General features: G+C 36.3%; 1 protein-coding gene across 4 annotated transcripts; it reads left to right on the forward strand.

Annotated features, from left to right (window-relative positions):
* Positions 1 to 2836: 2836 nt before the first annotated feature.
* On the forward strand, positions 2837 to 58491 carry NAA16 (N-alpha-acetyltransferase 16, NatA auxiliary subunit). Of its 4 annotated transcripts, XM_074329339.2 has the most exons (22): positions 2871 to 3130; positions 6977 to 7061; positions 8653 to 8753; positions 9564 to 9593; positions 10190 to 10321; positions 12423 to 12557; positions 15168 to 15321; positions 18806 to 18925; positions 19998 to 20024; positions 21385 to 21480; positions 27034 to 27140; positions 36694 to 36766; positions 38944 to 39113; positions 39465 to 39617; positions 43949 to 44077; positions 49597 to 49810; positions 50947 to 51140; positions 52804 to 52912; positions 54077 to 54175; positions 54488 to 54631; positions 56912 to 57009; positions 57565 to 57913. In XM_074329339.2, exons 1-22 carry the CDS (start codon positions 3077 to 3079, stop codon positions 57760 to 57762), a joined length of 2622 nt encoding a protein of 873 aa, XP_074185440.1. In that variant the 5' UTR covers positions 2871 to 3076; the 3' UTR covers positions 57763 to 57913. The 4 variants fall into 4 exon arrangements, with proteins under 4 accessions (XP_074185441.1, XP_074185439.1, XP_074185440.1 ...); XM_074329338.2 differs by lacking the exon at positions 9564 to 9593 and having other exon boundaries at positions 2851 to 3130; positions 8653 to 8757; positions 10164 to 10321; XM_074329340.2 differs by lacking the exons at positions 9564 to 9593; positions 19998 to 20024 and having other exon boundaries at positions 2837 to 3130; positions 8653 to 8757; positions 10164 to 10321; positions 57565 to 58491.
* Positions 58492 to 58838: the final 347 nt, after the last annotated feature.

Genomic DNA, 58838 nt, shown 5'->3' on the forward strand with positions numbered 1-58838 from the left:
TGTACCTTCCCAAAGTTAAAGGTAAACCTACCCGTTCTTCTTGTACCTTGCAGAAGTTCCTCATACCAAGAAGTTTCCCGTGGGAACAAGAAGTATATAAACCCTAACCCGGTGGATGAAGGGGGTCTCTCTTCCACTAGTGGTTAGAGACCGCTACTCTGTCTATGGGAGTGGCCTTTGTTTTCTTACTCTCTGCTAAATAAACTTACTTTCACTTTAAATTCTATATCAGCTCAAGGTTTGAATTCTTTCCTATGTGTTATCAAGAACCTTCCTAGCCAACAGCTTGAGTCCCCTCTCTGGGGGATTCGCCCCATGTTGGCATCAATATCATGTATGTAACAAGTACTTCGGGAACTGTTAAGGTCTTTAGATGTTGTTACTGTAATTTTACCGTGTGCATGATTCTACAGGAGGCACACCCTGCCAGAAGCACCAGGAAGGAACATCTGGGTGGAGGCCTACCGTGCCCCCAGTGGGGCTTCAGCATTCTTCCTGAGACAGTGAGTTCAGATTTATAATGCATTTGTTTTTTACTATGGGCTTAGAAATGACTAAGCATTACATTCACATAACCCTGCTGTGAAAGATTACAATAATGTTTTTATAACCCCATTTTCTGTTGAAAGGTGGAAATAAGATTTGCTGCAGACTAAACAGGAAGTTAGTAATAAAATTACAGCTACTGGCTAATCCAGGCTTTCTGACTGTGCATGCACTACAGCTTTTATGTACTCTAAGGTTCAGGTTGACAACTACCAGCAACACCGTCGGCGTTCTTGGAGTTGCTCGCCTCTCCCCTCACCCCCTCCTAGTGCAGACAACCAAGGTATGCATGCATCGCATGTCATGGTGTGTGAAAGACATGAGGAAAATATTAAGTATGAGTCTTTATAACTACCCATTTCTCACGTTTCGATTGCAGGTTTCCTTTGTACTGCTTGGAGATGCTAGGAAGGCTGTGGGCAGGGGGAGAAGGGGGCAGTGGGTGGCAAGCTTCAGAGTGCAAATGAAGAATCAGCACAGGCTGCCTGACTTAGGGGTGGGGAGAGTGCTATGGTGACGATCTGGCACATTCCACAGAGTTAATGAGTTTGTAATAAGTTAGGCTTGATAAGGCCCACAGAAACTTCCATAAAAGATAAACATTACTTGTCTCCAAATATTTAGTTGTCATTATACTTCCCCCCCTTTTCTCTTTTACTTTCTTTTTTTCAATTTGTCATTTTGCAATCGGCCTTGAGGTGAGGCAGAATGGCTTGAGCTGGCTGAAGTACATTTCAGAACAGTCCGTATCCTATGAAAGTCAAGGCCCAACCGGGGCTCTGGGGCTTTAACTTTTTCCACATGAACTCTTTACTCCTGAGGATGTAGGTAAATTGGGCAGCCAAAGAATTTTCAGGAACAGTAATGCTACGGTGAGCACACAGTGTGTAGGAACTATGGAAGTGGCTGGGTGTGAGTGTGCAGTGAGCAGGCACTTCTCTGCCCCTGCTCATTTGTCCACCCATGCAGGTGCAAAACAGCCAAATTCCCATGAAGCCTTCTTTGTCTACTTCCACTAACAGCTTGACAGGAAGCCTAGGTTCTACCCAGAACACATAGGCCCTTCTGGACTTCTCTCCTTTTAATAACAGTCCCTTCCCTATTTTAAAAGATTCCTGTGATACGTTCTCCCATCTCCAACCAACTGAGGTTAGAGGGGAAAAAAATCAGATAAGCCCCAACCCAGCTCTGACCACAGTCCATTAAATGCAATTATGCATCAATTAGGCAGCAGTCTCAGGACTATGTACAAATTAAGATCCAGAACATGTACAAGTTTATGTCCCTAATATTTACATATTTCTTAATATTAAACCTACATTTTATGTATGGCTATTCTTGTCCATATCTTTTTAAAAAATTTTTATTGAGGAATATTGGGGGACAGTGTGTTTCTCCAGGGCCCATCAGCTCCAAGTAGTTATCCTTCAATCTAGTTGGGGAGGGGGGGCGCAGCTCACTGGCCCATGTGGGAATCCAACTAGCAACCCTATTGTTCAGAGCTCCTGCTCTAACCAACTGAGCCATCTGGCCAGCCCAGCTCACACATTTCTAGCACTATTCTACCTTTTTCTGCTTTGTTTTTGTTTTGGCATACAGCCCAACTCGCATATTTCTATCACTATTCTACCTTTTTCTGCTTTGTTTTTGTTTTGGGATAGACTATCTTCTACGTATGGTAGAACGGGTTCCCGAGTTGGAAGATCCTGTTTTTGAATCTTGTTTCTCTTATTGTTATATGGCTTGTATAAATGGGAACCATTTGAGGAAAAAGAATAGGTAGACTTGGAGAATCAGTGGCACCTTAAAACTACCATAATTCTCACTGACAATGTTAGGGGCTCTAAACTGCTGGGAATATTTTTTTTTGAGACATTTCGAACATGCTTTCACATTATTAGCCCATTTCAAGGCCTGCCCAATGATCTCACATAGGTCGTGAGTACATCGTTGGTCTGCACAAAGAACAAGTTCGTTTTATCTCAAGAATTTACTTTGTCCAGCACTGTTTAAGTTTCTGAGTGGACAGAAATCCAAAAAGTCTGACTCGCATATCCCTAACACTATCGTGGGCCACATGCCTAACAATCAGAGCACAGACACAAGCCAGCGACGTATGGGGGGCCACGGTGCATGAGCCCCACCTGGCGCTGAAGTTCTGGCGACAAAGCGACAGCCGCCATCAACACTGTCCCTCCCGGCCTTCCCCCACCCCCCCCCCACTCTCGGCAGCCCCTCGCCCGGGGCGCCCCGCGCATGCGCACGCCGCCCCCTCGCGGGGGTGGGCCCTGGCCGCCATCTTGCAGCGCGCGGGCCCCGGCGCCGCTCTCCGCGGAGCAGGGCGGGACCTGAGGGTGTCTTGCTGGGATCGCGTTCCTTTTCCGCCGCCCGCCCTGCCCAGGCTGCCCAGCCCCAGCTCTAGGCCAATGAACTGACCCATCGCCCGCCCCCGACTCTCAGCAGCGTCCCGTGTCGTTGCCCACTCCCGCGGAACGGAGAGCCGGGCCACCCAGCCTCCCCGCCGGCCGCGATGCCGAACGTGCAGCTGCCGCCCAAGGAGAGCAACCTCTTCAAACGCATCTTGGTGAGTGGCCGGAGGCCGCGTTGCCGCTCCCCGGGAGCCCCGGGCCCGGCGCGGCGAGCGGTCTGGCGGGGACGCCTGCGCTGGCCGGCTCGGCTCCCGCACGGGTCTTTGTTCAGCTCCGAGCCCGCACGACCCCAGTGCCCGCCTCGCCTGGGCCCCGCCGAGCCGCCGGCGTCCCCGGCCGGCAGACGGGGCCACCGGGCCTGTCTGCGCGCCTCCTCCCTCCGCAGCGGCTCGCCTGGGCCCCGCCGCGCTCCTTCCAGAAACTTCACGTCGCCCTCGGCGGTGCCTGGGCGGGGACGCGCCGGCCAGGTCGTGGCCCCTGTGCCCGCTGCGGAGCCTGCGGCGGACTCGCCACCTCCTCGCTCCGGTCTCCGCAGTTTGGTGCTTTCGCCGGCCTGCCCTCGGCGGGGTGTGCATTCCCTGCCGTGCGTTTCAGCCGCTGCTCCGCACGCCCCGATGCCTAGGAAAGCAGGAGCGGTCCTGGGCTGGCGTGGGGCTCGGCTTTATGCTGGTTACGGGAAAAATTAGACAGGGAACCGGTGGTGGGGGCGACCTCGCATGTTTTTGATGCGCTCCCCTTCTTTGGGAAGTGATAAGGGATACGAACTCCATTTCTGAGTTATGAAATCGAACACAGCTCGGATCGCTTGAACTCGCACAGGCCCCGCCGTAAGGGATGAAAGCCGTGCGGACCGCCCGGTTTGTGTTCGAGGGGAGCGTTTACTTTGTGTCCGAGCAGAACCTGAATAATGGCCCTGCCGTGACGACCGCTGCCCGGCGGAGGAGGGTGTTTTCTGTAGGTTGTGTGCCAGCGTCCCTGGTGCCGTCGCGGTTTTCCAGGTTCTGTCCTTCCCAACGTTACTTTGCTTTTTTCCGTATACGCTGGTGATCGTAGATTTAAACGGATATTGGGAATAGATAGCTATTTTTTTTCTAGTTTGTCTTTTCATCTGAGCCGTAAGCGTTTAGGTTTTAAGTTTGAATGTATTATTTAGAGCTTGTGTTAGTTACATGACTGTTGACTTTTGCTTTCCTTTACTATAAATAAAATACTAAGTTTAGAATGTTCTAGGTATTCATCAATGGCAGATAAAAATTCATAATCGTTGTTCTGTTTCAAGCCAATAGAAACTTCATACTTAGAATGTTAAAGAAGATATATAATAGATGGGATAAACATTTTTAAGTCTTAATTTGAAATGGTGCTTAGTGTTGAGCAAATAATGAGAGACAAGTAAAAAAAAACATTCTAGTTAAAGCATTGTGGCAGATTGCTTCACTCGACTTTTTAGTATATAATTTTTCTTATTTTACTTTCCTTTTTCTCATACCTTTGTATTTTTCACAGTGGGGAATTGGAGAAGTGAACGATTTTGCCTGTTTCAGGTGGGATTTTTTTATTTGGGGGAGTCTAGGGAATTTGAAATACGTTAATGAAAAATCATCTATAAATAGATTTCAGGACAATTGGTGTTACACCTGAAAGATGACAGAACACTTACTTTCTCTGTATGTGGATATTTTGTAGTTCAAATCATGTTATCATGATTAGAATAACAAAAAACTACATGATTTGTTATACTTCAGTTACAAAAATTTAAAGCTACTGCTGAGTTAACTTTATCCCCAAATAAACTGGGAAATGCTGAATCTTTTCTTACCTGGGTATGTAATGTTTATTATAAAGTTACATGAATTTATAAGGGTGCTGCAAAAGTATATGATTTCATCATCTCACAGTTGCAATAAATGTGGGTAAAATTTTGCTACAATAAATTTAATGGCAAACAAGTTTCTATAATTGTTCTTTAAAGGTTGGTTGGTTGACCAGAGTGTTTTGTCACCAACAGTAAATTTTAATTAGTGTACATAAACACATCCATACAAATTCACCAGCTAGCTTATCATGTGTTCTGCATGGCTTATGCTTGCTTATTTCCCAAGCTGGATCTTATTATTACATTTTGTTGCATTTTGGAGCTACTCCATGCCCTCTTTTACAGATAAGACAATCAAACCCAGGAATGGTAAATGACTAAGTGTCTGTTTAAGTTTCTCTGGTTAGTAGCAAAGTTGAAACTATAATCTATGTTTTCTACTAAGTATACATTCCTTACTGAACTTAAGACTTTTCTTTAACTTGAGTGTGTGGGTACTGGAGACAGACTACCTGGGTTTGAATTGTGGCTGACACTTAACTACCTGTGAAAACTCAGTAACTGTGCCTCAGTTGCTCCATCTAAAATGGAGATAACATGCATCTCATAAGCTTTCCTGGGATTTCAATAAGGATGAAATGAGAACGGTGTCTGACACATAGTAAATGCTTCCAATGTGTGTTAACTATTTTTACTGTTACTGGTAGTATGATTATTACTACTTTTGAGGTCTCTTGATAAGTCAGGAAAAAACCGTAATTTTCTTTTCCTCTTCCCCAGTAGTTCCTTCTGTTTGTTTCTTCTTGTCATTTGTCAGGTGAATCTTATAGTCAAACTCAGATTATGTATTTTTTTATTTTTACTTTAAAATCATTTTGGAATAGGTAATATATTCGCATGGTTCAAAATTCAGGTTTCTGTCCAATCCTTGTCTCCCAACTACGTTCCCTTCCTCAGAGCCAATCAAGAAGGCTCAATTTAAATATTTTTTTTTCTATGAACACTTTCCTATTTCACCCTCCACATCCCACTCCTGCTGCAAGGATTGATCACTTCCCCCTCCTTTGCTGGTACTGTTTTGCTTTGAACTTAGTATGCTGTGTTTATTGAGTAGTGCTTATTTGTCTAGGACCTGAGGATGCATCAGTGTTTCAAATAGTCAAGATACCTGTTCTCCTGGAGTTTACAGTATGGTGGGGAAGGTAGACACTAAATAGGTAATCACATAAATAGAGATTTCAGGAAGTGATAGCACTGTGTAGAAAATAGAGTAACATAATAGAGAATATGTTTGTGTTGGGGGTAGGAGGCTGGCAGTATTAGTGTGGTCAGGTAGGTGTGTGACATTCTGATGACAAGGAATCAGCTGTGGGAAGATGGGGAGAGAACATTGCAGGTCGAAGGAAGACCAGTGCAGAAGCCCTAACGTGGGGATAAGCTTGGCATGTTAAGTACTAAGAAAAACACCCGTAACAGCAAAAGTGAGAAGGTGAGTGACAGGAGATGAGATGTTCTCCCGATCAGTGGCATGGACGACAGGTACTGATTACTTGGCCTGGCTGGTGGCATTTAGGAATAAAGGGTTGCTTACCCTTGTATTAGGTTAGTTATCGAAAGACCGTAATCATTGGAGTCACACCAGAATTTGCAGCTAAACTCAGCCACTTATAAACAAATTTTATGAACTCTTAAGTTTGATTTTTCACATCTGTAAGGTGGAGATAATGACACCTACCTTAGGGATTTAATATGAGTTATAACAAGTTTTGTACAGACACAGGATAGTTGCTTAATAAATAGTATTTTTGTGTGTGAGCATGCCTTGGTTCCATTCTGGAAGTAGCAGAGGCTTTTAATACAGTTACTGGTTGTTACCACATATGTTTTTACTTTTGGATTTTGAATTTAAAAAAACTGTAGCAGGGTTGGTTGACAGTTAAGTTCCCTGTTTATTAAGTGTTTTTTTTTTTCCTTTATCTCCTGATATTATTAGAGCAATTCGGCAAGAAGTAGGTAACAGACGTATACTTCATGTTGTAAGTGATATAAATTAGTATAAAACCTTTCCATCATATATGTTTTAGATCTCATTTTGGATCTTGAATTTAGAATTTATATAATGCAATGAAAAGTTGCCTCATGTATAGTCATTTTATAAAATAATTTTCTTTATATTTCTTTACAGAAATGTTATGAACAGAAGCAGTACAAAAATGGTCTCAAGTTTTGCAAGATGATTCTTTCGAATCCAAAATTTGCTGAACATGGAGGTATTGTCTCATCTGTGAGAGATTGCTTTGGGGAAATCTAATTCCAAAATCAGACAGATAGGGTTCCTAACTGTGAAAGAAGAATACTTCCCAGGTTCCATGGCCTTGTAGCTCTCTATTAGAGTGTATAAATATTTAACATTTTTAGTTGTGCTTCATATCAGTCTTATTCTAGGTTACTTTCTTTCTATTATATTTAGGTACCAGTCTTTACTTTTAGATGAGAAGTGTTTGGTTCATTGACTGGGGAACAATTGGAATGTATACCAAGTATTTTTGTAGACCTGGTTTTATCTATTACTTTGAATGAGCTTAAGTTTATCCTTTGAATTCCTATGTATAAAATTAGGACAATATTTGCAATACGGAAGTAGTATGAAGAAACAGTCCAATACATTTTATTTTTTGGTGGATGTCTTTTATACATCTGCTGACCTTTATATACATACGTACATACATACATATATACACATACATATATATGTGTGTGTGTGACACTACTGCTTTATCATTACGTTGTTTATATTGAGTTGTTTTTCTAGCACTGGTATTAAGTCTATATTTGCTTTCTCATCCTTTTTCACGGGTGATCAGTGTTTGTTAAAAGCATGAGTCAGGTTAGGTATGCAAATTATGGTCCCATGGCAGAACAAAGTTAACTGGGGTCTCTGATTATTAGACTTGGGTCATTCTTGAGACCATCTTACTGGGAAAATAGGCTGACCAGGCTCAGCTTTCTAATAACTTTAAAACATTCTTTGAATGAAATGGGAAGAAGTCATTTCATAGAATTTTAGAAATTTACAGCTTGTTTTCAAGCTTTTTAGCTGTGGAACCATTATCTAAATGGAAGCTTGTGGGGGAAGTTCATTGCATATAAACAGGTAGGGTGTTTGGTTATAGGGGTCCGACGGCTGGATCAGCACCAGAGTCCACAGAGATCAATCTGAAAACCATGGTTCTCGGCTAATTCCCTTTTTGTGGGTTTTTCAGTTATTTCATTCTGAGCCATCTTACATTAACTACCTTAAACATATTTTTGGGTGGCCACTCCCATAGTACAATGTTACACTCCTGAAATGCACTGCTATTAATTAGCCTAAGTAGGATTAGTTGGAATAAACTTGCTGCCAAAAATGTAGCCTGTTCCACTATTGAGACAGGTGACTTTTAAATTGTATACACCTCTTTGTCAAGGTAGATTGAGGGTTTTGTGGGGTGTACATCAGATGGTTTGATTCTTGACTAGAATTGATCTCGTGAAAGGTCTGGACGGCTGCCTTAGGCTTAACTCAAGTCCTGCAGGTGCCTGCTGTGGTACCTTTTCTCAGCCCCCTTTGCCGTGTCTTCTAAAGGGCAGCAAGCATTTTAGCAACTCAGTCCTGGCCTGAGGAATTTCAGAAAAGGACTTGGGCTAAACTTTAAGCGAATACTTAGAATATATAATAGTTTCACTTTTGTATTTGAAGAGTTCTTCTTCTAACTGGGACTTAAAAAATGAGTAATACAAGCATAACATCTTATATTAAAATAGAGCTAATAAAGTAATTTGAATTTTTCGTGTATAAATAGAGATTAAAATCTTTTTCAGAGACTTTGGCTATGAAAGGCTTAACATTGAACTGTTTAGGAAAAAAAGAAGAAGCGTATGAATTTGTTCGTAAAGGACTTCGTAATGATGTCAAGAGTCATGTCTGTATCCTTTTGCAGTGATTGAGCAGTTTAATTTCGTATATGTATTTTTCATTTGCTAGTTTTTTAATTCAAATTTAAAAAATTTTACTATGAAAATATTCAAACCTATGTAGAGGAGAATTTAATGAACTCTATGTACATATTACTCAGCTTCAATAATTATCAACATCTTGTGGTATTAGTTTCATCTGTCCCCATGCCTTGCTTTTATATATTGTAGTATTTTAAAGAGAATCCCTATTCAGTGTGTATTTACTTCAGTTGTGCTTAGTGTGAGAGAAAAATAGCTTTGATAATTATGTGACTTAAAACCCATGTTTTTTTCCTACACACGCATAAAGTGAATGATACTTTCCGATAATTCTAGATAATGACTTACCTGTGTAGTATTTAGCCTGTATAGTAAAATTTCTTTTAGAAATTTTGGAAGAAAAATTCAGAAGAAACTTGTTTTGAAATATTTTGTTTAGTAATATTGGTTCTTCGGCTTGTTTCAGTTGCACAGGGACATAGTTGTGACTTCACTGGATACCTTACAATTGTATTTTTCTCTGCTTAGTATCCCAGTTTGTAAAAAAAAACCAAAAATACTTTTTAAGGCTGGATCATTGAAATTGATTTTCATTTCTGTTTTGCTTATCTGTGTGTTTGTTCACAACCTTTTCACATATTGCCCTGTTTCTTAATTTTTAATATTTAATTAATCTAGCTATTGGCCAGTATTGAACATCAATAGTTTTCGTAGTGTTTTCACATACTTACCTTAGGGTTCTCTCAAAATACTAAATACTTATTTCTTTATCCCAGTGCTTACTCCTGAGTGAAGAGAGAGGGCATGTAAGTATGATAGTTTTCTGGCTCCGAAATATGCTAAGACTTACAATAAAGAAAAACTTAATTTTTATGGTTTTTAATATCGGGTGAATTAACTGATGGTTCCATGTTGTTTTAGAATTGATTGAATATAAACTTGTTTTAAAAGATAATTGCAATTTTTGTATATATTCTGTTTTAATACATAGTGATGAAGAATAAGTGAACAGTGAGGTACTAGGCTAGTAGAGGGAGGGTAGAGCAGGTAAGGAGGGAACATGAGGAATTTTACCAAGAATTTTCTAAGGTTACTTAAAAAAGTATTATGGAAAATTCGAACATGTACACAAGTAGAATAGAATAATGAACCCTCATGTGCCCATCACCCAGTTTCAATAATTTAACAGTTGTCAGTCAAGGCTGAACACATTTTCTCTTTTATCACTTGCTCACTATCCCCCTCTCTCTGACCCCAGATCATTCTGAAATAAATCTCAGACAAAAGAACCATTTTGTTAAAGTAAGTTTTATATTAGGTACATAGCACAGCATATTCTAGTACCTGTGTATGTCTGTATTTCCTTAACTTAATAGGTTGGCATGTATATGGACTCTTGCAGCGTTCTGATAAGAAATATGATGAAGCTATTAAGTGTTACCGAAATGCCCTCAAATTAGATAAAGATAATCTGCAAATTCTGAGGGATCTGTCTCTGTTGCAGATCCAAATGAGAGACCTTGAAGGTTACCGAGTAAGTACTTTGGTCTTAAGTGTACATGTTTTTATAATAGATAGAATTTAAAGGCATGTGAATTCAGAATGAACTGAGCATAAGCCAAGATCCCATTGATTTGATTCTTCATTATAGTCTGTGGTAGAAGGGGAGAGTCACTTGGGAGCTTTCCCCAATAATAATTGTGGGATTGCATATTTGAGCATCAAAAAAGGATATTTGTTTATTCATTTAATGCTTTTTAAAAAACTAGACTTATCTCCTGTGTGCAAATGCTGTGTGCAAAATATTCTTTGTGTGTTTGATATTTACAAATTTGGTAAGCAGAGCTTTTATAATTGAAATCTAAATGTAGAGATTAATTAGCTTTCTTTATCATGGGTTAGTAAATATAAAGTAATGTGAGAAGGCTCACCATACATCAGTCTTTCTGTATGTAGTCCAGACCAGTCAGGCTGGCATCTTTAGGTCTGCTGGGCATTTCCATGGGCTCATTTCACTTAGTATCCTAAATTTAGCATGTCCGAAATGGAATTCTCTCACTGTCTTATGTGAAGGAGGCCACCGCCTCTTAACAGTTGTCTTGAAAGAAATCTTTCATTTCCTTTTTACTTTTGCCCTTCTGCCATAGAAGTTCTTATACCCTATGCCTAGATTTTTGTAGGAGTTTCAGGGGTTCTGCTGAGCTTAATAATAATAACCATTCTTTAAGGTTATGCGTTTTTTTCTTCAGCAGTACTTAGCAGATTGGGTGTGGTGAGAGTTAAAATCAGTTATCTTTAGGAATGAGGCATGGAAATTAGGAATATTGCCAATAAGTGGTTCCTAAGAGGGATGTGAATTAAATGAAGATAAAAGAGCGGGTGGTTGGAAGTGAATGACCCAAGGAACTAGAGGCACTGGTGGTGTCCACACACAAAGGTAGGAATGTCACCAGGTGAGAGCGTTGGCAGCGTAGGATCTGTGGCCAGAACATGAGATGTTTGCAGTGATGATTTCTGGGTGGCAGTAAGGTCTCGTGTGTGGCTGTGGAGAGGGTCCCTGAAGAGAGGTGGAGGAGATCAATAAAGATGAGGAAATCTTCGGTCTAGGAAGGTAGGTTGTTGGATGGGTGATCCACAGTGTTGCCTGTGCCCAGGATAATGGCAGGATTTGGTAGAGAGAAGAAGACTGAACCAGACTTTAATGAGGGAGGGGAGTGACAGAAGCAACAGTGACAAGAAAGGATGAGAGTGATATTGCTTAATCTCATGTGCTGAAAAGGAACGGGGCACTTCCACGTGAAGGCAGAGGCGTGATACTGCCTAAGTTGTTTTGTCAGAGATGTCTTTTCTTAAAGAAGAGCTGGTTATGTTAGTCCTTGTGGCATGTGGGGCGGATGGCGCCTCTTCCAGCAATGGAGAGTCACAGAAGCTAAACTGCATTTTCAAAACGCCACTGCAGCTGGTATTCTTGAGACCCTGTTCCTCCAAGCAGTTGCACTTGCCTAAAACTTGGAGGCAGAGAGGAGCTATGAAGAAATGAGGGCTGTGTGGGGAGGGTGGATTTTCTGCTAGTGAAGATATCTTGACTCTTCCGGGGTAGCCGTGGTGGAATTCCTGGGGTTTTCTCCCTAATGCCGTAGATACTGAGCTGTCTTATAGTGGCAGCAGTGGTGTTTCTGCTAGAAAAGCCCAGTCAGAGGTTTGAGAGTTTCCCCAGCTGTGTCCATCGTGTCTCTAGGGCCTGTTATAACTGTAAATACATTGTAATTTTATGTAATAATTTTATAAACAGCTAAATTTAGTTTAATAAAAAACTGTCTTTCTCTCTCTTCTAAGATGTTCAGTTACCAAAAGAAGTTCTATAGGTAATTTTATTAAGTCAGCCCAAAAGCATTGGCCCCAAGGACAGTTTGTCAGTGACAGCCTTAACAATGAGCATTATGGGGATTTTAGATTTAAGTAATTTAGATAAGGAACATAAAAATATTTCTGTTTTATTTTGGAACTGATGTTTGTTAATTGAATTAAAAAGACATTAAAGGTATTACATTGTTTTCTTAAAACTGGTGAAATATAAATATTTTAGAGAAAATTAAAGTAAAAACAATTTTAAAAGACAATTTTTTTTTTTTAAGGAGACAAGGTATCAGCTTCTTCAGTTACGCCCAACACAGCGTGCTTCCTGGATTGGGTATGCTATTGCATACCATTTGTTGAAAGATTACGACATGGCACTAAAATTGTTGGAAGAATTTAGACAAACTCAGCAAGTAAGAAGTTTATTTTAACATTTTTTCTCTACCTTCACAAGCTAAAATAGTTGACTTCTCTGTACAGCTCCCAACCCCAAATATGAATTAGCTTTCTTTTTTTTTTAATTTTTATTGGGGAACAGTGTTTTTCCAGGACCCATCAGCTCCAAGTCAAGTCATTGTCCTTCAGTCTAGTTGTGGAGGGCGCAGCTCACTGGCCCATGTGGGAATCCAACCGGCACCCTTGTTAAGAGCACACGTTCTAACCAACTGAGCTAACCAACCACCCCTGTGATGGCTTCTTGTCCTGGGCTCTTCTTTGTCAGAAGTTCATTGATTACTAATTTATTCTCTAGATTTTCTATTTCTTCTAGAATCAGTTTCAGTAACTTGTGTTTTTCTAGGGATTAGTCCATTTCATCTAAGTTACCTAACTTGCCATATAACTTTTCATAATAGTCCTTTATAATCCTTTTTATTTCTGTAGGATCTGTGGTAATGTACCTCCTTTTAGTCCTGATTTTAGTAGTCTCCGCTTTTTTTCTTGGTTATTCTAGCTGAAGGTTTGTCAATTTTGTTAGTCTTTTCGAAGAACCAGTGTGTAGTTTTGTTAATTTTCTCTGAGTGTGTTGGGGTATGCCTTTGGCACTCAGCCAGGCAGTTTACAACTCTGCTTTACATTTTGCTTCTTGTTTGTGCAGTGTCTTTCTCAGGTCTTTCCTGAGTATGTGCATATCTCTGTGAGTGTGTGGTGCTTTTAAGAGCCCCTGTGGACATCACATTTCCCAGCTTTTTTGTTTTAAAGATTTTTTTGGTTAGTCTGTTGTTTTCCTGACTGTTACTCATCTCTTCGGGCACTGTAAAGGTAAAACATTGTCTTTTCTTGTTTTTGACAAACACTTTTGGCCCTCTCCCTCGCCCTAAGGCTTTTTGCTCTGGGCAAGTTCCGAGTTTGCCTTGTATGTGGGGTCTTGCCAGGGATCCACCGGATAGGTCAGTTAATTACAGTTCCTTGAGAACCAGGCTTTGAAAGAGCTCCAGCTTTACTCTCTTCTCTAGTGGCTGTCAAGCTGATTTGGGAATTCAAGATTACTTTTCTAGGCTACTGTGCAGCTAGAGAGCATGGGATAGGACCAGGACAAGTTAAAACACCACAGAGCTCACTAGTCTTACCAAGATCCAGCCATTTTTCTTCAATAACTGCTCCCCAAGTTGCTGTGCAAGCCTTTGGTTAATTTCCAGAGTTCTGTAAAAGGTGATTCTGAGAGTTTTTGCCAGTTTCTTCATTGCCTTTATGGAGAGAAATATAAATGCTTTCTATTTATATTTCTTCTTCAATGAAATGTCTATTCAGATCTTGTGCCCATTTTTTAATTGGGTTATTTGTCTTACCATTGAGTTGTAAGAGTTCCTTACATATTCTTAATACAAGTTCCTTATCAGATATATTATTTGCAAATCTTTTCTCCCAGTCTGTAACTTGTATTTTCATGTTACTGTGTCTTTTAAAGAAGAAAAGGTCACAATTTTGATAAAGTCCAGTTTACCAATTTTTTTTTTATGCATAGGGTCACTAAGATTTTCTCTCCTTCTCTAAGCTTTCTTTTATAGTTGTAGTGTTCATATTTAGGTCTGTGATCCATTTTGAGTTAATTTTGTATATGGTATGAATTACATGTCATTTTTAGCATGTGGATGTTTCATTGTGCCATCATCATTGGCTGAAGAGGCTACCCTTTCCCCACTGAATTGCCTTGGCACCTTTGAAGAAAATCAGTTCAGCAGAGTATAAAGGCTGATTTCTGGACCTTGTATTGTGTTCCATTGATCTATATGTCTGTCCTTATGCCAGTGTCACACTGTATTGATTACTGTAGCTGTTAGTAACCTTGAAATTTGAAATGTATATCCTCCTACTTGTTCTTCTTTTTCAAATTCTTTTGGGCACGTAGGGTTCCTTTTATTTCCATTTGAATTTTAGGATTAGCTTGTAAATTTGCAAAAAGGCTTGTGAGAATTTGATAGACATTGCATTGAATTTATAAATCAATTTGGGGAGAATTGCTATCAAACCATCGTTGAGTATTCAAATCCATGAATGTGGAATAGACTATCTCACCATTTATTTAGGGCTGGAATTTCTCTCAGCATATTTTGTAGTCTTCAGTATGTAGATCTTGTTTCTTAAATTTATCCCTAAATATTTTGTTCTTTTTGATGTTGTGAGTGAAATTATTTTAATTTCATTTTCAGGTTGTTTGTTGCTAGTATAAAGAAATATAATGGATTTCATATTCTGTCAACCTTGTCTAACTCCTTTATTAGTTCTGGTAGGTTTTTTATTGTAGATTCTTTAGGATTTTAACCATTTTTCTGCTTTTTTTGGGGGTATAGGATTTGCTGACCTGTTCACTTTGCCATATGCAGAAGTCCCACCCGTTTATTTATTTTAAAGAATGTGTTAGTCTCTCTGTTAATCACTCTTCTATTTGTAATTGTTTGTGGGTTGCTTTTTAAGTCTTTTTTAATTGTTTTTTAAGTCTGTGTGAATTTCCTTAGAAAGCAATGATCTGTAACTGCTTTACATAATTATATAAATAAGATAATTTGGTCTTTTTGTTTTTTCAGGTTCCTCCCAACAAAATAGACTATGAGTATAGTGAACTGATACTATACCAGAATCAAGTGATGAGAGAAGCAGACCAGTTTCAAGAATCTTTGGAACATATAGAAACATATGAGAAACAAATATGTGATAAACTTTTGGTAGAAGAAATTAAAGGTAAGTTGACCTGCTTTATCTTTTTTAATGGCCTCAATTAAAGAAGAAAAAAATGCATTTTATTCTGTCCTAAGACTTAAACAAGACTTGCTATGTATCAGGCAATGTTCTAGACACTTCTTATTAAACCGTTATTAATTAATCTAATCCTCATAACACTATGATGTAGTTGTTATATTCATTTTAGAGTTGAGGAACTAAGGAACACAGGATAAGTGACTTTCCCAAAGTCACACAGCTAAGTAACCTGGGTGGTACTGGATTTGAGTCCAGGGATTTTGATTCCAGATTCCATTAAGCAGTGTGTTATACTGCCTTTATAGTCCACCCCCCATACATATATCCATACATGTACATTTACACACACACACACACACACACACACACACACACACACCCAGAGGTGCCACAACAATGTATACAAGTGGACACTTTGGTCAACGTTGCTCAAGCAGTAGTTTGCCATAGTCAGAAGTGTCTGGACGCTGATGGTAACTACTTTGAGCACCTCTTGTAATTGCAGAAGTCAAGTGTGACTTATATTAATCTTTTGTTATCGATATATGTTGAGTATTACAATTTTAATAGTTTTCCTTTGTTAAAATGTGTATACGTTTTTTGGCACCTTCTGTATATATCTCCATGTATAGTAAAATATAATAAGAATAGTAAATGATGACACTGGGATCATCATAAAAGCAAGATTCATTTATTTTCATTATGGGCTAATTATGAAGGCAGGTTCCTGATGAATATAGTTTGTTAAAAATGTTCAACAAAGGGTTGTGCACATTTTTTCTTAACAAAACTTTGCTCATCAATTACCCATTCCATGAACAATACTGTTTAAAATAGAATGTCCAACTAAAATAATTAGTTTGAAACCAGTTTCATGTAGTTGCAGGACTTCTAAAGCTTAATAAAAATAATAGTTAATATTTATTCCTGTGTTTCAGAGTATGGTAATTGCTTAAACTACTTTATTTCATTTAAATTTTAGCACTTCTAACATGGGTATTACTTATCATCCCCATTTTATAGTTGAGGAAACTAAGGCTTAGAGAGATTAAAGACTTGCCCAAAGTCACCCCACCTTTCAGGTGGTAGAGTTAATTTCTAAACATATCTTTCTGACTTTGGAGCTCTTACTTTAAAAAAAAACAAAGTTTTAAAAAATAGACTATTTTTGGGAGCAGTTTTAGGTTCACAGCAAAGTTGAGTGGAAGATGCAGAGGTTTCCCATAGACCCTATGTCCTACTCATGCCTCCCCCCCTTATCAGCATCCTGCACCAGATGGGACATTTGTTACAATCAGTGAAGCTACATTAGCATATCGTGACCACCTGGGGTCTATAGTTTCCATCCCTGTTAGCTCTGGGTGTTGTATACCCTTTCGGTTTTGACAAATGTAGAACGACACATGTCCACTATTATAGTATCATACAGAATAGTTGCACTGCCCCAAAAATCCTCTGTGTTCTGCCTATTTGTTTCTCCCTGCCCCCAACCCGGGCAACACCTGATCCTTCTGTTGTGTCCATGGTTGTGCCTTTTCCAGAATGCCACATACTTGGAATTAGGCAGTATGTAGTCTATTTGGATTGGCTTCTTTCACTTAGTAATATGAATTTAAGGTTCCTTTATGTCTTCATGAGCCCTTACTTTTTTTAACTGCTATACCCAATTTTTTTTTAATGTATAGTAACTGATTGACTTAATTTTGGTTGTGAGTAGTACTAATTTAAATATTGACTACAGCACTGTTTTTCAAACTGTTGGTAAAATGTTGATAAATAATTTGATTTGTTCTATTGTAATTGATGGGAGCAAACTAAAAAGGCAATTATTTTTATGTTCTGATGTACTTTTGCTATTTCCTGATTAAATCTTAACTCTCAGGTTGCTTTTTTTCTGTCTTTGTCCTATAGCATCAATAGGGAATGCAGTGATTAAAAAGTAGATATGATACAGTAAGGTCAATTCTGGTTGAAAAGTTGTGCAAGTTGCAGCATATATTGCTTAGTAGGGTAACTTGGGGGCCTTCAATTTGAATAGAAAGCCAGTACTCTGTATTGCTTATAGAGAAAGGTATATTTATTTTTTTCAGTGAACTTTGAAGGCCCAGAGACCTTTGCTATTTACACATTTATGTCTTGTAGCCAGTAACATATTAAGATACTTTAAAAAACATTTTAAATAAAGTTAGAGATTTTTACTTACTTTATAAATATGCAAATGTACATATTTGTCCTGTATAGTCCTCTAATAATAACCTTTGCCTAGTGGTGGTAGAAGATAAAGTTTTTGGAATTGAAGAATATGCCGTGTAAGCAGGGTAAAAATTGGATTGACCGGAAGTTAATTCTGGAGGAATGGGGCATGTTTATACTTCTAAGTAGCAAATGTTTATGTATATTCACTTTGTACCAAGGACTGTGCTAACCACTTTAAGTAATTTATTTCATTTGATTATCATAAAGGCAGACTGAGGTAGTTGATATGAGGTAAGAAAATGGACATTGGAAGTTTGTAACGTGTTCAAGGTCATGAAGCTAGAAAGTGGTGAAACTAGTAATTACACCTAGTTAGTTCTGCTCAAGAGCTTGAGTAATACATAATATATGTAAACAGTAAGATAATACTGCATAATAATCCAATAATATAGTGCCTCCTCCAAAGTGAAGAAGGCTGAAATAATATGACTGAAGACATTTCGGAGGATTATTTGTTTGAAACAGATTCTTTGGGGAAATGGGAACTCATAGGGATAGGAAGTTGAGATAAATTATTTTTTCAGAATCTCCCTTTTATCTTAGATTAGGTGTACTTTCCATTGTACTTGAGAAGTTTAGATCCTTGTTTCCCTACTCACTTTCAATTTGTGTGGCTTAGTAAAAGCCACCGAAAAACTGAAACCTGGAGGTGACTCACCCTGGAGGTGAACATGGTTTGTGTGGTTTCTTGCTGTCAAGTGGTGTTTAGTGTGTTTAGTGTTACTGTTTTACTGAATTAACTCCAATTTTAGTGACCTAGGAAGGAAACTAAAATAATGGAATGAAGAATTGTTTGATGTATGAGTTTATCAGGAAAAGTACATTCAAATCTTGCAGTAAGATGGTAGGGATATTTCATTAGAATTATTTGCCAGTGGGTGTAGGGAGTCTTTACTTATCTTAAAGAGTATATAAAAATATGCATAATACAAAGATTTGTACTAACAAATTAATATCCGATATGAATATTTGGGATGTTGGAGGGAGCCAAAAAGGATTGTTAGTATAGTAGAATGTGTATATGAAGGTCCAATTCTGAAGGCAAGCTGTTAATCTATGTTTAGTACATAATCTGCAGCATGCCCCAAGGGAGGCACGTACAGCTCTTTCATAGACAGCTATGATACTAATAATGCTTAGTGAAATCTCGGGGGTCAGAAAGATTTTTAATGTTTAAGTAAACTGAATGTGACTTTAAATTTAATTTTAGGGGAAATGCTGTTGAAATTGGGAAGATTAAAAGAAGCCAGTGAAGTATTCAAAAACTTGATTGATCGGAATGCAGAAAATTGGTATTATTATGAAGGCTTGGAAAAAGCTCTACAACTTAGTATGTAATGATTTTTTTCCTCTACATCTTTTAACTCGTGTTTGAAGTATAATAAAATGTAAAGTTGTAATGATATTTTAGGACCAATATTTTTAGCGTTAGAATTTTTCCATTTAGAGTATTATAGGTTAAACGTGGGAGTGAAAATGAATTGAAATATTTATATTTAAGTGAGAAATGCTTGCAGATGATATTAAGTTCTCTCACCCAGTAAAATATTACCAGTGTAGACTAACTAGAAGATGTCCCCATGTTAATGTAGAAAATGAGGTGCCCTTTCTGGGATAATGATGTCATAATTATTTAGTATTTTTAAAGAATTAGAGGTATGTTGTCCTCAACCTCTAAACATAAGAATTGGGCCAAAGAAATTTTGTCGTGGGTATATAGTATGTAGCATTGGCATAAAAACGGTTCTCTTAATTTCAAACTAAGTTAATTTGTCTAGAACAAATTGTTATACATCCTTTGAAATTAGATAAGCTTGACTCTTTTCATAAATCTAGAAAAGTATTCCAAATTTTCCCTAATATTTTCATAATTAAATGTTAGCAGCAGTTAGTATTCCTAAAATCATAGTTACTTATGGATAAATATATACCTGAAATAATTATGAAACTATGGCTCAGCGGTGTTGAAATAGCAGGATTTTTAAATTTAGTTAGTATGGTAAATAGGTAGCTACCCATATTTATAGTAGTATGAGCTATGAAAAAAATCTATTTATCCTAATCACTGTTATAAATTAATCCAGGTTTTCTGTTTGTATCAAAAATTTAATGTCACATTATTAAAGTTTTTATTTCCTTAATTTTTTTTTTAAAAATGAAAGTTTAAACATCGATTAGATCAATATATATGTGTATATATTTCTTAAAAAGGACAAGTCATATGTCTGAAAGTTGGAAATGTGAAATAACTGATTTCTCTTTAAACTATCAGTGACATATAGTTAATAATACAGATGTTTACATGTTTTAGTAAAATGAATGTAATATACTCCGTATGTCAGGATCCATGCTTAATATAAAATGTATTGGTTACAAAACTAATTATTACTTTATCTTTTTAGGTTCCTTAGGACCTTTTCTCCCCCATGGTAAGTTCTGGAGCTCCAACTTGTGACTTGAAATAAGGCATTGAAATGGTTTGGTTTTGTCTTAATGTTAATTTAACTACATTTATAAGATGTTATATCTGGGGTAGTGGAAAAATTTTTTTATACTACAGCCTGTCATTCTCTACTATTAGGCATAAATATAGAACTCCTTTTAAAAAAAATATGTAATAGCCTTCATGTGAATTTTAGTATAAGGGTCCTTAATATTTCATGAAGTCTCCAAATTGTTAACAGATTGTGCAAACTATTTTTCACATATCCCAGTTCTAAAAATCCAACCACATTGGAGCTCCAAAACATACTCTTGGGGGAAGGAAGGAGTCTAAACAAAATCAAACAAATGCAGTGTTTATAATCTTGATAGTGAACACTACACTTAATGTGGCAACACCTTAATTACTAGCACCAAGGGTTATTCTTAAAATAATTGTGTTTTTGTGGTCTGAATTAAAATCCCCTTAGATCTTATAATTTAAAAACAGGTTTGTTTGCTTTTTCTGAAAATTCTCTTCTAAGTTGTCTTATTGTATAAAACAATGCATGCAGTCTCTCTTCATAAATTATACAGAATATTATTTTAGAATAATGAACTAGACCCAGATTCTGTTCTGTAAATTGTTATTGCAAAGTATCATATGGTTTATATGTAGAGCCTCTCTGTAGTACTATAAAATTAGATTGGTCTTGGGAGGGACCAAGACCAATCTAACTCTATACTTTCAGTTAGAAGTATATTTTATATCATTATATTTGGCAGAAATGCTTGCTACTTTAAACATAATCTGTACTAATGGGGTTCTTTATAATGCAGTTTCATTGGAGATTTTAAGTGTCAAAGCTACCTCAGAAATGTAGTTCATGTTTTTAAATATAAAACATTTGCATTCATGATCTTAATATTGTTGCTTCTCTAAGCCTAATCAATAGGTGTTTTAGAATTCTGTGGGGATATATGAGTATGTAGGCTTCATTGGGGGAGAGGGTTTATGTAAGATGATATAAGGGAACATTTTCTTTTTCATGGGTTGTGTGCTAAGGAATGTAAGAGAAATGCAGTGTATCGTGTCAGCGTCTTGGTTGGGTCTGATTTGAGTTGTGTATTGGGTATATAGAATCTGTTGTAATAAAAAAATTGGGGTTTCTCCAGAGATTGGGTTTAAAATGGTGATTTACTGATTACATTATTTCACTACCAGACTTTTAAATGTCATTCTTACAAAAATTGAGCTGCTTTAATATAGCTAATGCAATTTTTCTTATAATGTTTAAAGTTTATTAGTGTTTTATCATAGGTAAAAGTTTTGATGCTTTGACTCTCACACGTGTTTACTGATAACAGGCACTTTAGAAGAGAGGCTTCAGCTTTATGAAGAAATTAGTGAGCAGCACCCCAGAGCCATTTCACCTAGGAGATTACCTTTGAATCTTGTCCCAGGTAATATTAGGATAGCTTTTGTAACACTAATAATTATTTGTAAAAAATGGCTCAACTTCATTTACATTTTAAAAGCTTGTGTCTGGTGCAGAGTTTACCTCAGTACCAGTCTTGGGGGTGGGAAGGGTCAGTTATGAATGAATTCTGCATATGTTAATAAGAGCGTTCAGTGTATAACTATATGTTGGTTTTAAGGATCAGAAATTGTTTATATGGAATTGTTTTTCTTATGTGACTTTAAAAACTAACACCATATTTAGAAGGTAAGTTATATGCCTTAGAACTAAAGATAAATTTTATATGAGGTATTGTGATTTAAGTGGTAGAAGTTTTAGATCTTTTTAGAGCATATATTCAAAGAAAGAGTTGTGAGCTCTTGTGCCCACTGCTATGTTCAAGGTGAGAACACCTGCACTTCTGTTAAAGGCTCTCTGTCCTCAGAGATGACCACTTCCCTGAAAAAACAATCATGCCATTGTTTTTATAGAGCTCCATGTATTTTGTATCCCTAGAAACAAGAACAAAAGAACCCTACGTCTGTCCTTTATGTAAATTGTAATATATGGTATGTATTCTGTGATTGGCTTTAATTGAGCAAAGGCGTATTAATGACTGTGATCCAAGTTGTTGCATGTAGCCGAACTCATTCACTTTTGGGCTGTAGAGGAGGTAAAGAGTACATTAGCTTTTTAGGTAGTTAATATCTTTGTTGATGATTTTATAGAAAATTGTGCTTCTTTTTTCTTTTTTTTTTTTTTAAGAATTTTTGTAAGAGTTTATTTGAGCCCAACTGACTACATATGCCGGGGAGCGAGATCGCAGATGCTCCCTGCCACTTTTCTTAGAGTTGTCTTCATTTTCAGTTGAAAGTGTTCTAGGTTATGAATTATTTCTTGGGACTTTGGGCATGTCTTTTGATACAAATCAGATCCTAGAAAGCTAATACAACTTTAAAAAAATCTCTATTCTAGGCATGGGGTAAGGAGGTAGTGTATTTGTTTAAATAATTAGGCTATACTTTTTATCAAAACATTCATAGAAATTAAAAGTATTTTAGTTGACTTAAAAAATACATGAAATACCTTTTAGAAATGTATTGGTTTAAATAGTAGATGGGAATTTATTTAAAAAATTCATTTTCCACGAGTACATTTCAGTTCCACAGATGATGAATAATATTCTTCTGATCCTCACATTTTTGTTTTGTATTTGTGAAATACTCAGAGCAGATTTCCCTAATGTTTTCCAGGGCACATTACATCCAAGTGGATATTAATAGGCTTGGTGGGGAGGGAGCTGGTGTTCTTCAGTCAAGTGAGTTTGGGGAACTTTGGGGTAAACAAACAGGACTTCTTAGAACTTTAATACATTCATTGTGAATGTCCAAGATGGAATATAATGTGCAGGGAGGAGCATTTTCTGGGTCAAAGTGTTTTATGGAAGATGCTTGGGCTCACATTTCTACATCTCCTTTTTAAAAAATATAACAGGTTTTTGAAATGTAATTCACATACCATAAAATTCACTTTTTAAAGTGTGCAACTCAGTGTTTTAGTATATCCATGGAGTTGTGCAACTGTCATCAATATCTGGTTTCAGAAAATTTTCCTCACTCCGGAAAGAAACCTGTACCCATTAACAGTCACTCCCACCCCTGCAACCCCGAACCCCCCAACCCCCGACCTGGCAATCACTAATCTGCTGTCTTTATGTATGTATTTGCCTGTTTTGAACATTTCATGTTAATGGGATTAAACTATAGGTAGCCTTTTGTGTCTGGTTTCTCTTTTTTTTAAGTCAGTTTCAAGGTATGTCTTGTGTTCCACAGTGTGAGTGGGTATATTCTGTTAGTTTGGAGTTTTCAGATGCATTCATGTGCCTCTTAGGAAAAAAAAGAAAACTTATTTAATTTTAAGATTACAAGCAAGAGTTCTTAGTTTTATTATTCCTTTATGGAACATGGGCCTTCAGATTTACTAGATTTATTTTCATAGTCAATAAAGTTTGCTAAAAGCTCTCAGTACATGATAGGAAACAATTTTATTGAAAGATAGTCTGGAACCAGCTATTGATTGTGAAATATGATTTAGGTTAAAGTGGAGTCATCCTGTATCCTGGGACAGTCTGCCTTTGAAATACTGTGAGGGTCTCTCTACAAGATAGGTCTCAGTTAGGGGTCTGTCAGCTGGCACAGGCTTCCAGGTCATCGTCACTGTGAGGCTCTAACATACATGTATTTACAAAGCTCCAGTGAACATGTAATTGTTCACGCATTATATGTTCAGCAAACATATAATTGTTCAAAGATTTAATTGTACCTGTGCAAAAGCTGAATACTTCATGAAGTATTTTTGCCTTTCTAGAAATATTTTTATGTGAAATAAGGTATCTGAGCATATCAAAAGCAAATAAGAGCTTTTCCAAAAAACATGATTGAATTTGAGAATGCAAGGAATTTGAGAAAATTTTTGAAAAAGGCTTTACAGTTTTTAAATAAAAAGGCTTAATACTTAGTAGGGAACACAGAAGTCCTGGGGTGATCCTCTAAGAGCCTAAAATTTTAAGTACTGTAAAAATAATGGAGGGATATAGCTACTTTTCAGAATAATTAGTATAATTCGTCGTGTTCTATTGGTCTACACTGGTCAAGGTTACGAAAGAGAGGGGGGATATAATCCAGAGTATTAAACAGAATGCTAATCAAATTTTGCACTATTATTTTTGTTCCATTGAATTATTTATTTTCAGATATAATTGATACATAGCATTGTATAAGTTTAAGGTGTAGAATATTGATTTAATACATTTATGTATTGCAATTTTATTACCACTGTAGTGTTAGCTAACACCTCTATCAGGTCATGTAATTATAACTTCTTTTTTGTATTGAAAAACATGCTCCATCATTTACAATGAATTTCCAATGAATCAGACACAGTCTGATCTTGTTGTTTATGTTAATTATTTTAGCAGTGGTTTTGGGGACATCAGTTTTTATGTGAATCTATGCTACACATCTAGAGAGAATTAGCATAACATCTCTGTAGTCAGATAGCCTGTTTGCAAGCTTTAATGCTAGGCAGGCACGTAATGATTGATGGGGTTTTTCACCCCTAAAGGAAAGACTATGGGAGTACTAAAGAATTATTTTAAAATAACTAGGAAGAAAAGAAATGATTTGTTTTTATGAAAGGGTTTTTCTTATACCTAAAGCAGTATTATAAGATGGATAAATAGTAATTTTTGGATATAGTATGTGACCGAGCAGTTGACTAGCTGTGTGTAGGCTTCTTGTTCAGATAATACATTCATACAAAAAAGTTTTTTTTGTTTGTTTTTTTTAAAGAGGGTGCTGCTCACAGTGGCCCATGTGGGGATCGAACCGGCAACCTTGGTGTTATCAGCACCACGCTCTAACCAACTGAGCTAACCTGCCACCCCCTAAAAAGGTTTCTAAGTGAAATTTTTTTTCTGTTTCTGTCCCCAGGCCACCAAGTTTACTTCCCTGGAGGCAGCCATTACCACTAGATGGTGTATTTTTCCAGAAATAACACTGTGCATATATAAGTAAAAATATGTGTGATGAGTTTGTGTATAGCTTTCCTGTTTTTTCCCCTTTTGTACAAAAATGGTGGCATAGATTGTTTTGTACCTGTTTTTTTTCCCCCACTTAACTCTGTGTATGGAGTTTGGTCCTATTTCAGCACATGAGAGCTTCCTTGTTTTTTTCTCATAGCTGCACAGTGTAAATAACAGTTTAATGGGAAAAGAGGCTTTCAGCATTGTGGATAATTGAGAGTTGAGTATGTCATAGTCTTTTAAAATAAAATCTACTGGCATGATCTGAATGGACAGAAATTTGACCAAGAAGTTGAGTTTAGAGTCGCCTCTGACATGAAGTTAAAGTGCTTGTTTTTCCAGTGGATGGTAGGAAAAGATTTTTATACAGTAGCTGTCAGCTATCAAGACGTATAGTGATAGACAACATTTATTGAGTGGTTACTGTTTGCCAGACACACTGCTTACTCCTCTGTACTCCCCGTCTTGTGTGAGCCATACAGGAGTACTCCTGAGGCGAGTGGTGTTACCCGCATCTTACAGTGGAGAAAGTGAGGTTTTTAGTGGACAACTTATTTGTGCAAGGTCATACAAAATAAATGGAGGTTTATGCGTTCCTGTAAGCAGCAACATCTCTTACTGTCTACCACAATATTGTTAACTTTTACTTTGTATCAGAGGATGTGCTGGAAAGATTGGATCTCTGAAATCACTTTTGATTTTTAAGGAAGTAATGATGTGTATTTCACCCAAAGAAATTTTGTGTTGTCTTGGTAATTTGATGTTCAAAAGACCTATCCTTTGTATACGATCTAATAAAAGATTAGTGATTACCTGAAAACAGTCTTTATAGTAAATTGAGTTAACAGATGTTTTATGTGTTTTTATATTTGATAAGTTTTCCGCTCAATAAAATTTAGATTTCTCTTTTTTATGACATCAATTAAGTATGCATATTTTGTTCAACAAGGTTCAAACATAAAAATAAATAAAAATGACCTCTTTGGGTTGTTGGGTTTTTTAATAATGTCTTGTGATTCCTAAAGAAACCATAAGAGTTCATTTCCTTAATCTTACTTTAGGTTAAATCATTCATGACATAATATGTATCTTTTTTATCCAAATGAGTGGACAAATCCATGTCCTCATATATTAATCCTTACTTTCAAAAAGTTCACGTCTGAGTTTAGAACCATTGTATTTAAAATTAAAATTTTTTCAGCTTTTAAAAAGTGATACCAAAATTTTTTGGTAAGAGTTTGGCAATAATAGAATTATTTACTTGATGTTGCAAATAGGGTGTTTATTTTAATTCTAATATTAGCATGTGCCAAGGCTCAGTCTAATGTCTAACATACGTTCTTATTGTCTTTCTCACCCTTGGAATGTTAAGTTCCATGATTTTTTTTTTGTTTTAATCACTACTATATCCCCAGTATTGGCAACAGTACCTGGCACATAGTAGGTGCTTGGTCAGTGATTGTGGAATGAATGAAGAAGTAAATCACTAGGTTGATTAGGAAAACATTTGTAAATACTGCTTTATGTTTAAAAATATTTTTTGGCTGCTACATGAATGTAGTGTTGGTTATAGTAGAATCTTTAGTCTGCAGAGTGCTTTATGAGCGTCTGCAGGTAGTAGGACTACGTCTGTAGTGGTCAGTGAGAATAGGAAGGACACTTGCTATGGAGACTATATTCAGAATGGATAGTAGGTTACTTTAACTCTAAGCTGCACAGTCATTTTGTTTACCTATCTTTGGATGTGTTCCTTGAAGATAGTTTGAACCTAGATCTAGGAAAGAAATGTAATTGCAAATTGAGATATTTGGTCTTAGGCTTTTTGATGGTAATGAGCAAATAATGTTGACAGACTTTTTGGGTTTAAGAATTGGAGAGGAGGACAATTGTTTCTGAGTGAGTTTTTATTTATAAAATCATTTTGAGAACTCTTTGCATTAATCAAAGTATAACAAAGTACACTTTTGTTTCTAGGTGACAAATTTAGAGAACTAATGGACAAGTTCCTGAGGGTTCACTTCAGTAAAGGCTGCCCACCCTTGTTTACTACTTTGAAATCTTTATATTACAATACAGAAAAGGTAAAATTTTGTCTTCATTCAGTTTTGCTGTAGTCTTTTTACTAACTTAATTATTATAGAAAGACTTCCATGTAAATAATATGCTATGATTTGATCATTTTCTCTGTTCTAGTAATGTTACTCACTTTAGTCTAATATTAGATGAACTGAAATTATGTGTGTATAGTGTAAGTACTGTCAAAGTGAATGTCAGTCTGTAAAAGCTTTATAAAAACACTAAGATGATAGAAGTTGTTTTTAACGGGTATACTTTCCTATAAACTTTGACATATTGTTACCAGAGGTCTATTTAACTATTTCGTGATTATCTATTATAGTATGATTGTGGATTTTTAAATTTGTTATGCATGCTTTTAAAGTTGAAGTGTGGATAAATTAGTACAACATTAAAATGCCATTTGGTACTATTAGTTTTAACTAATAAGGCTACATCTTAATAAAGATAGTTTTGTCTAGTTCTTGAATAAAGAGAATAATACTTTTCTATTTTTTGAAATTAGAAATGAGGCACTTGGTCTTAAATTAGAAAGATAATTAGAAAATTAAAAGTTAATAGAAAACAATTTATAATTGTCTTTCCAAACCCGCTTAATAATAAATTAATAAAATTAAAAAATAATAAAATCTCTACAATTTTGTGTTCTTTTCTATAATCAGCTTTTGAAAGATACTAATGGATAAGGAAAATATTTTATTAGAAATGTCAAAATATTTTTAGTTAAACCTCTATCATTTTGTTTATTTAGCTTTTACACTAAAAGGGTCAACTGATAGTATCTAATACCTGATTAATAAAAAGTGTCATTTACATTAAAAAAATCTACAGTTCTTTATGCTTTATTTGACTGTAATGGTACTGCTGTCTTTTTTTTTTTTTTGATAGTCACTCTTATGAAAACATGTAAGCAGTGCCTACCAGTAATTTCTTTGGGTTATTTAAATCCACATTTACCACAGTTCCTTTTTCTTCTTGCAAATGTGACTGAGAAGAAAGGTGAAGTAAAAGTCAGAAATAATAAAGAACTTATGTACGTGAATTAGAATACTGCTTTTGGAACACATTCTTGCAGCAGCTACTGAATAAAGTGGTTATTAGTGGTTATTAAAGAATTTGGTTCTCGCTTTCACTGGCTTTCTCAGTTTTCACAAGGGGCTTAGGCTTTTCCCCCCCAAATCCCTTCAATATTGACCCAAAATTACCATCATAAAGGTGTTAAGCATTTGTTGGTATTTTATAAAGCATGGAATTTGCATTTTCCCCTCCTTTCTTCCGTCCCCCCTTCCCCCAACTCTGTTTCAAGCCGTTGTTTCTCAGTCTAGTTGTGTAGGACACAGCTCCCTGGCCCATGCTGGTCTTATGAGCCTAGCAGTTTTTATTTAATTTTAGTTCACCTGCCAAGGCCACAGCCTATGCATCCTTTGTGTTTGTTGTGAAAGAAACCAGAATGACTGTAAGAAAAGGTGCAAATAATTTTGGATTTCCATATAATGGAGAAAGTACTTTCTAGTCTTCTCCTGTAGCCATTCACTGTGTCAGACTCTTGGATGAAGAGAGTGAGTCATCATTCAGGTTTGCCTGGGTTATTCCAGGTGCATTTGATTCCACCGAAACATAGGTGTACTGAATATGAGTAACTTAAAACAACATGGAAGTTGAGTACTTGATGAGACTGAATTTATGAAGCATCAGGTGTCTCAACAAAAAACTATGGCTGTCCATACGTAGCAAGGGAAGGTAGGCTGTTTCCCAGGAAAACCTTTCCTTCTGTGTTAAATCTGCCCATACTATAAAAATACTCCAAGTTCTTCATTCAGTTAAAGAATGTGTGGAATCCTTTAGAAACTGGTGACAGTGGGCACAAAGAGTTACAAAAACTTGGCCTCTTACTCAGTGAAGAAAGAGAATATGATGAACTTAATTGAAATGTTTCTATGGGAAGTACTGAGTCATTTGGCTGTTGCTGGGAAACACCTATAATTTGTTGATTTTTCACTATATTTGATTACTTTTTGTATTTTGTAAAAACCACAGGTTTGCACTAGTTTAATTTTTATAAAATACATAAAAAAATAAACATTTCAGGTGGTGAATTAATTATAATCAGTTCATGTTCCATCGTATGCGCCACATGTTGGGAGATACTAGAAATACTTTGGATAAAGAGCACTGCTTTGGAATCAGGCTTGGTTTGTCATCCTGACTCCATCACTTACTTGCTTGAGCAGCTAACTACCAGAATCTGTTTCTGGATCATAAAATCGGGGTTGATGTGTGTTTGGTTGATGTAGGGATGATGCGTTACACAGTTGTGTGTTTTAAATGATAAAGATTGTAAAGTGCTTGTTTCAGAGAAGATATTCAGGAACCAGTCATTCTCTCACCCCCTACTAGTCATACCTCATCTATGAAAGAAATTACTTATTTCATTGTAGTGTCGTACTTGGACAACTTACATCTGTATCTAGCTCCTTTGAAACCCAAATTGTTACTACTCGTACATTTATTGGAAATTAATCCAGCAGTTGTGGTCCTTGTTGATACACTATTATGCTTAGTTTTCTAATTTGGGTGAAAAAAAAAAGAAAAGATCCTTTCAGTGGCTTTCGTGTTACATTTTAAATGTGAATTTGTACCTATATTGTGAAAAATTGTGTATCATGTATGGTGGTGTAGGACTTTGTCTTTAAGGTTAATAAAGAATTCTTTTAACTTGTACATACAAAAAGCTGATCAAAGGCTATACTTTAGGAAATTATCTATGGTAGTCACAGTATTTGCCCAGGTTAGATATTGTTCGCAAAAAAATAGATTCTTCAGTCTTTATCAAATCCAAATAAAATATGTAAGTCAAGAGAAGGTAGTTGAACTTAGACATTTTTCAGTTCATAAAAAATGTTGGCCATATGTTTTAAGCTGTCCATTTTGAGGCTATTTTTTATTGTGACCTTAGATACCTAACTTAAGTAGATTGACTTTCTTGATTTTAAATGGCAGTGGCAAAATAATATTTTCAAGAATAGCCATTATGTATTAAGTTTTACAAAGAAGGAGTTGAATATACTTCCTAATGAGAGATAAATGGTTAAGTAAACTTGAAAAAAAATGAGTCCTTACACCCGAGTAAAACTCCTTAGACTAACTTTCATAGACAAATTTGAAAAATTGAAATTGTGTACTTAATTACTGAGTTAGTGGCGATGATGAAATTTTTTTAGATTCAAGAAATATGGCTAAAAAAAAAAGAAAAGAAAGAAATATGCCTAATGAACCAGGGAAGCCAGTTTTTGCAGTGTTTTTATTTAGGAGATTTCATATGGGCTTTCCATTATCTTGATTTTCCTCAATTGGGGTCTTGTTTTGAAGTTCTGAAGCTGAAGATCTATTTTATTTAGTAGTGTTTATACTCCTTTATGAAGAATTATATGTAACTTCAGTATGTTTTGATGCACTTTTTTATTTTTTATTTTTTATTAAAGTTTATTGGGGTGACAATTGTTAATAAAGTTATACAGATTTCAGGTGTACAATTCTGTAATACGTCATCTATTTCTCACATTGTGTGTTCACCACCCAGAGTCAGTTTTCCTTCCTTCACCATATATTTGACTCCCGTTTACCCCTCTTCTAGAACCCCCCAGCCCCCTTACCCTCTGGTAACCACTAAACTAGTGTCTATGTCTATGAGTTTTTGTTCCTTCATTTGTTTGTCTTGTTCTTTTGTTGTTTTCAGTTTTATATACCACATATCAGTGAAATCATATGGTTCTCTGCTTTTTTTGTCTGACTTATTTTGCTTAGTGTTATAATCTCAAGATCCATCCATGTTGTCACAAATGGTACTGTTTCACTTTTTCTTATAGCCGAATAGTATTCCATATATATACCACAACTTCTTTGTCCATTCATCTGTCGAAGGACATTTTAGTTGTTTCCATGTCTTGGCCACTGTAAATAAAGCTGCGATGAACATCGGAGCACATATGTCTATGGATAAATGTTTTCAGATTTTTGGGGTCATATGCTGGGTCATATGGTAATTCCATTCTTAATTTTTTGAGGAACCTCCACACTGTTTTCCATAGCGGCTGCACCAGTCTGCATTCCCATCAACAGTGTATGAGGGTTCCTTTTTCTCCACTGCCTCTCCAACACTTGTTACTATTTGTCTTGTTGATGATAGCCATTCTGACTGGGGTGAGGTGATATCTCATTGTGGTTTTTATTTGTATTTTCTGCTTTTTTTTTTGTTTGTTTTATTATTGAACTGACTTTAAACATGTTTCACTCTTACGCAAAGGTATATAATACCTTTATTTAAAACTTGCCCTACCTGCACTTTTTGCAATTGCCAGTAGATGGCACTGTAAGTTCATAAAAAATATTTGGCTCTACAAATTGAACAACTTGAGTATGGTTCAAAGTCTGGAAAGTCTTTTAAGTTGCAGGTATTTTAAGTGAGAGTGATGGGGTCGTATTGATCACGGTGGGTTAAAATGTCTATTATCTTTAATTTTGCTTTATAACAGCCTCTTTAATTTTGCTTTATAACAGTAGTCTTTTTCAACTCAGTCTTAAGCTCTAGTGTGTATCAGAATTAACTGGAGGGCTTGCTGAAATTAGATTGGTGGGCCCCAGAGTTTCTGATTCTGTAAATCTGGGGTTTGGTCCAAAAATTTGCATCTCTAACAAATTACCAGGTGATGCTTGCTAGTGTTGATTATGTTAATGATGGGAGAATCACACTTTCAGAACCACTGTATGTTTTAAAAAATTATTGTGGTAAAGTACATTTAACATAAAATTTACTATTGTAACCTTTTTTATTATTTCATGTGTACAAAATAACAGTGATTAGACATTTACATACCTCACAAAGTAATAACCCTAACAAGCCTACTGTGTAACCATTTTTAAATGTACAGTTCAGTAGTGTTACATACATTCACATTTTTGTGCAACCAGTACCACCATCTGTCCATCTTGTAGAACTGACACTCTACACCCTTTAAACACTATCTTCTCTCCCAGCCCGACAGCCATCATTATACTTCGTCTGTATGATTTTAAGTACTGTTAAGTACCTCATATAAGTGGAATCACATAGTGACTGGCTTATTTTACTTAGCATGATGTCCTCAAGGTACATCCATGTTATAGCATATTGCAAGATTTTTTTCCTTTTTAAGGCTGAAAAATATTCTCTTTTATGTATATACCACATTTTACTTACCTATTCATTCATTGATACACTTTGGTTGCTTCCACGTTTTTACTATTGTGAATAATTCTGTTATGAACATGGGTGTACAAATACCTCTTCGAGACCCTGCTTTTAATCCAGTGGCTACATACCCAGAAGTGGAATTGCTGGATCTTTTAGTAATTCTGTTTTTAATTTTTTCAGGAACTGCCAGAATGTTTTCCATAGCAGTTGTACCATTTTGCATTCCTACTAATAGTGTACAAGGTTCCAATTTCTTTACATCCTCTTCAACAGTTTTCTTTAAAAAAATTTTTTTTTGATAATAGCCATCTTACTGGTTATGAGGTTGTAGCTCATTGTAGTTTTCATTTGCATGATTAGTAATGCTGTGCAACTTTTCATGTGTTTATTGGTTATTTGTATATATTTTTTGGAGAAGTGTCTATTCAAGTACTTCGCCCATTTTTGAATTGTTTTTTTTTTTTTTGGTGGTGTTTTTGAGTTTTAGGAGTTCTCTGTGTATTCTGGATATTAATCCCTTACCAGATACATGATTTGCAAATATTTTCTCCCATTCTGTAGGTTACCTTTTTACTGTGGGTAATGAGTGTCTTTTGATGCACAAAATTTGTAAATTTTCATGAAATCCAGCTTGGCTTTTTGTTGTTGTTACCAGTCCCATTGGTGTTGTATACAAGAAAGCATTGCCAAATTCAGTGTTGTGAAGCTTTTGTCCTGTGTTTTCTTCTAAGAGTTTTGTTTTAGGTCTTAAATTTAGGTCCTTGACCCATTTTGAGTTCATTTTTGTATATGGTGTTAGGTGAGGGTCTAGCTTCATTCTCTTACATGTGGATATCCAGTTTGCCTAGTACCATTTGTTGAAAAGAATGTCCTTATTGAATGGTTTTCACACCCTTGTCAAAAATCATTTGGCCATATATACAAGGGTGTATTTCTGGGCTCTCTATTTTATTCCATTAGTCTCTATGTCAGTCTTTGTGAAAATACCAAACTGTTTTGATTACTGTAGCTTTACACTAAGTTTTGTAATCAGGAGTGTGGCTCCTCTGGTTTTATTCTTTTTCAAGATTGTTTTGGCTATTTGGGGTCCTTTGAGATTCCATGTGATTTTTAGAATTGGATTTTCTATTTCTACCAAAAAAGTTACTGGGATTTGATTTTGACAGCATTGACTCTGTAGATCTCTTTGGGTAGTATTGACATTTTAATAATATTAAGTCTTTCAATCCATGAATGTGGATTTGTCTTTAATTTCTTTCAGCATTGTTTCGTAGTTTTCTTGTACAAGTCTATCACTTTTTTGGTTAGTTAATTCCTAAGTATTTTGTTCTTTTTGATGCTCTTCTGAATGGAATTGTTTTTGTAATTTCCTTTTCAAATTATTTATTGTTTTTATATAGAAATACAACTGATTTTTGTGTGTTGACTTTGTATCTTGCTACTTTGCTCAGTTCATTTATTTTAACAAGTTTTTTTGTGGAATCATTAGAGTTTTCTATAAGTAAGATACCATCTACAAACAGGTATTTTTACTTCTTCCTTTCTAATTTAAATGCCTTTTATTTTTTTCTTGCATAATTGCTTTGGTTAGAACTTCCAGTACTGTGTTGAATAGAAGTGAAGAAAGCAGGCATCCTTGCCTTGTTCTTGGTCTTAGTGGAAATGCTTTCAGTCTTTAACCTTTCAGTATGCTGTTCACTGTAGGTTTTTCATATATGGCATTCATTATGTTGAGGTAATTTCCTTCTATTCCTCGTTTGTTGAGTGTTTTTATAATGAAACGGTGTTGAATTTTGTCATGCCTTTTCTGCATCAGTTGAGATGATCATGTGTTTTTTTTCCCCTTTTGTTGATGTGGCATATTATATTGATCAATTTTTGTATGTTGAACCATCCCTGCATTCCAGGAATAAATCCCACTTGGTCATGGTGTACAATCCATTTAATGTGCTGCTGAATTCGATTTGCTAGTATTTTGTTGAGGATTTTTGCATCCATGTTCATGAGGGATATTGATTGATCAGTAGTTTTTGTGTCGTGTCTTTATCTGTCTTTGGTGTCAGAGTAATGCTGGCCTCATCGTATGAGTTTAGAAGTGTTTGGTGGAATTCACCAGTGAAGCCCATTGGGTCTAGGGCTTTTCTTTGTAGATTTTTGATTACTGATTCAATCTCCTTGTTAGTTATAGGTCTATTCAGATTTTAAGAATAATTTTTTAAAAATCTTTGTGTCAAAGTTTTATTAAAACAGCAATATTGTTGTTTCAAAAGAATGTATGCATATTCTACTACCCTAATCAATTTGGTTATATTTTCGTTGAGAATGTATCTATACATACATGTTTTAGTGAAATCATATAAATTCTTTCTATTTTATTTTTGTGTTACTTAGACATTTTCCGCACTGTTAATATGTAGTCCCACCTATTTCCTTTTTGCCTTTCTGTCTTAGAGAATTATGCCATATGATGTAACATCATACCTGAAAGATAACATGTAGGTCTGAGCAGTGTTTTAGTTTGGTCTTTTTTGGGGGGGTTTCATTTTTGACTGGTGTCTGTGGGATAATCAGTGGCTTCTTGGACACTATACCATGTGATTTTTTTGGGGTGGGGTGCTAATTTGGATTCAAAATTAAGCTAATTAAATCATACCATCTTATATTCCATGGAAAGAATGAAGAGGTTTCTTTTGTAGCCATATACCAAAATCTGTTTAGGACTTTGTGCTACATGGTCTGCTCTTTAGCAGCAGTAGAACTATAGTGAATTTTGGTTAGTTTGTAAAGAGGCCTAAGGAAAGAAAATATAATTGTTTTTCTGAAAATAAAAGTGTGTAAAGTTTCAATTTTCACAAAAGAGTAATCAGTGTGTCAGACCTTATTTTAGTAGTAGGTAGATAAGTGAATTTGGGTCAGAAAATCTATAATTGTATAGTACAAATTCTCACTTTCTGCCTTTTTACTGGGGCTACTGACAATAGTAAGCAAATCAGAGTCGTTTTAAATTTCACTTATACTTTTCAAAACCTTTTCATTTTTTTGTAGGCATGCTAACTGATTGATAAACAGAATAAGTCTCCTTGTTAATTTTATATTTACTTATATTTAGATTGTTGTAATAAATGTTTACAAACTTGAAAAAAAGGAAATCACAGTTTATTTAATGATATAATTAATTTATAGCATTTGGTATTAGAGATGATAAGGCATACAGAGCCCTGAGACATAGGTAGGTAGGACTTCTGAATGAGAGGCTGGTTGACTGGCTGGTTTGTCCCTCTGTAATACCCCACCCTCACCCCAAATCAAACAAAACTTTAAAATTTCAAGAGCTCTTTAAGATTCTTTGGGAACTCGATTTGGAAATTTGTATTTTTAAATAGATTGCTTAATGCCACACAAGGGAATGATAAATTTGTGCCTTGTAAACTGTCACTTGTGACAATTAATGGCTTATTACTATTGTTCCGCTGTCTGGTATGTTCCTTTTCTCTGGTTGTATTAGTAGCATCCCACTTTATAAAATTAGAAAACTTTCAAAATTATCATTATTAAAATAATACCACATTGGTCAGATAATGTTAAAAGTTTTAATGGCTTTTCTTCACTTTTGACCTGTGTTTTTTTGAAGTTCACAAATAAGATGGTATGTTTTCCAACTCATTCTGAACAGTTAACATCAACAGGCATTTAATACCAACTGTACTCATAAGCTGCTTTTTTTTCTGCTGCCACTTCTAATTCACATTGCTTTTTGTTTGGCACTTTCAGGCATAGCACATTTACTGTACAGTTTATAATACTTTAGTCCGACCTGAATATAGCATTGAAATTCAAATCTGTTTATCAAAATGATCACTAAAAACAAAGGTAGTTTAAACATCTAGTTAGGAGTTTACTTCTTCTATCAACTCATTGTATAATTTGCATCATTTCATGTGACTTTTGTAATGAGTGACATTTTAGAAAAATCTGAATATATAATGGCTTCACAACTTCACAAATAAACTGTTAATAATAAAATATACAGATGTGTTTATTGGCAAAAAAAGTTTTTGTAGTAACTAGTGATAATTTGTTTTTCAAAACCTGAAACTACTTGAGATGAGAAATGAATGAGATTCTGTTTTATTATTAATAGAGATCCTTATATTTTCTGTGTTCTCCCCCTTCCCCCACGGCAAGGGGAGCACACACCCTAGTAGTTTAGTTAATGTATAGTCTTTAAATAAGCTGTATATTGTTTCCAAATCTAATTTAATCGATAATAAATATAAATACCTCCAATAAAATGTATTTAAAAATTTAAAACTATGTTTCTTTAACAGATTTCCATAATCCAGGAGCTTGTTACTAATTATGAAGCCTCTCTTAAAACATGTGACTTTTTTAGTCCTTATGGTAAGTTTAAATTAGATTGAATTGGAATTTGATTACTCATTTTGATCCATTTTTAGTCACTTACGGTAAAACTACCTTATGTTTATTATGTACGTGCTACATGATACATGATAGCTATTTACTAAATAGTTTTTTGGATTAGTGAATGAAATGAGAAGAGCACTTCAATTTTATTTAATTTAAATTTTCCATAATATTGTGAGGTGGGAGTTAACCCAATATTAACATGAGGAAACAGACTTGAGAGGTTGAGTGTGTTGCTAAAGATCATGCCTTAGTGTATATTGAAATTTATTGAATCCCTACTTCTTTCTGCCTTTTTTTCCACCCTACATCCTGTGTAACTTGGTTCTTTGTTTCTGTGTTTATAGGGTTATATCAAGGCAACTTAATTTAGAGAACATTCTAGAATGCTTTCAGTTGTGCTTGTGCAGTTGTGTTTCCTCATGTGTCTTTTACATGTCAGTTGCCCTTTTGTTTTGTTATTCTGAAACAAATTTTGTATAAAATAACAAACAGAAATAAATAGAATAACGAATCTTGTGTCCCCATCACCCAGCTTCTGTTATCAATGTGTTGCCAATCTTATTTGAAGTACATTCAGTCTACTTTTTCTGGAGTATTTTTAAAGCAGTCATACCGTTTTCACCTGTCAGTACCTTAACACGTTGCCTACGGATCACGAGAATCTTCACGAGGGATTTAAACCCCGCCGTACGCAACGTGTTAATATGCATCTCTAAATGTTTAAAACATTTAAACCGAAGCTGTAAGCACAGTGCCATCTCACACAAAATGAACTCATACTGGAGTATCTAACACCCAGTCTGCACGCATGTTTGCCCAGTTAGCTTTAAAAGTGTCTTTGTATAATTGATGTATTTGAATCCACATCCAGCTGAAGTCCACACTTGATTTTTATGTCTTAATATTCTTTTAATCTTGACTAGGCTATCTCCTCCCCACTTTAAAAAACACTGTTTATTGAAAGGTCATTTGTCTTGTGGAATGTCTCCTGTTCTGGACTTGGCTGATTTGCTTTCTCATGGTATCATTTCATATTTTTGCTATCATCCATATTTCTTACCAGCGCACGGGTAGATTTGCAGGCTTGATTAGATTCATGTTCCATGTGAATACTTCATAGGTGACACGTTGTACTTCCTGTTTCTCACACCTGGACCCAGATGACATTCTCATTGTTTGTCTCGTTGTGAGGTTACGGTTGCTCGGGGTTCAGATGTTGTCAGCCTTCCCAGGAAAGAGCTCCTCAGGGCCTCTCACCGATGGTTTTAGCTGCCACCGAGGGTCACTGCCCCAGTCCCTTCAAATCGTCATTTATTCTATATTTATTAGCTAGAAACCTTCTTAGAAAGAACTTGCTCTCATCGAATATTTGGTTTCCCGGAAATAAAGTTATATAAGAGGAGCAAGGTAAATGCTGGGCTCTTTGCCTTTACGTATTATTTGTGTTTTAATTTACACTAATTTGGGTGTTTGCATCGTTGGCATTTCATTCGATCAGCTAGTCTACGAGACCTGTTTTTTCTGATGTAGTGTGGGTAAATTCTTCTTTCCACTCTTTATTCCTCATTTTATACCTGTAGGTCTTCTGAAATCTATCTGGAGAGCTTGTTATTTCTTTATTGACTCTTCTGTAGCTTGAGGATGCAGGGTGGGGGACCGGCGAGAGCTCAGCTGATTGTATGTGACTGCCATTGTCACAAAGGATTACTTCTGTCAGGAATGTATCGTCTTCATACCCTTCAACTTTTGAGTGTCGAGGCTGGGCGGTGCTCGGCCCTGGTGCTTCTTGCCTCTTGGTAATCTTGTGGTGGTGGTTAGACTTGTCTTCTCTCCAAGCTGTTTTCCTTGACCTGCTGGGCCTGCTGCCTTTGCCCTTAGCCTGAGAATTCATAGACTGAGCTCCCTCCTTTCCCCTGAGGTGGGGGGTAGAAGCCTATGAAATTAACATCTTGTTTCTCTGCTTGGCTGCCACTTTTTGAACTTGATGGCATGAAGTCATACCTCTTTCTGTTGACATAGGTCATTTTTGCTGGGTTTTTACTGTTTATCATTGTAATAATGATTTCATTATGCTTTGTGGAAGACAAAATGCGTGATATCCTTTACTTTGTTTTCTTCCCTGTAGTAATTTTATATTTGTTTGATTGCAGAGAATGGGGAGAAGGAACCCCCAACAACACTGCTCTGGGTTCAGTATTTCCTGGCACAGCACTTTGACAAACTTGGGCAATACTCATTGGCTTTGGATTATATTAATGCTGCAATTGCTAGTACCCCAACTCTAATAGAATTATTCTATATGAAAGCAAAAATTTACAAGGTAAAATTCTAGTCATGGTTTTTGAGTAGTTGAAGAATTTGGCCACCTTAAGAATCCTCAGAGTTATTTCTGTGTAGAAATAACTTTTATGGCACCCTGATAATATATTTCTAATACTAATACTGTAATAATCCTAAAGAGTTTTAGGTTACATAGTTGTGTAATCAGTGTGAATCATTTGATTCAGCTCTTAGTAAATGTGAATTTTAATTTATCTAAAGATTTCTAGATAAATTTTACAGAAAGGGTACCAAATTTCTAATTTGTCTTTATAAGCTTTTACCGTTGATATTGCATCCATATTCTTTTAAACATAAACTGTAATTTCTTGAATACTTTCGTCTTTTAAAGCATATAGGTAATCTTAGAGAAGCTGCAAAGTGGATGGATGAAGCACAGTCTTTAGACACAGCTGATCGATTCATCAATTCCAAATGCGCAAAATATATGCTTCGAGCAAATATGATAAAAGAAGCAGAGGAAATGTGCTCCAAGTTCACAAGGGTAGGAAATAGCATATACTTGCCTGACTTAGTAAAATGAAACTGAAGTTCTGTGGTGACTTGTGAAGTTTGCCACTGAAGTTAAGAATTCATTTTTGTTATTATTTTATTATTATTATTTATTATTATTTTTGAATCCTATTTAGCTCACATCCTAAGTATGGTTTCTTGCTGTGGTTGAGTGTGTGTGTGCACGTGCTTCTGGTGGGGGATGGTGAGAAGCAATGGCAGGAGTCAGATAGCTTTATACAGTAGTAAGCACTGCCATAGTTCAGGGAATATATGTAATACTCGATTTACACTGCTTTTGTCTCACTAGCGATTTGTGACTACTGTTTAATTTTTCTTTTACAGTATTTTACTTCAGAATTGCTCATAGAACCTTTTCTGTGTAGAACTAATGTCCATGGACTACTGGTCTATGACATTCGAGAATTTAAGTTCTCTGAAATTATTGGGCTAAATGTTTGTTCCTTTCCTTTCTGTCCTTTACCATCTTTTCATATTCTTTTCCACATTGACTTTGTTACATTATAAAAATAGTACATGTTTGTGGTTAAAAATACAAGTAGACTAATGGAACAGAATAGAAAGGTCAGAAACAGATTCATGTATATTTGGAAACTTCGTATATAACCAGAGGTGTTTTAAGAGTCAGAGATGAAAAAATATTGCTGAGACAGTCAAATAACTTTCTTATCTTACGCTGCACACAAATCAATTCCAGGTAAAGTTCTAGGTATGGAAAGCAAACCTTTCAAACTTCTAGAAGAAAGTATAGAAATTTATCTTTAGGACGTGAGGAAACATCCCTTAAGACACCAAAACCATAAAGTACAGGAGTAAAATTGATACACTTGGCTATATTAAAATTAAAGATAACGTGTAACAAAAATGACCATAAGCATAGGCAGAAGATAAACCATAGAATTGGAGAAGATATTTCCAAGCCATATAATGAAAAAAGAATTTATAATGTACTCCAAAGAATTCACTGAAAGTTATTTAACACATTGAATGTGACATAGAGGCATAATGAGGAAACCATTGCTGCAGGTTTGTTTTCCAAGTTTTAATTAAGATACTTTGAAATAAGTAATTTATATTTCCAAGTGCACATTACATAGAAACACCAGTCTTTACAGCTGGTGTTTGCAGTAAGCTATTTAGGATGAAAACAAATGACCACTATCCTCTGTGATACTAATTATTGCTACTACAGCACCAGCGTATCACCTTCCTTAAATGTTAACTAGATTCTAGTTGTGTGTGGTTATTAATGGAAACCCCTTATAATTTAAAAGCCACAGAATAGCTTGAACTTTTATTATGAAAATTTAACTACTCACAAGAATGTTGTCATAGAAGTACACACACACACACACACACACACACACACAACTCAATAAAAAGACAAGACAATACACGTATGGGCAAAGGATATGAATAGTTCACTGAAGTAGAAAATGGAATGGCGAAAAAAGACGTCTTCATAAGTTGTGAGGGAAATTATAAGATATTTTGTACCCATCAAATTTAAGAAATTTAAGTCTGATATTACTAGGTATTGACAAATAGTATGTCTTACATACATGCACATATATATAAGACAAATATATTTATGAAATACGTATATTTTTCTGATGACAAAGAAACAGAAATAGTCTGTAGGTAGTGGCTTTTAATGAAAATTAAATGTGTCTTACCTATTTAATTTTTATTAGGGCCACTACCTATAGACTATGTGTTGTTTCTTTCTCATCATGAAAAGGGCTTTTTCATCTGAACCTGCCTTTTACTTTCTGATATTTACAGTAATGCTAATAATTTGTGTACCATTTGTAAGAAGAAACAGAAAACTGGTTTTAGCAATTATTAAGCATTGAGCTAAGTACTTTATATACATGGTGTCATTTAATCTTAACAATCCTATGATATCATTACCTTCATATTACAGTTAAGGAAATGTTTAGAAAGGTCAAGTACTTTGCCATCTGGAGATCACCCAGCTAGTCATTTATTTGGGGCCAGGATTCTAGTGTGTCTCTGACTTTAAAATCCAGGCATTAGGATTGTGTCATAGGAGCAGAAACTACAATGACTAGTGTTTATAAAACTCAGATGCTGTAGGATGAACAGCAGATGCAAAGTGGCAGATGTACTTAATGTTGGGGAAAAGTAGTAGCAAGAATGATGAATATTAGCAGAAAAAAATTAGGAAAATAGTAACATTCTTTCCGCATTTTGTCATGTGTTTGTCTGACATTTTACAGCAAGATGGTTGAGGCTCTGAAGAGGTTACCTGAATCATCTTTCACAGAGTAAATAGTGCTGGCATTCAAACTCTTCAATGCCCTTCCCACTATATCATAATTTTGAAGGTTAGAGGGAAGTGCGACTGTAGATACAAAAGCAGTGATGTTTGTAGAGAAAAGTACTACCTGGAAGGCCAAGGTAGAGATTAGAAGTAAAGTGTATTATAGAAATGTACACTTGAAACCTCTGTATGCGGTATGATAAAAAAAATGGTGAAATGTTTAAAAAATATTACAGTAAAAGACACATTGCCATTAATCCCCCTCAAAATACCCCCCTTTCTTTGAACACACTTCTCCCATCGTTTTCGCCACTTTCTGAAGCAGTTCTGGAAGTCCTCTTTTGTGAGTGTCTTTAGTTATGCTGTCATGGCTGCCTCGATGTCCTGGATTGATTCAAAATGTTTACCTTTCATCGTCATGTTGACTTTGGGGAAGAGCCAGAAGTTGTATGGTTCCAGATCCGGAAAATAAGATGGATGAGGACACACCGTAATGTTTTTGTTTGACAGAAATTGCTGTACCAGAAGTGATGTGTGACACGGATAGTTGTCATGATGGGGGATGATTTACTGTACACTTTAAAACACACCTCTCAACCGTAGCTCACACCTGACTGACTGCACCAAACAAGTTGAAACTTGTCACACACTGTTGCTAAGGTTCAGTGCCCCGCTTCCCGTATTGGAGATCCCTGCCTTTCTGTTGGATGGCACTCGGCAGCAGCATTTCCTGTATTTTGTGATCTCAACGGAAAGGCTCCATGTCACACAACGCTTCTGGTATGGCAATTTCTGTCAAAAACATTATGGTGTGTCCTCATCCACCTTATTCACTGCATCTAGCACCATGCAACTGCTAGCTCTTCCCCAAAGTCAAAATGATTCAGGACATCGAGGCAGCCACGACAACGCAACTAAAGACCCTCACGAAAGAGGACTTCCAGAACTGCTTCAGAAAGTGGCAAGAATGATGGGATAAGTGTGTTCAAAGCGAGGGGGAGTATTTTGAGAGGTCTTTTACTGTAATAAATTTTTTTTATTTAAACATTCACCATATTGTTTGATCACACCTTGTAATTTTGCTAACCATTATCACCCCAGTAAATTAAAAAAAAAATGAGTACACAAAACTTCTTAAGTTAAACAAGTCCAGTGATTAACACACACACCTACACCCACCCCATCCCCCAACCAAACCACAGACAACTGGGGTGTGTTGAAAAGGCACAGGAGGAAAGAAGGAGAAGTGTTGGGTGTTTGAGAGTAGTCACCAGCATCTGTGGCTCAGCTAGCCGGTCACACTTGCTCTTTCTTAGTCATCTACTCTTGACAAGGTGCCGTGCTGTTTCGAGAGTGTGTTCAGTGCATCCCCACTGGTTCATTGGCCGGGCATGTGGAAAACTGAGCTGGGGAGGAAAACTGCTAATGACCTCAAATAATCAGTTTGTATCTGCTTGCTAATAAGTGAATGAAGTGCTCACATTTCCTTCTTGCAGATTTTTCACAGTTTAGAGTTTTTATACACAGTTAGAGGCTTTTTCCCCTCTTCTGCCTCCCCCTACCTCCACTGTGGTTCAAGCCGTTGTTTCTCAGTTTAGTTGTGTAGCACACAGCTCCCTGGCCCATGCTGGTATTATGAGCCTTGCCCGCCCCCCCCCAGGCAGTCGGTTGCCGGTTGGCCAGTCATGCTGGCTGTCAGCCACTCACACTGGCCACCCCGCTGCTCCCAGCAACTCATCCTTCCTCCGGCTGCTCAAGGCAGCCCAGCTCCAGGGAGAGCTGTTGTTCACAATCTTAGCGGTAGAGGGCGCAGCTCACTGGCCCATGTGGAAATCAAATCGGCCACCTCGGAGTTAGGAGCATGGCGCTCCGACCACCTGAACCACCAGGCTGGCCCGATATATTTGTTGCTATTGTCATAATATTTGTAGCTATAGTTGTAACAGAGAAAATGAGATTATTTTAGGATCTCTTTTATTGTTTGCTGCTTATTTTTATGAATGATTCCATTTCAGGAAGGAACATCTGCCATGGAAAATCTAAATGAAATGCAATGTATGTGGTTTCAGACAGAGTGCATTTCAGCTTATCAGCGTTTGGGGAGATACGGGGATGCACTGAAAAAATGCCATGAAGTGGAAAGGGTAAGTTGATAGAATTTTGACTTTATTTTTCTCCTGTAAGGTGATGAAAAAAGCAGGTAGATTTCTACACGGGATCATCTACCTCTTTTATCTACTTTGGAAACTTCGTTGTGAAAAAATTCTTGATGTTTAGCCTTTCAAACATGCAGAGGTTGTGAACAAATGATTACCTTCTTTTGATCTTCAAATGGTTATTGCAACTTCTCCATATTTTTGTCTGAAGGAAGAAGGAAAAGATTAAGTTAGTAAGCCATTATGGCAGTTAGTAATATATATTCAAAATTTCTGTTCCCTAATCGGGCCATTATTTGATTTTCATCACCAGCCTGGAAGGATACACAAGCTGATGGCCACCTCTTTCCCCTTTATGTCAGGATCTGCTCAGTAGTCAGCCTCTCTCCAGTTTGTCTTCCCAGGATATTTGTTCTCACCTTCAGTGCTTTGTACAGCAGTCTATGACTGGTTTGCAGGCTTATTTTATCACTTGCTTTTAGGATTATGTGTGTGATGTGCCTTAGAGAGGGGCCTTTTCTTTTCCTTTGTGTGAATTTTTGTTTTCCTGTTCTTTGTCATCTCTGAAGCACTCTCCTTCCAAATGGACAACAGGAGGAAAAGAGCCACAAATGCACCCCTGAGGCAGTCCTCAGCAGCCCTCAGTTGGGGCACTCGGCACCACTGTTCCCATGCTGACGCAGTATAAAACCGCAGGCGTCGTAGTCAGGTGAGCCTGATGTCTGCACTCCAGCAGTCACTTTGGCCTTTTTCCCATGTGAAACTTCTGAGGTTGCCCAGGAGAAAGACGAAATCTTAGGGGGTGGCTTTTGATGGGAACTGGAACTAGGGTTATACCTGAGCCCTTTTACCAATAACCTAGTTTTCGCTTTGTTTTATGGTTGTTCTTTTTCTTTTTTAAACCTGGGCTTGATGGCTATATCTCTGGGGAAAATCCTTGTCATCTTCTCCTTGTAAAATATAAAGCCCTAGGATGATACATGAACTACTCAAGCAAGACCCAAGCATTGCAGTGTAAAGCAGGCTCTTAGCAATAGCTCCTAGATGACCATCACTTTAAAAACATTCTGTTTGCTACTAGGAAAAAGATGCATTTTTATTAGCCAGGACATTCTTGGTGAGCCACAGATTGTTTCCTGAATGAAGATGCTGCTAGGTGCTTATGGATCACTATTTCAGCAAGACCATATCTAGAAATTTATGATTTTCTGTGACAGTGAAATTTGAACATCCTTCAGATCATTATAATTGTGAACTTCTCCAGCTTAAATCCCGTTCCTCCTAACATGAATAGCTATATTACTTGATGCTTTTTAATATTTTTGAAGATTGTTAGAATATGATTAATAGTATTCCATTACTTTCATTTAAATTATGCTTCTCTTTAGTTTTAGTGATTTGGGCTAACATGAGATAAAAGTCTGTAATGTCAGATAAATTCCATTTGATCCTTGAACAACACGGGTTCAGGTGCCAACCCCTGTGCCATCGAAAATCCCAGTATAACTACAGTCTGCTCTGCAGATGCAGATTCCCAGTGGCTGATCCAAAATAGAGTTGGCCTTTGAACAACATGGGCTTGGACTACACAGGTCCACTTGTGTGCAGATATTTAAAAATTATAAAAACCTATGTTCAAGAGTCAACTGTACTTCTAGTTCAAGAAATATAATTTGACTGGTAGAAAGCACTTTTTAAAAGAAAAAAATTACAGGAAATCATTGGTTATCAGATTAAAACATGGCAGAAATTGTCACTGTCTGGTCATGTTACATAATTATTGGTAGACTCTTCACTATATTTAGGGTTTGCTGTCGGAGCTTAAGATTAGAAAATACTAGAAACAAATAAGAAAAGAGCCTATTATGTTATTTTTAAGTTAGTTTTTTTAGAGTGAAATAATTCATACTAAAAGTAAATCAAACTTAACTCATCTAGTGATTATAAGTAGAAACGTGAGAGCTTAGTACAAGTAGGGTGATTAAATATTTGCTGACTGATTAATGCTTCTAAAAATGGTTTCTAATAAAATTAATGTAATCTAAGAAAATTCTTAATGATATAATTGTAAGGTTTTAGGAGTAATTACTGAATTAAAAGACTTACTATAATAGGTATCTGCATGAGTTATTTTTGTGCCTGAGTTTGAATATTTTAGTAAAGAAACAAGCACCTTTCAGAAAAACAACTTTGCAGTTTACCTTCTAAATGGAAGGTCAGTGATTAGAGAAATAAGTTCAAATAAGAGCTAAGGCTTCTGCTTTCAAGTACTCCTGCCAGAATTCTTTCACTGAAGGCAGTTTCAGCTAGGACACATTGCTGTGAACTGTTAGTACTTGGATTTGAAATGTGAGAATTCTGGAATGGCCTGGTATAATACTTCTGTCTTTATCTTGCTGCCACCCCCACCCCCCCCATGGGATTTTAGGGTTACATGTATAAGTTATGTAGTCCAACCCAATCGTATGTTTAGAACTTGAGGTTTACTCAAAACAAAACAACCTTCTTTAAAATATTGGACATAAATTTATGTTCAGAATAAGAGTTTAAACTACTTTATCTTTCAAGAATTGAGTTTTATTCCCTCCCCCCTTCAGGTTTCTCATTATTTTAGTGTGCTGATTTACATCTGAAACAGAGCAACAATACATTTTTCAAAAACTTTTTGATAAGATGTAGAGTTTCTGATAGCTCAGAACCATAGGAAGTTTATAACTTTATCTTCTAGTTCATCTGAATCTTTTATCAAATTAACACATGCTTTGTAATGACAAAGTCTCTATAAAGGAAATAGAGTTGGTTTATTACCCTCTTTGGTCTAGTTATTACGATTTTTTAAGTCCAGAAGTTTTCGTTTTATTTCTGTGTATGAGCTCGTGTTAGTGTACTCCAGTAACTGAGAAGGAATGATGGGTCAATCTGGGTCAGAAGAGAGGGCCTGATAGGGAATTCCTAAAGAAAACCTCACTCTTAAGCTGTGAACATTTCTTAGTTCTTTTCTGACTTGTCTTTGATTCAAACCTAATTTTGACACCTTAAGCAATTCCTGGATGACTGCCCACCCTCCTCCCGCCCCCGAGTTAAGGGCCTGGGCAGTATGTTAAAATCTAGGTACCTGGTTTCTGAAGTGATCTAGTTGGTCATGTTCACGTCTGGCCCAAGTGCAGGGAAACTAATTTTACCTGTTTGTGTTATCTAGTATATTTTTATGTTTTATAAATTTGGAGACTTAAAAATCACCCCAAGGTGTACAAGCGAGATCTTTGTGGTAACAGAACAGTTCTTTATCTTGATTGTGGGGGTGGTTACTGGAATCTACACATGATAAAGTCACATGGAGCTGTACACACAGGTTGTACCATTGTCAGTCTTTTGATTTTGATATTGTGCTATCATTATGTAGGATGTAGGCTTGGGGGGAAACTGAGGGAAGCGTATACAGAACATCTTTATACTGCCTTTGCAACTTTTTTGTATCTGTAAATATTCCAAAATAAAAAATTAAAAAATAGGAAATCAACCTAATAAGATTATTTAGTTGTTTTTAAGTAGGATTCTGTAATACGTCATTTCTTCCAAAAGCAAAATTATTTTGTAGTACCCTATGTTTTCTAATTTAATCTAGCCATATCTGGTCTACCGCCATTAGCTTATTGTAGAGTGATCAACATCCAGGTTTGTGGGGCGCAGCAAGTTCCTGAGACTCAGAACTTTCAGTGGAAAAATTGTGGAAGCCTCAGGCAAAGTGGATAAGCTGGTCACCCTATTTATGGAAGACATTAACTGGAGAGAGGCAGCCTGTGGGCTGTTACTGATAAAGAGGCGGCTTAGATGTTTGTGGTTCCATAAGGCTCCCTCAGGGATTTGACTTAAAATCTGTTTACAGATGCTGCTAGGAATATCTCTTGAAGCATGTGTCTGCCTTTTTACATATAAATATTTCTCAGCCAAAAAAAGGTCCTGTAATCTCTTATATGTTTTATCTCCATGATTTTGGCACTGCCATTTTCCTTAGTCAGTTGTATTGAATTTTAAGATCATCTTATGGTGCTAGATATAACTTGATTGACATTAAGGAAGACCAAGAACAAGTTTATGAAATATGTAATCCTTGATTAAAAAAAAACCACGCTTGTTATTTATGAATTGATTTGTCTTACTGATGGGAGGAATGCAATTTTTAGATACAACATCATTAAAGCATGATTCTTGAAGTATTAAATATAAGTTAATGTGTTTTTTCCCCCTATTTCTTTCCCTCCACACTGTGTACTTTTATTCTTATTTTAGAATTGTTCCCTTAAAGTCTCAGGTACTTAATGTAATTCTGTGTATATAGTGTGTTTCTAATTACCAAGACAACTGCAATTAACAAGTGATATGGATACTTCCTAGTGTGTCCTCTGCATGGTGATTTACTAGGCCCCAGGACAGAGGGAAGATGGAGTGGTAGGAAAGCTTGGTCTGTATTGGTGTATCGGAGAAGTCATTTTTCTGTACGTTTTTGGAGAAGCTAAAGTAGGAGAAAACAAAGAACAGGTAGAGATACGTGTAGAGAAGAAAATAAAAATAGAAATTGTTTTGTAGGGCGTTAATCTTCCTATGTAAGTAAGGGATTAGTTCTTAAACTTCTTGGGAGTCATGGACCCTTTGAGAATCGGGATGAAAGCCTTGAGCTCTTCCCTTGGGAAAATGTTATGCTTATTTATACATCGACTCCAGACTAAGAGCTTTTGCTAAAATGAATTGTAGGTAGATTTAATGGTAGCTTATTGAGTGAAAGAAAACCGTAATGCTGTGCATGGGTATAGAAGTTTATAGTTGAAAATGAACTTTACAATATGTTCTTTGATCATTTAACAACCTTAATGAAATTGGCTGTATAGATATCTTTATTCCTAACTTAAATAATCGAGGCTCTAGGTAATTAAGAGGTGTGACGTGCCTGATAAGTTTCTGATCTCTTGAGTTGGCAGATTCTGTGCTTATTGAATGTCTGCTGTTAGGTAGACCCTGTACCAGGCAGTGGGGACAGACATGACAAGGCTTGTCCTTGGACAGCTCATAGTTGACTAGAGCAGTCTGATTTGTAAATGTTTTGTGTGAACCCATAGTATATATTTAGTCTTCAGGCAGAGTTCTGTTTAACTCTGCCATGCTGATTTTGGGGGACTACTGAGGAGAAATATTTCATTAAAACTAAAATATCAATATGTACTAATTCCCAGGCTTAAAGATAATCTGATCATTTGACTTACTTAATACATAGAAGTTGAGTGTCAAAAAACATGATTTCTAGGGAACCATGAGCATGGATTGTAGGAAGAGAAACTTAACGTATGTACAAAGAAGAACTTGATGTCTTTCATAGTGTTGAACACCAGAGAGGGCAACTAAGTGAAATTGCGACTGTTAAAAATGTTTTTTTGGACTTTTTATGATTTTCTTTTCGAAGGTAGACATTATTGACAAAATGTAAGAGATAATTTTGTGGTTTTGTTTTCAAGCATTTTTTTGAGATAACCGATGATCAATTTGACTTCCATACATACTGCATGAGAAAGATGACCCTTCGTGCCTATGTTGACCTTCTGAGATTAGAAGATGTACTTAGAAGACATGCCTTCTATTTCAAGGCTGCTAGATCAGCGATTGAAATATACTTGAAATTGTATGATAATCCCTTAACCAATGAAAGCAAACAACAAGAAATAAATTCAGGTAACTGACAAGGAACTATTTTAAAAGATTTGAAAAGAACACTAAATTGTAGAATGTCGGTAACATAAACAATACATAGAAAAGTGTATTGTCAAATGAAGGTGAAGACATTAGATAACTGATATGCCAAAAAGTGGGGGAAGACACTGGAAAACATGGCAGGATGATGTTCTATAGCTGATACTTTTTTAAAAAAATAAATTTTATTGGGGAATGTTGAGGGACAGGGTGTTTCTCTAAAGCCCATCAGCTCCAAGTTGTTGTCCTTCAGTCTAGTTGTGGAGGGTGCAGCTCAGCTCCAAGTCCAGCCTCCATTTTCAATCTTCATTTGCAGGGGGTGCAGCCCACCATCCTATGGGGAAATTGAACCAACAACCTTGTTGTTGAGGGCTCGCACTCTAAGGAACTGAGCCATCCGGCCGCCCAATGGCGATACTTTTAAATGACCCTAATGGAATCACTTGCAGTCTTTTTTTTTCCTTCTTCTTTTTTTGTCTTCAGTAAGGCCAATTCAGGAAAAACAGAAATGTCTATGGGTTAGGTTTTTTTTTCCTACTTGTAACTGAAAGTAGCTCTGAGCCCCTTAGGGAAAAACGTTTATTCTTATAACTTCTAGTACCTTTATTGAAAATAACAATAATGCTAATGAGACTGTTTATACAGTTTTTATTCACTAAAATGTAAATATCTAGGAATATTTGAGAAATAGCTTGGAGGCAAGTTGCTGAGTTTTCATTCCTAATATTTCTGTATAATAGTAAGAAGAGATCATAAGTGTGTTTATATGCATTGTCTTACTTATCCTTGAAATACTCCAAGAGCATAGTTGGTGTTATCAGCCCCACTTTACACAGTTTGAAACTTCGCGCTGAGAGAGATGATTTGCTTGAAGTCGTGAATTGGGTAGTAGCAGAGCTGGGCTAGAATTGGTTAATTTTAGTTGATGCAGCATTTGCTTGTTGCCTTTTGTGTGCTAAGTTTTGTGCTGGTTATTAGGAATACACTTTCTAAAAAATTTTATTAGTTGTCTTTTCCCCTCCCCCCCCAAAAGCTATACTATTGGTATGTATTGCAGAAGAATATGAGATAAAGTGGAAACATTTACTCAGAATTTGTGTGTGTTTGGATATTCATAGAAAACCTGTCAGCCAAAGAATTGAAGAAAATCCTTAGCAAGCAGAGAAGAGCTCAGAAAAAGGCTAAATTAGAAGAAGAGAGGAAGCATGCGGAAAGGGAACGTCAACAAAAAAATCAAAAAAAAAAAAGAGATGAAGAAGAAGAAGAAACCAGTGGTCTCAAAGAAGAACTTATACCGGAAAAATTAGAAAAGGTGAGATGAATTTACTATCTTCATTTGGTAAAATTTGTTATTTAGTTCTGTTCTGGCCATAAACATGGTTTATTTAAATCTGTAAATCAGAAGCCATGTGTAATATTTCATGGTCATTATGAAGGACATCAATTTGTGAATGATAATATGCAAATTTGGCTGTTGCATATGGTGCAGACTTGTAGTTGTGGTAGGTAGACTCATGGCCCTCCAAAGGGTCTGCATTCTAAGCCCTGGAACCTGGGACTGTGTGACCTTACATGGCGAAGGGGAATGAAGGTGGCACATGGAATTTAAGGTTGTCATTAGCTGGCCTTAAAATAGGGAGGTGAGCCTGGGTTATCCAGGTGGCCCTAATGTAAGTACAAGGGGGGACTTAAAAGTGGACAAGGAAAGAAGGTAGGAGTGGTGTGAGAAGCACTCTCCCCCCAGCCCCATTGCTGGTCTTAAAGATAGAGGGAGGGTAGGAAAGGAGGCAGCTATGGGCAAAGAACGGAGGCAACCTTGAGAAGCTGAAAAAGACATTGGAACATAGTCTTCCTTAGAGCCTCCCAAAGGGAATGCCACGTGGCTGAGACCTTGATTTTTAGCCCAGCGAGACCCATGTCGAACTTCTAACCTACAGAACTGCAAGTAACACATTTGTGTTTTAAGACGTAAAATTTCGTAATTTGTTATATAGCAGCAGTATAATTGTCTGGTAAATGTGGAAGTATTGATAGGTATGTTGTAGCTACAAAGAATTAGCACCTCATCTCCTGGATTTAGTTATTTAGGGAAGTGTTTAGCTTTCTGGTTTATTCACTGAGAATCGAGTATAAATATTTTAAATTTGTCATTACTTTTTTTCAATTACTTGATAAAATTATGTTTGTCTCCTTACTTTAGATGTTTGTAGAGGGCTGTCAGTACTTGATGTACCATCTCCTTCAGCCTATGGAATAATTTTCTGTATTTTTATAAAATTATATTGATTTTATAATCATAAAAAATAGAACTATTTCCATTTTAGAAATTATTGACTATTTACTTTGAATTTGTTTATAATTTTAAAATGTTTTCTTGTTAATTTGGTTATATAAAAAGAACTGTTGTAGGGCTTCAGAACAAATCACCCCAAGACGTACCTAAAGGCAACCAAGACCCTGTGGGTGTAATATAAACTTCTGCTCCCCGCTGCGCCCCGGCCCCAACACCCTTAGCTACCTAGAAGAATTTGAATTCGGGGCCTTGCCATAATAAGAGATCATTAGAGATGACGTTTTTTTAACCTACCTGTATGACAGGGCAAACTACTAATTACTGAACGTCTGCTCTTCATGTCATCATGCAGCGAACCTTCCTTTCCTCTGAAGCCCCAAGGTGATCCCTACCTCAGAATGTTATGTCTACCTCATTTTCCCTTTCTGTCTTTGAACCTCTCATGTATGCAGGGTTCCCATATGTATGTATGTAATTAAATTTGGTCATTTCTCTTGTGAATCCGTCTCATATTTGTTTGATTATTAGACCAGCTGAAAGAACCTTGAGGGTAGAGAAAAGTTTCTTCCTCCCCCACACTCATCTAAATTACTTCAGATATGTGTAAATATAAAATTTGGGAGAGAAATTTGACTTGTGTAGCTGTTTTTTAAATAAAATTTTTCTTTCTCTTTCAAAATAGATAGAAAATCCATTGGAAGAAGCCATCAAGTTCCTCATACCTCTGAAGAACCTTGTTGCAGATAACATTGATACTCATCTATTAGCGTTTGAAATATATTTTAGAAAAGGTAATGGTTTGAATTCAATTTTTTTAAAAAATTTTTTTATTGGGGAACATTGGGGAACAGTGTGTTTCTCCAGGGCCCATCAGCCCCAAGTCATTGTTTTTCAGTCTAGTTGTGGAGGGTGCAGCTCAGCTCCAAGTCCAGTTGCCGTTTTCAATCTTTAGTTGCCGGGGGGCACAGCCCCACCCATCCCATGCAGGATTTGAACCGGCAACCTTGTTGTTGAGAGCTCGCTCTCTAATCAGCTGAGCCATCCAGTCTCCCTGAATTGAGTTTTTAATCCTTAATTATATTGCTGACCATAGTCGGTCAGTCTTGTCATTTAGATCTATTTTTTTTTTTTTTAAAGATTTTATTGGGGAAGGGGAACAGGACATTATTGGGGAACAGTGTGTACTTCTAGGCCTTTTTTCCAAGTCAAGTTGTTGTCCTTTCAATCTCAGTTGTAGAGGTGCTGTTCAGCTTCAAGTTGTTGTTCTTTCAGTCTTAGTTGTGGAGGGCACAGCTCAGCTCCAGGTCCAGTTGCCGTTGCTAGTTGCAGGGGGCACAGCCCACCATCCCTTGTGGGAGTCGAACCGGCAACCTTGTGGTTGAGAGAATGCACTCCAACCAACTGAGCCATCTGGGAGGCAGCTCAGCTCAAGGTGCCGTGTTCAACCTTAGTTGCAGGGGGCAGAGCCCACCATCCCTTGGGGGACTTGAGGAATTGAACTGGCAACCTTGTGGTTGAGAGCCCACTGGCCCATGTGGGAATCGAACCGGCAGCCTTCGGGGTTAGGAGCACGGAGCTCTAACTGCCTGAGCCACCGGGCCGGCCCCCATTTAGATCTATTTTTGTTTTTTAGAGTTTTCAACCTTCTACAAAGGCTCTTAATCACTTTTTGTTGTTGTTGTTGCTACTCAAAACTTTACTGGGTAATAAGTTAGAATGTTATGATCAAATCCATTTTAAGCATAGTTTGAACAATCATGTAAATTATTTACCTGAAGCAATTCTTCGTGATGTGTAAAAAGTTGTCTTTGATAATCAAAGTCATCTTTGAATTTTGCTTAGGAATATTATAGGAAAGGTAACATTTTGTTACTGGATTTTAAGTGAAGCTAAAATAAAGTGAAGGAAATATCATACATAACTATTGATTATGTTATTATTTTTTTCTGACACAGGCAAATTTCTGTTAATGCTGCAATCTGTCAAACGAGCTTTTGCCATCAATAGTAATAACCCATGGTTACATGAATGTTTAATTAAATTTTCTAAATCTGGTGAGTATAAACAAAGAAATACTTATGTAAAAGCAAATGTGACAATTTAGCTATTTTCCACTAAGCTTCACATTAAGAGATTTACAACAATGTAAAGCAAAAAAAGGTAATGTTTACATATATTTAAATGAAACATGCTAGCAAAGATAGACTAGAAACTAGTACATTTTAAAGCGAGAATGTATATATTCCAAAGGAGCAACACTATTTTTTACTATGTAAAATATATTGAGTTTAATATGTATTTCAATTGATTTTGTTTCAAAGGATAAACCTAAATTTTTAAAAATTCCAAATATTTTGTTTTTATAGTGTCCAATCATAGTAATCTTCCAGACATTGTGAGCAAAGTTCTCTCTCAAGAAATGCAGAAAATATTTTTCAACAAGGATTTGGAAAGTTTTAATGAGGATTTTCTCAAACATAATGCTTCCTCTCTTCAGCATCTACTTTCAGGTTGGTGTTTAGCTACCAGGGTTAAAATGTTTATGGAAAAAAGTGAGGATGTGTTGAAGAAAAAAGTTTGGCAAGATGTTCAACCTCATTAATTATCAGAGCAAAAGAAATGAACACAATACCACTTTTGATCTTCCAAATTAAGAAAGTTTATGTTTGTTTGGAAAAAGAGAAAGTTTGTTAAAACTGACGAGTGAGCAGTCTTATGTTTTGGTGCTGCAGTGTAAATGGGCCCAGCCATTTAGGAAAGCAATTTGTCATTGTTACCAAGAGCTTCACGTTTCCTGTGTCTTTTGCTGTAGTGAAACTGTTGTGAATGATTTTAAAGAATGAATCTAAAGCAAAGAAAGAGCTTGAAATTTCAGTGCAAAGATATTAACTGAAATGTTTGCGTGTAATTACGGAGAAAAGAATGGAAACAAATTTTCCCAATAATAGGGAAAAGTAGTAGGTTTGTAGATGGGATATCAGGTCATCATACAAAGTGATTGGCGCCAGGGTTCGCCCGCACTTGATATTCTTCATTAGCATACCAGTCTGGACGTGGCCTCTTCTTTATATCCTTAGTTACTGGAGTTCTGTTCAGCTAGTCTTCAGATGATTCTTGTGGTTGATTGTTCTCTAATTTAGTTGTAATTTTAGTGTGGTCATGGGAGGCGGCGGGCACACCGTTAACCTGCTTTGCCGTCTTGACTCCAGACTACCCAGGGGTAAATACTTTCTAATGTATGTGCAGAGTTAACATAAAATCTCAACTATGCAAAAATACACATGGGATAAAGGCTGAAAAGTATATACATAGCTTTTAATGCTTGCCGTTGAGTGGTGTGGTTACGAGTGATTTTTATTTTTTTTAATATTTTTATTACATTTTGTGTTTTGAGAATTTATTTATATCCTGCCTTGTTACAGTAATGAATTTAGACAGTTGATACAAATTCATAGAATGACAAGATGGTATAAATGCAAACTGGACAAAAGATTGTGGAAAGGGAATTAGGGACAAAATAAAGTATATCATTAACTATGCTCCTACTTTAAGCTGTATGCTGTATTTAAATACTTTAACCTAAGCTTTTTTATTGTAAAGGGAAACTTCTTGGTTTTGATATCTATGGAAAAAAGTTAATTCCTATGAGAAATTATAGCACTTCTTGGTAGTAAGGGCAGATAATTTTTCTTCAAGAACATAAGATAATGGAAGAAAGCATTTCTTTATTGTAATTATGGGAAATGCCTTATATGAAGCATTATATGAAATTCTAAAGAAAAGATGATTTTTGCTACATAAAAATAAAACACCAGTCAACTGTAGCTGAAAAAAAAAATTTTTTTAAAAAGAGCAAACGGCCAAAGACAACTAAGAAAATCTTGGAGGTAAGCAATAGAGTGTGGAAAAAAGAAAAAGTGTGGGAGGAGAGTTCTCACTCTGCTACCAGAGTTTAAGACTTGCTGTGTAGTCAGAATGACTACAATGGTGTAACATTTTAGTAGATGGTTCCGTTTAATGTGATTGTGAGTGATTTTGATTTTATTTGTGCTCTTTCGATTTTCTACACCAGATATGTACAAGTTTTGTGATTAAAAGTAAAGCTAAAAATAAAGCTTTAAAAAAGGAAATATCTGCTGAATGATTAAAAAGAAAATTAAAAAACACCATAGTCAATAGATCAATTGGGAAAAAATATTCACAGATATGTAATTGATAGAAAGCTAATAATAGAGCATTTATAAGTTAACAATATAAATTAATAAAAAGCCCAGTAGAAAAATGAGCATAGACTATGGATAGTGTAGTTTATTGGAGAAAGATAAACTGGGTTTTATTTTTAAATTAATTTCTTTGTGAACATGCAAATATTTTTCTGTTGTCCTTCTGCTAATTGTTCCTTAGATGTTTTATTTTAGGATATCGTCTATTTGAAATGATTGATGGATGCCAGTGGTAGCCTGTATTTACATTTTGAGTTATATCATTTCTGGGGTGGGGGGTATTAAATCTGTTCTCCTGGTGTTTAAAAACTTCCTCTTGGTAATAGAAAAAGCCCTGATTTGTAGTGTTTTGACATGGTATAAATACTCCCCTTGTAGCCCCAAGCTATCAGTGAATGGGGAGTTGAGAAGAGATGTCACACTTGCCTCCCACAAGCTGGGGGGAGTCAGCTCCAGCCTATCGCTGATTAAATACTTGGAACCATATTTTAAGTCACTGGTCAGTGTAAATCCAATCAAGTGTCAGACATAGGAGTTCACTCATTTTGACATGTCTTGGTATTTCAGGTGCTAAAATGATGTATTTTCTGGACAAGTCAAGGCAAGAGAAAGCAATCGCCATTGCTACTAGACTGGATGAAACTATAAAAGATAAAAATGTAAAGGTAAGATTTTTCACAGACTGATTGCTGCAAATTCGTGGATACTGAGTGATCTAACAAAACGTGTCCTGACAGCATAGTTGTTGCGTGGGCCTTCCAGGTTATGCTGGGTTTGCGTTGCAGCTCCAACAGTTAAGAGTTGTCACATTATGAAAGTTACCTCTCTTAGCTTCCTTTTCTTCCTTTATAAGGTGAGGATGAAAATACTGTCAGACAGGTGGTGTAAGGGGTAATACAGGATGCACTGAAGTGCTTAGCACCTGCCTGGCACATAGTAACCTCAGTATGTGGGGACGGTGGTTTTGAACAACACTTTTTGTTTAGTGATCACACTTTCAGGGATTCACTTTCTCAAGTGTTAGATTTTACTGCCTTTTCAAAGCTTTGCAGAATTGATTTTTAAAATGTTCCTTTTTTGAGGTGATTACTTACTAGCAGGAAGTTATTTTAGACTAAGGCTTTATTGGCTTTCCCTTGGTTAATTAATAAATTGCATCTTTGACTAATTATTAACCAAACTTTTTAAAAAGTAATTTTTCTTTTTCTTTATTTGAACAGACTTTAATAAAGGTTTCTGAGGCGCTGCTTGATGGCAGCTTTGGGAGCTGTAATTCCCAGTATGAAGAATACAGGATGGCTTGTCACAACCTGCTTCCTTTCACGGCTGTGTTCCTGCCCGCTGTGAATGAAGTCGGCAGCCACACTGCCGCCCTAAACCACACCGCTAACTATGACGTCTTGGCAAATGAAATCTAAAATCCCATAGAAAACCGACTCCTGGACACCCACAGCTGACTTCAGCTCAGGGTTTCTTTCCCAGGGTGTATTTAAATGTAGGTATGAAATGAAATAATTGGATAGAAATTTTAAATGGAGTATTCTGTGAGCTTGTTTTGTTCTTGATCTGACTCTGCCAAGAGACATAAACATCTGTTAAAATTACCTGTTTATACTTGTACAGTTTTCTTAAACTTCCGAATTATCAGCATTGTGATGGGTGCTGTACTTCTGTATCATAAATATGATAACTTCTCACTAAGCTAAGTTGTATACAGCCCCACTGTATTATTATTTTTCATCCTGGTTTTGGAATCTCTTTTTTTTGATCCCGTATTGATTTATTATTATTTGCTTGCTTTTTAATGAAAGCACATCAGTTTTAAAGTGTTAACTGGATGTATGTTAAGAACAATATGGAACTCCTTTTGGCAGATATTGAGGTTTATTTTAAAATTTACTTCAGTTTGCCTTTCTACCTTCATTTTTTCCTGATTTATCATTTCCTTTTTGATTCCATGAAAATTATCATTTCTGTTGAATGCGGGTACTCCAGTTTTATGTAGACGATTCAGAATGTGGGGGTGGGTTTGACTCACCAGCACTGAAATTCACTGGTAAATTTGTTGCATTCCTCTAGCTCAGTCTTAAAGACCAACAGGCAAGAATTATGCTTTCTTGACTAAATTGCTTTGCATGTTAACTACCGTATTTCCCCAAAAATAAGACCTAGCCCGACAATCAGCTGTAATGCATCTTTTGGAGCAAAAATTAATATAAGACCCCGTCTCATTTTACTATAATATAAGACTCCGTCTTATTTTATATATAGTAAAATGAGACGGGGTCTTATATTAAGTTTTGCTCCAGAAGGCATTAGAACTGATTGTCGGGCTGGGTCTTATTTTCGGGGAAACACATAGTAGTTTGAGTGGAATGAGCTTCAAGGAGTGTAATAATAGGGCAGAATACAAGTTATAATGAAGCATCTTTACTCTTATAGTCACGCACTGACTATTAAGTATGTTTTTATATCAGCAAAATGCTAATCTAAA

This window comes from Rhinolophus sinicus, chromosome 16, assembly GCF_057876585.1.
Source record: "Rhinolophus sinicus isolate RSI-liver-muscle chromosome 16, RSI-T2T, whole genome shotgun sequence".
Lineage (NCBI taxonomy): Eukaryota > Metazoa > Chordata > Mammalia > Chiroptera > Rhinolophidae > Rhinolophus > Rhinolophus sinicus.

Coding starts and splice junctions, on each gene's coding strand:
- NAA16 (XM_074329338.2), top strand. CDS start 3,077: ATGCCGAACGTGCAGCTGCCGCCCAAGGAGAGCAACCTCTTCAAACGC. Junction 44,078..49,596: donor AATGCCATGAAGTGGAAAGG/GTAAGTTGATAG, acceptor TTTGTTTTCAAG/CATTTTTTTGAGATAACCGA. Junction 54,632..56,911: donor TCTTCAGCATCTACTTTCAG/GTTGGTGTTTAG, acceptor TTGGTATTTCAG/GTGCTAAAATGATGTATTTT.